This window comes from Pinus tabuliformis, chromosome J (genome assembly GCF_031772625.1).
Source record: "Pinus tabuliformis cultivar Carrire ecotype Pingquan chromosome J, CPIR1, whole genome shotgun sequence".
Taxonomy (NCBI): domain Eukaryota; kingdom Viridiplantae; phylum Streptophyta; class Pinopsida; order Pinales; family Pinaceae; genus Pinus; species Pinus tabuliformis.
This window is the reverse complement of record NC_142295.1, coordinates 1,017,757,648-1,017,829,736: the sequence shown is the minus strand read 5'-3', so window position 1 is coordinate 1,017,829,736 and position 72,089 is coordinate 1,017,757,648. Positions and strand designations below refer to the sequence as shown.

The following is a 72,089-nucleotide window of genomic DNA, read 5'->3' as shown; positions in this document are numbered from 1 at the left end:
ATCTAAGGCTGAGGAGCTGAACAATATTTGTGGCTACCCTGACCAAGAAGATATTGGTTAGCAGACTGTTCATGAAAATAGGGCATCTGTAAAACTTCCTTGTCAGCTCTACAACCCTATAGCCAATTACATGACCACATTCTTAGGTCAACTACAAAGGTTATTTATGGAGTATGCATCAAGTTCTTTGTCTGAATATTTTTCATGGTGCATGCTTATTTTAATTTGTAAATTTCAGCAACAGGGAGGCATGAGGTCCAGTACCCAAATGTTGGCCTGGCTCCATTGGAGGGTTGAACTCACTTAGGTCAATTGAGCCTTATATGTAAGTAGAAATTGTATATAAATAATCTTACTAAGTTGAGCATATACTTTTCAGTTGGTAGAATTTATTTTTTTGCATTTCAATTTGATGAGGAAAGGACACTCTGTGAATAAAGTTTCATGGAGATTTTTTGGTTATATAAGTTCATTATATTTTTAACTCCATGCCCAAAGGTGAAGGCTATTGTTTTGTAGGTTCTCAACACCTTTCCAGCAAGGCACTGTCCCTAGTTGGAGCCAATGTTATCACTCACTCCAAAATGGGTTTTCAGCTGCCCAAAGTGCAAAAGAGCAGTGAAGTATGAAGCCATTTTCTAATCCACAGAAGCTCTCAAGTATAAATAGGACACCCTCCATTGGATAGTGATCAGAATAAGCTTTCCAATCATATGTGGAGGCCCAAAAATGGGCTTCTAGATCAGAAGATATGACGTGTTGAAGTTTAGGGGTTTTGTTGCCTCTGAAATGAAGGAGAAGAGCATATCGGAGTTCCGGGAGCATATCACAAATTGCAATTATGGTTTTTTGAAAGTAGCAGCAAGGGAGGGTAGAGAAAACCAGTGATCATCGATCACCGATATCGGAGATCGGAGGTTCTAGTGATCCCGCATATCGAAAATCGCAAATATCAGAGGTCCAAGGTAGTGATCAGGCACATCGGTGGGGTGAAAACTCTAAAATGTTGTGATATTGCAAGTTTCGATATGTTAGTGTTAAAATGAAGGGAAAGGCTGAAAATAATTTAACAAAGAAATTCAACACAAAACCAATTTAAGGTAAGCATTTTCTCTCTCCTCCAGGGGGCCACATGGCAACACAGGATTAGATTCGATAAAGACAGAGAGCAGCTGACATCATCATGACGTTTCAGTACGGAGGACACGTGGCATGCAGATCTAACATTTTCAAGGGTCTAAAGAGGGCATATATGGATGACATGTGTCATCACTCAAGAAGTGCCATGTGGCAGTGATGATGTCACATCGGCAATCGAAAATTGGAGGTTGATGCTTATTGACACTTCGTAACACAGTGCACACCTAGGAAAGTGTGATAAAGGGGCTCCGATGTGGGGGTTGGTTCGTGATCACAAAGGCACACAAAAAGAAAGGCACAGCTGGAGGCCAAGCGCTAAAGGACTATCGTAATCAGAGATTGCAAGCACGTCACAGTTCCAATATAGAAGGGCCCAAACTGGAAACCTCTGATGCAGGGGCTGGCCTATAGTCACATAAAGAGTTAAAAGAATCAGGGATTAAGCACTGAGGGTGATCAGCAATAGATGATTGGTAGTATTGGTGTGCATCAAAAAGGAATCACCGATTGTGAACCTCTAATTGGGGGGCTCCAATAAGGGGGCTGACCCGTGGTCACATAAAGAGATGAGGAACCAAGGGGTAAGCACTGAAGGGATATCACAATCAAAGATCATAAACATGTTGCAGCTACAATATAAAAACCCTGACTAGAAATCGTCAATTTTCCGACCTTTGATATTTGGCCAAGCACCAGGTCACAGCCCCCTAGTCAGATGAGAAGAAAGGTAGAAAGGGGTTAAACTAAAGGGGCTCAAAGGAGATTAAGAGTCACTTCCTATAACACTTTTAAGAGTAATATTCCTAATGCGGTGATGTTTCGATAGTGTGGTGCAGAGCTTAGAAGGCATATGGGTCGGCACCTGAGATATTGAATAGAGGTATGGAGCAAGCATAAATTAATATGGTCTAATCCTGTAGAGGCCCCAGCAACAAGAAACCTAGGACAACAATGGCCTCAGGAATAAATTTGACTACGCTTGCACGTCTTCGGTGAGTAAATGGGGGTATGGGACTCAGGAAGACTTAATGCTTCAGCATGGATCTCCACTCAGTCATAAATGTAAAGGACTGTTGGTTCGATCTCCACTTCTACTCTGTAACAAGAAACCACAGCCGATTGCTATCAGCTCCAAAGGGTGGTGAAGTTAGGTAGTTAAGATGAAAACGACAGGAACCAGCTGAGATACAAGGGAGGCACATCAATGCAAAGACATGGCCTGATTAAGGGCCTTCACATGAACTGCAGAAGGAAATTTTCCTCCATCATTATTCAGTTTCCCTTGTTTATATTATATTATTATGTAATTTATGTTTATTTTCAAGAAAGGAATTAAATCGTTGGGAATCATTTTGGGTAGCAGAGCTATCACAGGCCTAGACAGCTAGTTAATCTAACAACTGGCCCTTGGCTAAGATATTTTGTAAATATTGATTCAAAGCCCCCCTTCTCTGTCTAAATAGGGGTAAGAAACACTTAATAGAGGTTCCAAAATTTTACACCCAAGTGGTCCAAATTCTTTGGTTCCATTTTGGTTCTAAATTCTTGTTCATGAGGGACTTTAGTTTTGGATTGTTGAATGTAAATTGAAGGGTGAATGGGAATCATTTTGCAGATTAATGAAACTCCTTGGTGATTCCAATGATGGAAATGCACAATATGTTTTCCCTTCTATAAATCTTATTCCATATATGTTTTTCCTTTCTCTGAAACAGTGTGATGAAGCTATAGGTTTCATCCTTGTTCATGATTGTATATTTGTTACTAAGTAGCAATAGTACCTGTGTTAGCTACAAATTTACTTAAGTACCTGTAATGTGCATAGATTTGATTAAGCGTTTGGTGACAAATGTGACCATGAGTATATGTCCTGAAACCCTGACTAGCACTCCACTCCTCCCACTCTCTCATCTCCACCCTCTTCCATATTTCTGTGTGAACATTATGGCTTAGGATTCTGCATTGCAATCAGCCCTACGCACTAATTTCCCTCCTCTCTTTCCTCCTCTTCACTTTACTGCAACGTCAATATTAAGATGCCTATTTTTGTGTGTTGACCACTAGAACTAAACATTTCTCTTTGAGGTTGGCCCAATTTAACCCCTAAACATTTGGTTCCATGTATTGGCTTGAGTCTACCTTGATGAAGGGCTATTGAACCAAGCCCCCCTTTTATTCTCTTTTTCAAACTTCTCGACAATTGGAGTGCACCTAATCCCTTAGATAATCTCAAATGCACTCCTCTATTTAAGATGTGCTAGGAACTGGTCTATAATCAACCTAGAGGTTGTCTCTAGGAAGCTTTATATATCTCCTGAAGCACTTGTGCTACAGGTGCTAGAAAAAATGACAACAAGATATTTGACACATTGTTCTTTTTTTTTTTTCTAAGGACCAAATTTTTCAAACTTTCCTTTTCTTTTAGCCATGGCCACAAATTCTTGAACTTTTTCGCTTGATCCTACGTCCCTTTTTACCTTTGACCTAGTTTCCTCAATCTTACATAATGACCAAAGTTCATTGAATTGGGGGGCCTCCTTCTTTCCATAAATGCTTGATATGAAGTTTCCCCATTCTTCTAGAAGTACATTGAGCACCACAATGGTCATTTCATTATCTAACACTATTTCCCCCAACTCTTGTAGTTGGTTTTGCATTTCTGACACACTCATAAAGTATGAGGCTATTCCTTATTCCTTTAATATCTTTATCTTGTAGAACTCAATTCTTAATGATATCACTTCTCCTGTAGTACTCAGAGAATAATTGTACCAGTTTTTCATAGATGTCTTTTGACTTCTCCAATTTTCTACATAGGGGATGAGAGAGTCCTTGATTGATTCTATAAGAATTATTTGAGCCCTTATTTCCCCCTTCATGTATTTTTCTAGAGCTTGAGCTTCTTCCTTTGGAGATTAGACAATTAAACCCTTAACATGATCAATGATTTCATTTTTTATGAGGATTAAATTTGTCCTCTTCTTCCATGCAAGATAGTCTGTTGACCCAACAATTTTGTTGGTTTACATGAAAAATGAAGTCATTCTGATAGATTCATATATAGATATAAACATACTTACTTATCAAGTGAAGATACTCCTTAATGATGAAATCTTTAGCTTGATGCCTTTCTTGATGATGTCGATGCTAATATATGTCTTCTTTGATGAAGTTGTCTTCCTTCAAGAGTGATCACAAGCTCTCAGAGAGGGAGATCACCTTGAGTTATAGTTGATGATGACAACACCTTCTCCTTGCTTTTCTTTGATGTAGAGGCTTCAATATGCTCCAATTTGAAGTCCTTCTTTGTGATGAGAAAGAGCACTTGAGATCTTCTTTGTGATGATGATTAATGAATGTATGAGTTTTTCAAGGATGTTTCAAATGTAGAACCTTTTGTCGAATGAGCTAGGGTTTTGAGGTCTTCTTCTTTGAGATGTGATTATCCCTGAGATGAATGGTCCTTCTATATGATTGATGCTCTTCTTGTGCTTCGGCCCTTGAGTTCCCTTCTTTAAGTTGCCTTGTGTGATTTATCTTACTTTGGTAACTACTTATGATGTATTTTTGCTTATCTTAGTTAGATTCATCTTCAACTTAATTATTATTGTGTTCTTTTCATCAAACAAATACCAAACCATAAAGAAATGATCTGAACTTAAACAGAAACACAAAAAGTTATAGATAACTGTAAATATAGAAATAGAACAGAAATAACACTTCATTTCATTAATATTAGAATATTAAAATATACTTACAAACAAAATGGAAATAGACTAGCTCAGGCGATGGTAGCTTATCTCTGAGAATAGATGTGGTGGCTACATGCCTCTGAACTATGTTACAATGAGGCTCAAAGGCTTATTTATTATTGAGATAAAATGGAAAACCCTAAACATCCAAAAACCTAACCTTAGGAGATGAAACGCAAAAACTGTGGGCCATGTTTGGGTAAATTGGTACATCAACTTCCCGGGGTCATAACTTTGGCACGCGATCTCCGTTTGGCTATCATAATACCTCATTTCAAATATCTCACAGAGGAGGTGAAAAAAATGGGAAATCAAAATGGCTCCGGAAGTTCAGGACCCGAAAAATCTACCAAAAATATTATATTGTGCTACAATTAAGGAAACTGAACTGAAAGAGACAGTGTTGGGGGTCCAAGTGGAATAGGCGCATGACAACCAATATCCATCTAGATCAGTCCTCCTCTCTTAGAAAGCAATGGTCCCCATTGCATTGAGTGCCTCCATGAGATGGGGAAACTTCTGTTGAACTTGGTCCCTGGTGAGCCACTTGTCTTGGTGTAGGAGTTGCCAGCTTTGACAACTTGATATAGTTGAATATTATGATGGAAAGTGTTCTTGATCTGATCAATTGTGGCATGTTCCATGCAATCTGGGTTTAGCTCTATTGGTGTGTGTTGTTTTGCAATGTTGGATGTGTCCCTCAATAGTGGAAAGTATGGCTAAAGGTGGTCTACATTGAACACTAGGTGCAGATCAAGGAATGGTGGAATGCTAATCTTGAAGGCATTGCCCCCTACAACCTTGGTGATGGTGTATGGCCCATATCAGAGTGGGTGAAGGTTATGGTGGGGTCTAGCCAGGCACTCCTTCTGCAAATGTAGCTAAACTTTTTCAACCACCTAGAACTTGTGTGACACTCGATGTTGATGATGGCTCTTTTTGTACTTGACATTGGCTTTGTCCAATATATCATGGACCTATTGGAAGATGTGCTAAATGCACTCAATGACGTTGTTAGCCATGTCGGCATCGGACTAGATATGAGCCGAATCTACAAGACCCAGATAGTTGTGAAGCTCTGTTAGAGTGGTTGGGGCTGGCCAACCCCAAATGACTTGTATCTTGGTTGGGTCTTGTTGTGCCCTACAACAACCCCCCATTTTCATATCATTTATATTTACAAAATTATTATATGAGATGGGTCCCTTTAGAAGTTAATTGGTATCAATATTGCATTATTTGAAAAAGGTCCGCAAACTAAATGAAGACATTATATAAAACCTTTTGAAGAACCCATTTTTTATCAAATAAAATAATCTTTTATCATTTCGATAAAGCGATCGCAAGATCGCATATCGCAATGACATAGAAAACACAAATAAGTGACATATGGGTTCCCGCCGATGCGATATCGCTATCTGCTATCGGAAATACTCTATGCAAGTCTTAAAGCACCCCAAGCCTTTACCCCCAATGCGGTGCGATACCGCAATCCGCAATCGGCAATCGGCAATATCCTATGCACAATAATAAGGCGCCCAGGTCATACCCCCGATACGATGTGATATCGCAATCGGCAATCGGCGATACACTATCTATGCACATTGTTATGCCCATTCACCCCAACGCAATGCGATTTCGCTATCGGCGGTCGGTGGTATGCTATCCATATGGTTATATAACACCAATTCTCCCAATGCGATGAGATATCGCTATCGACGATCGGGGTTCCAAAATTGTCAAACATAAGGATTTAGGTGTTCCCGACGCCCGATCATGATATAGCGCGGATTTCAAAAAAGCGTTAAATGGAGGGATATTACGATCCGTTCGTATTTAAAGCTTGATCTGTTAAGCAATCATTCACCTGCACTCAATCGCCAAAATATCCATAGCACGCTTAAGCGGGCCATTCGGGCGAATAATGGTATAATGAGCATTTAAGGGGTGGCAGGTCTTAAGCGGCCATTTAATGTAATTGTAAGATTTTCCCATGAATTGTATCCGCGGCCATTTTTTAAGAGTTAATCTCTCAGCACGCTTTGATCAGTATATCTTTCCCATATTGGATTTTCATTAGCATATCTCTGTGTTACGTTTATTTTCGCCGCTGTGCAGAATTCATCCATAGGAGAAAGCTCAAGCAAGATGGGGAAGAAATCCAAGAAGACCACAGGCACTTCCGCTACACCAGCTGCAGGACAAGCTGTCGTGGACAAAAAGAAGGGCTTGATATCTGATACTACATGTACGGGTCTCGTCAGAGTTACTTGGCAAGGCACCTACAACCTGATTGAAACCAAAGAACCAGCAAAGACAATAGTAGAAGCTACTGTGGATTTAACTCGGAAGTCTGAGAGTACTCTCAAGGATTTAGCCGACTCTTTCCTTCACCGGATAGCGGCCAGGGAGCAAATTCTCCCATACACAGACGTAGTGCGGTGGGCGATTGAAGAAATCCCAATCTTGGATAGAACCTTCAGCACCAGAGACGGGAGAATTTTCGGGTCATTCACGGCGGATGATCTAAGGCAAATGTACCATTTGCCCGAGCCAGAGAAGATATATAATAAGGCGTTCCTAGAGAAATTCGCAAATGAAAATGAAGTTGAATCCGAACCCATCCGGGATTGGAGACAAAATCTGGCCAAGCACAAACACGAATCTTCCAGTAAGTACTCGATTGATTCTCTGGCTTCTCCTTATTGCTATGCTGGAATAATGATGTGTAGATTATGGGGATTGCATGACTCTGCTAATTTTACCATAGAAATGGTCCCTCTAATGGAAGCAGCATGCAACAGTATAATTATGGATTGGGCCACTATCCTTTCTGACAAATTAGCACAAGCTGTGCTTGAGTTTAGAAGCAAGACCCGTATTTCTGAAAGGGTAATTCCCCCATTTTACTACAGTGCCTATATTCTAGATACCCTCTGTTTTAACTCTGAATTCCCCGTACTCGGCTGGAGGTGGACTGCACAAGACCCCACGCCTATTCATATATATCATCAGAAATTGTGGAAATCTTCTTATAAACATCATCTATACCAAGTCTGTAATGGCTTTATGTTGCCTATTTATTATTCCATTTTCGATAAACCTGCTCCCAAGATTTCCTATCAAGCCGGAATTGATTTAACCGGAATAGGTAGATGGTTCGGAGAGGAGAGATTTACCTACATAAGAGTTTTCGGTAGCCAAGCCCGACCTCATGTCCTCCCTTTGTACATACCGGATAAACTGCTAGCGAGGGAAATTTCTTACCAAATCATAGCTGAGAGTGTTACACAAACGCTCAAGAAAAATAAGAAGCAAGGTTGGCCCTCTTTTCCTTTGAAGTGTGGTGTATATACCTTGCATGATCTCAAACATGCAGAAAAGGAAGCCACAAAAATTCAATCCTTGACTCTGGCGACTCTCCCAAATAGGCATTTCAATCCAAATAAAGTTGCCTATAATGCACTGGAACAGGCCAAACTGACAAGATTTGATCATAAGGAAGATATATTTGATGACCTGTTCTCTTCAGCTGAGTCAATAAATCAGGTTAAATCATTCGCCAAAGCGAAATACAATGATGAAGGGTTGACTGAATTTAATAAACTTAGAGAACAGAGGTTGCAAACTCTGCCTCTAGATTTACTAGCAACAACCCCAGCGACATCATCAAGCGAGCCTGGTCGGCAACAGTCAAAGGAACCTCCGGTTATAACAAAGGATCATAAGAAGGCACAGGAGGAAAGACAAAAGAAGGAACAAGAGGAGCAATAGAAGAAAGAGAAGGAAGAAGTGCGGAAGGAGTCCCAAGCCGAAAAGCAAAAAAAAACCACCATTGATGTCAATATAGATACTCGTATTGACCCTAAATTGCTCCAGGAATGCAAGCAATTTGACTCTATCATCAGTGGGTTGGAATGTTCCAAGGATACAGACACTTCCAAGACAAACGATACACAGGACATCACTTCACCTCAGGTTCTAAGTGGAACCAGCGGCCCACCCATTTCTAAGGATGTTGAGGTAATACCAAAAGACCCCTCCGACCAAATCATTCTCCAGGTAGAAGATATTCCTCCCCTGGATGTTTTCTACAGCCCAAGGCATAAAGCAGTGGTAAAACGACAAAGGAAACGAAGGAAGATTGATCAACCTTCCCTTTTCCCAGAGCAAACTATTACGGGCAGCGTGGTTTGGAAGGAGGAATTCGACCCCTCCGATGACCTGACAAAACTGTCACAGTATGCGGGAGCCTATTCGGCAGCGACAATCGATAAGGCATCGGAGGTAAGTCTTCTACTGAAAACCAAGGATCAAGAAATTTTCACATTACAGGCAGAATTGGCTGAGACAAAGCAGAAGGCAGAGCAGGCAAAGCAGCAATTGTGGACACAACAGCAAGTGAACAGTCAACTAACTCAGCAATTGCAGGCAGAAAAGCAAAGGATCGACCAAAGCGCGATCCAGAAACAGAAGGAATTATCAGAGGCATTGGCACAATTAAGGGCAGCAAACGAGCAAATGATGAAAACAAAGGATGAGAAAATCGCTCAATTGTCATCGCAGCTCGAAAACATAAAGGGCGCTCCACAAGTGGTTGAATTCAGAGCAGAAGCATTACAAATAAACACTGCATTAATATCCCAAATTAAGCTCCTGTGTCAACAAATCACTCAGGCAGAGCCACTGTGTGAATTAACGACATCCATAAATCAGCAGGTAGAGAAGGCCAGAAATGAATTGGATCAAGCCGAAGAGATCATAACTGCATTTCTTGACTGGCAAGATTCTGATCAAGGGAGAGCAGCAAATTTGCCCAGGATCTTAGAAACACATAAGGATATACTCTTCACAGAATGGCAGTCTCAGATGATGAAAGCAGAGAGGGCGACTTCAAGATGTAAATCAACTTCCAGCAATCTAGTTGAACTAGTTAACAACACTCTCTACTTATCAAATATGATTTCCCAATGTACACCAGGAAAATTGACAACAACAAACACATTGGAGCAATCATGTTATCCTGATTTAGAGGAAAAGGGGAGATTAATCGCTGGGATTAACAGTTTAACCATGGACGCATATTGGCTCTTCCTAATTAAGCCGCATACACAGAGAGCCGCCCTTAAGTGCCTAACAGATGCGATCGGGTATATAATTCCCGATATTCAGGATGCCACCTATGCCGCCCAGCTCAGTTTGCACCTCAACAAACCTCCTGAAGTAGAGCCAATGCTTGCGATAAGTCAGCTTAGATTTAAAGGCAAGCAGCCTACTTGATGAATCATGCCGCCGATTGCCAGATCGCTGAGGAAAATAGGATCAAGATTTATTGATACCGATTTAGTAGGATTTCAGTTTAATAGATATTTAGATTAATTTAGTATTTATAGACCCTTTCATTGTTTTGGAAAGGGTCGTAAAGTTTTGTACCAAACTTAAAAGACTGAAGTTTGCACTATTGTGCTTAAGTCAAATATTCTTTTATAAAACTGGACCAGTTGTTCTTAATTCGACAAGGAAGCTTTTTATGCAATTGTGCACTATTGTCTTTGTTGAGAATGTTTTTTGCGTTGAAGGAAGAACTACAAGTAGCGATTGATATTGGGAGTGTCAAGCAGCTCATATGGCATTTCTATCTATGTCTGAATTCATTCCTTTCATATGAATTGTTATGTGATTATTCTTGCTATTTTTTATTATATGCATGCGCTGTGACAGCAGATCTATATTCATTCCACTATTGGATGTTTTATGATCTGTTTTTTTTTAATCATGTATATGTCAATGGTATAAACGATAAGTGTGGTAATATCGCTTCAATCGCTTTGCTTAACTATTTAAGCATAGTAATCATGAATGAAATAATGTCTATGTCCGTTAAATAGAGTCATCTATATGCCTGTTTATATACATAGATCATCAAGCGCTGCACTTTAAAGCTCAATAGGTTCCCGGGATAGATCATAATTTATGTATTCTTTTTAATAGTTTAGTTATTCGCTCACCGTTAGTCTAGTTTATAAATCATCCATTCATCCCGTTTATCCACTTTTGGGAAACTGGTCCCATTATCCCCAGTCGGAGCCACTATTCCAAATGGAAAAGGAGTTGTACTAAGGTCCGGACCAGGTGGTTATCCCCGATGTTGTTGCAGCGATTTTCGAGGCATCAACATTTTTGGCGCTAGAAGGAGGGCTTGACTGTGAATGGCAAACAAACCCAAACCTGCAAGCCATTCTAAGAGTAATTCTCCCTCCGAATCCCCTCGAACTTCTCATTCGCATGCTGGTTCTCCAGTATCCAAACAAGAAGAAGAGGAATCGACTACCACTGCTCAAACCCATCATACTCCAGAACAATTAAGTCTTGAATCACCTGAAGTTCAGTCTCTTATCCACAAACTTCAGAGCTTCTCGATTTCACCACAGAAATCTGAGGTATCACAAAGCAGTGCGACTTCGCAGTTCAATTTACCTCACCCTCTCACCAGACTTCAGAGCGAAAAGCTCGGTATTGAACCCACTGAGTTCCCTTTACCCAAAAGGAAAAAGGCGAAGAAATATACTGAAGGATCTGACAGTGAAGAGCTTTCATCCATATCCTCCATTGCATCTTCTCCTCTGCAAAGTCAACCATCCACTCCCCATTTACATATTGTTGTTCACCAGGGATTAGGAGCTTCAGCATCCCAACCTGCTCACTCCTCAATATTACTTCCTTCCCAGACATCTGTAGTCCCGACAGTAGTATCAACTACTACTGCTATCATAATGGCAGATCCATGGACCAGACCTGGTGCAGTCAATATGCCTGCACCATTGCATCCATTACCAGATTATCCTGAAAAATGGCTACCCAAGTTTAATCCAGATGATGGGACCCAGGCTGAGGAGCACATCAATAATTTCATGTTGGCAGTCAACTTGAAAGGAGTAACAGAACAAGATGTTGTTGTTAGACTTTTTCCTTACACCTTGCAGGGATCAGCAGGATCCTGGTATTTTTCTCTACCCTTTGGTTCCATTACCAGTTGGAACACTTGCCAAGAGCAGTTTCTTACCAAATATGGAGATGATAGGTCTTTGGCTACCCTGATAAATGACCTCTCCAATTTGAGAATAGAGCATAGGGAACCAATTAAGGAATTTAATGCTCGCTTCAATAAACTCCTAAATAAAATCCCTACAGCCTCCAAACCAAGTGAACAAATTCGGAGCGAATGGTATATAACAGCTCTGCCTGCCAATATAGCCATCTTTGTAGATAGAGCCGGGAAACCTACCTTAGCCGAAAACATGAAAGAAGCGCTTGCTGTGGAGAAACGTATCAATGCTCTGGAAAAGAAAGCTGCCCTGGAAGACAGAAAAGCCAAAAAGGTCTCTTTTAAAGATGACTCAAGAAAGAAAACCTCAAAAGACCCCTATGACATGGAGGGTTTGCAAAAAGTCCTAAAAACTTTATCAAATGAAATGGTTGAAATAAAGAAACAAGTAGCAGAGACATCAACCAAAAGGCCCTTTAGAACTTTTAAGAAAAATGAATCAAAGCCACCAAATGTCATATCTAATGCTGATTCAGAACAGGAAGAAGAGGAAGAGGAATCGATTTCACAAACTAGCGATGAAGAAGAAGTAGTAGAATGTCATGGAATGTGGGATTTTATACTCCCCAACTCCGATACCGACAACGAAGAAGAAGCATTCCCGGTCACTACTAGAAGCAAATCTACTTCCGAGCCCATTCAGGTAACATCAAAGAAAAGGAGTGCTGGTGCCGCTACAACCAAAGAAAAAACACCTGCAAAGAAATCACCTGCAGCTGTTCCCCAAAACCAACCTTCAACTTCTAATACTCCTTCAACATCTAAAACATTAGTGGTATCGGATTCAATGGAGTATAATATTGTTGATGACATGAAGAAAACTAAAGAAAACATTACCATGTTTGAACTTAGTAAATTAAAGCATCAGCAGAAATTACTTCTTAAAGAATTGAATGATGTTCCCTCTACACCACTTCCCAGTGCAAAAGCTGCTAATGATTCAGGCCAACCTCCTCCAGGAATGGTTGAAGCTACCGATTCAGTTCTGATTGGAGATAGATCAAATTCTCATACTCCACCCTTCCTTCTAACCTATGAGATCTATAACAGAAACCTGCACAACTGTTTAATTGACTCAGGGGCATCATCTAACATAATGCCAGCTTCAGTTTGTTCTAAACTGAACATTGAACCCCAGAAGTCTGCTATCCATATTGTACAGTTGGACAAGACCAAAGTGCAGGTTGTGGGAGAAATTAATTCTGTAACTATCAGGTTGTCTGTTGATCCCAGAGTAGTACAAAGGATTGACATCGTAATAGTCGATATACCTGAATTTTACAGTTTAATTTTGAGTAGGGATTGGTCCGAAAAATTGCATGGGTATATTTCCACTGATTGGTCACATATGTGGCTTCCCTATAAGGGTAAGCCAAATCAAATAAGGATCGATCGAGAGAAACACATGACCCATACAGTTACTGAATTTGAGCAAGAAAACCAACCCGTAGCGTTCAACAATAACATTTTGGGGAATTATTCATCAGAGTCATTCTTTGGCAACTTCGTTGCCCAACCATCCCCTTTCTCAGTTAATCATTTTACATCTCAGATTGAGAATTTTGCACAAACAGATAGGTCTAGATGTTTCAATGATACTGAGAAGTCTGTAAATATATTTGTTAATACCTCTTTATTTTGGTATTTATATTTCGATGGGTCCAAATCTAGCGAGGGCTCAGGAGCAGGATGTATTTTGGTTACCCCACAAGGAGAAAAGACAATGTTGTCCTGTAGACTAGAATTTGAATGCACTAACAATACAGCCGAATATGAAGCCTTAGTCCAAGGATTATATAAAGCAATCGGTCTTAAAGTGCAATATCTAAAAGTATTCGGCGATTCTGAAATTATTGTTAAACAGGTGAGGAATGCAATCCATTGTCTTTCAAATCACCTCAAACATTATCAATCGCTAGTACAAGAACTTACCTCGCACTTTTCTGCATTCAACATTTCCTCCATTCCCAGGTCTCAAAACTCGGCAGCCGATCTCCTAGCTAATGTAGCTTCCAAGCTCCTACCTTCTGAAGACTACAGCCTAGATAGAGTTTCCGTAGAATTGCTTTTTAGACCTTCAGTTCCTGACAATGTCACCAATTGGAGAGTATTCAACCATGATGACGATATTTTACAATTCTTAACTTCTGAAAAGTCCTATGATAATCAAATCATTGAGGAAGATGAGCATGACTCCCAAATGAAAGAAACACCTCAGGAAAATGCAATTCCTAAGCCTGTGGTAAAGCTGGAGGATCTTTATGATATTAAAGACAGGTTTAAACTTGTGACTAACACAAAGCTCCAAAGTTCTACCCTTAGGTTTGAATTGATAAATCTTGGCACCGAACAAACTCCTCAAAACATTAACTTAGGACTAGGACTTTCCTTGGAAGAGAAGGAGGCATTCATTAGACTGTTAAGAAAAAATAAACAGGTCTTTGCTTGGAAGTACGATGATTTAAAGACTTATGATACATCTATTATCCAGCATACCATTCCAATACTTCCCGATCAAAAACTGATTCAGCAAAAGTTAAGAAAAATACATCCAAACTTGGAGAGCCAGATAAAATCGGAACTTAACAAACTCTTGAAAGCCAAGATTATTTTTCCTGTCCGACACTCAAACTGGGTCTCTAATATGGTGCCAGTCAGAAAGAAAAATGGCGACATTCGAATTTGTATTGATTTCAGAAATTTGAACAAAGCGAGCTTGAAAGACAATTTCCCATTACCTACTATGGAGCAAATACTTCAATCAGTAGCAGGCTCTGAATTGATGTCCTTTCTAGATGGTTTCTCAGGATATAACCAAGTCCTGGTTCACCCTGATGACCAGCTTAAAACTACATTCAGAACAAAATGGGGAACATATGCATATCAGAAAATGTCTTTCGGACTTATAAATGCAGGAACGACATTCCAAAGAGCTATGGATATAGCTTTTATAGGATTGATTAATAGAACAGTAGTCGTCTATCTAGACGATATTACTGTATTCTCTAAGGAGAGGTATAATCATTTGCATGATCTAAATCAAATCTTTCAACGTTGCAAAAGATATGGTATTTCTCTTAACCCTAAAAAGTCTTTCTTTGCTCTTGATCAAGGGAAGCTCTTGGGTTTTATTGTGTCCAAAGATGGCATTTATATTGATCCTGATCGGATCAAAGAAATCTCTGAAATCCCTTTCCCGCACAATAAAAAATCGATGCAGTCATTTTTAGGCCAGATCAATTTTGTTAAAAGATTTGTTCCAGATTTTTCTCAAATTATTTTACCACTTCAAACAATGATTAAGAAGAATTCAGTCTTTAAGTGGGGATCAGCAGAAAAAGAAGCTTTTGATCTAATCAAGCAATCAATAATCAATGCCCCAGCCTTAAATACTCCAAATTTTTCTAATCATTTTACATTGTATACCATCGCATCCAACTCCTCGTATGCTGCAGTACTCACGCAACTAAATGATCACAATCTGGAAGCACCCATTTCATTTTTTAGCTCAAATCTTCAGGGTGCTGAATTGAATTACTCCGATGTAGAAAAACAAGCCTTTGTTGTATTTAAAGCAGTCAAGCATTATAGACCCTTCCTTTTGAAAACCCACACAAAAGTTATAGTTCCTTTCCCAACAGTTAGGCAACTATTAATCCAAAAAGAACTGGGTGAAAAAAGGGCAAATTGGGTCACAGCGCTTCAAGAGTATGGCTTAGAAATTAGGCCAGCAAAGATTGTTAGGGGCCAATGTTTTTGCAGGATATTGGCAGGAGAATCCAACATTCCAGAATCAAGCGATACAGATCAAACTGAAGAAATCAATCAGATAAGTGTTACTGATTCTGAATCCCAATATGCGGATTTAATCTTTTATTTAAAGAATGGTTATGCGCCTCCAAACCTGTCTTATAAAAACAAAAGGGCCATTAGGTTAAAAGCAAAGAATTTCACAATTATTGATGATGTGCTTTTTAAGCAGAATTATGATTCTATTTTATTAAGATGCCTTGAGAAACCTGAAGCCCAAAAGGTTTTGCAGGAGTTACATGATGGACCAGCAGGAGGACATTTTGGAGCTGACACAACAGCTCACAAAATTATTCATGCTAGATACTATTGGCCTACTCTGTTTAGAGATGCCCACGAATATGTAAGGAAATGCCTCAATTGCCAAGCTTCTAGTGGAAGACAACGTAAATTAGCTTTCCCTCTGCAACCAGTCAACATTGAACAACCATTTGAGCAATGGGGATTGGACATCATTGGGGAAATTACTCCACCATCTTCCAAACAACATAAGTATATCCTTACTGCTACCGATTATTTTACTAAGTGGGTGGAGGCCATTCCTTTGAAGACAGCAAATTCTGAAACAATCATTGAATTCATAGATCAATTCATTATTACCAGGTTTGGTGTCCCTAATGCTCTTGTTTTTGATAATGCATCTTATTTCTCAGGCAATGCTATGTTTGATTTCGCTATTAAAAGAGGATTTAAATTAAAGTATTCTGCTAATTACTATCCCCAGGGTAATGGTTTAGCGGAGTCCACTAATAAGAATATGATCAAAATCATTAAGCGAACTATAGAACAAAATCATAAAAACTGGCACAAATCCTTAATGTTTGCATTATGGGCTGATAGGATAACACAGAAAGCTTCTATAGGATCTTCCCCATTCAATCTTGTGTATGGAAAAGAAGCAGTACTGCCCACAAATCTTGTTCTTCCTTCTCTAGCCCTAATTCAGTTCATTGAGGAAAGTCCTTCCTCTTCTATGCAGTTAAGACATGATCAAATTCTAAAATTAGAAGAGGAAAGAGAAAAAGCTAGGGTTACTCATGCCAAACATCAGCAAATCATCAAAGCAGCTTTTGATTCAGTCTCATCCGGTTCAAAACAATTTCAAGTCGGTGATTTAGTTCTGAAATGGGACAAAGCCCATGAGGACAAGGGAAAGCACACCAAGTTCCAGAAGATGTGGCTTGGACCATTTCAAATCTGTGAAAAGATAGGCCATTCAACCTTTATATTGCAAGACTTATCAGGGTTGAGAGATTCTCTCCCTGTTAATGGCCTTATCTTGAAGAAATTCTTTAATTGAGGAGGTAACCCCTTCTCCTTTTAGTTTGATAGATTTTTGTAGTTTGTAGGATTTGTAGAAAATAATGTTGTAAGGTATCTACTATTGACCTTTGCTGTGTTTGAAAATTTGATCTACAGGAGTGCAGTGATATTTGCTTTTAAAATAATAGAACTCTTAACCAAAAGGGATAATTTCTAGGAAATTAGGTATCATTGTATTCTGAAACCACATTTCAAGTTTTGTGAACTCCTCTCAAAAGTTTAAAAGTATTGTAAATCATTTTCTGTTTTCAAATTGGTCTCAAAAAGTTATCAATATCAAGATAGAAGCTAATCCAATTTCAGCATCTTCAACTCTTACCCTGTCATCCATTTACTCTTAAGGAGAAGATTGTTCATCTAAAGTTTATGATTACTCAGAGTGTAATTCTAAAATATCTTATATTAAAGATAAGAGGTCTTATTACAAGCCTGCTTACCATGTTCATAGGGAAATAGTTTAACCGACATTACCAATACTGCATACCAAAACATGGTAATGGCTTGAAATTATAAGACAAGGGGTCTCATCACGAGCCAGCTTGTTTGGTTAGATTACTACCAGTGAATGGCATTGTCAATAGCTGGCCACCAAACCAGGACAATGGCTTTTTATCTTATCAATAACAGAAAAAGGAAATGAAATACAAAATATGAAAACATGTTTTGAATTCATTCTGTTAATCACACTCTTAATTGGATGGAACAATGGACAATAGCATGGTTAAAAGGTATCCCTGTCGAAACTATAAACGTTTGCTGGCAGCAGAGGCTCTACCTATGACAGAGGAGTTCACTTTAAAAGCTGATTTGGAAAAGTTTTCTGTTTTATCATTATAAACCCATAGAGGCCTATTTAAAACTTAGAATGTATCTATTTTCTTTAAAAAGAGAGGAAATTAGCAAAAAATAGATTCATGTTACGTGGAATGCATATATACCTAGTTATATTAGAATTTTCCCCTTTGATTAGAACTCTATTTTGCAAAAGTTTAAGTATTTCTGTGCTTTTCAGAGATAATTGGTTCTTCCAGCGAATCGCCAATTGTTGTGCCCTACAACAACCCCCCATTTTCATATCATTTATATTTACAAAATTATTATATGAGATGGGTCCCTTTAGAAGTTAATTGGTATCAATATTGCATTATTTGAAAAAGGTCCGCAAACTAAATGAAGACATTATATAAAACCTTTTGAAGAACCCATTTTTGATCAAATAAAATAATATTTTATCATTTCGATAAAGCGATCGCAAGATCGCATATCGCAATGACATAGAAAACACAAATAAGTGACATATGGGTTCCCGCCGATGCGATATCGCTATCGGCTATCGGCAATACTCTATGCAAGTCTTAAAGCACCCCAAGCCTTTACCCCCGATGCGATGCGATACCGCAATCGGCAATCGGCAATCGGCAATATCCTATGCACAATAATAAGGTGCCCAGGTCATACCCCCGAAACGATGCGATATCGCAATCGGCAATCGGCGATACACTATCTATGCACATTGTTATGCCCATTCACCCTGATGCGATGCGATTTCGCTATCGGCGGTCGGTGGTATGCTATCCATATGGTTATATAACACCAATTCTCCCGATGCGATGCGATATCGCTATCGGCGATCGGGGTTCCAAAATTGTCAAACATAAGGATTTAGGTGTTCTCGACGCCCGATCATGACATAGCGCAGATTTCAAAAAAGTCGTTAAATGGAGGGATATTACGATCCATTCGTATTTAAAGCTTGATCTGTTAAGCAATCGTTCACCTGCACTCAACCGCCAAAATATCCATAGCATGCTTAAGCGAGCCATTCGGCCGAATAATGGTATAATGAGCATTTAAGGGGTGGCAGGTCTTAAGCGGCCATTTAATGTAATTGCAAGATTTTCCCATGAATTGTATCCGCGGCCATTTTTTAAGAGTTAATCTCTCAGCACGCTTTGATCAGTATATCTTTCCCATATTGGATTTTCATTAGCATATCTTTGTGTTACGTTTATTTTCGCCGCTGTGCAGAATTCATCCATAGGAGAAAGCTCAAGCAAGATGGGGAAGAAATCCAAGAACACCACAGGCACTTCCGCTACACCAGCTGCAGGACAAGCTGTCGTGGACAAAAAGAAGGGCTTGATATTTGATACTACATGTACGGGTCTCGTCAGAGTTACTTGGCAAGGCACCTACAACCTGATTGAAGCCGAAGAACCAGCAAAGACAATAGTAGAAGCTATTGTGGATTTAACTCGGAAGTCTGAGAGTACTCTCAAGGATTTAGCCGACTCTTTCCTTCACCGGATAGCGGCCAGGGAGCAAATTCTCCCATACACAGACGTAGTGCGGTGGGCGATTGAAGAAATCCCAATCTTGGATAGAACCTTCAGCACCAGAGACGGGAGAATTTTCGGGTCATTCAGGGCGGATGATCTAAGGAAAATGTACCATTTTCCCGAGCCAGAGAAGATATATAATAAGGCGTTCCTGGAGAAATTCTCAAATGAAAATGAAGTTGAATCCGAACCCATCTGGGATTGGAGACAAAATCCGGCCAAGCACAAACACGAATCTTCCGGTAAGTACTCGGTTGATTCTCTAGCTTCTCCTTATTGCTATGCTGGAATAATGATGTGTAGATTATGGGGATTGCATGACTCTGCTAATTTTACCATAGAAATGGTCCCTCTAATGGAAGCAGCATGCAACAGTATAATTATGGATTGGGCCACTATCCTTTCTGACAAATTAGCACAAGCTGTGCTTGAGTTTAGAAGCAAGACCCGTATTTTTGAAAGGGTAATTCCCCCATTTTACTACAGTGCCTATATTCTAGATACCCTCTGTTTTAACTCTGAATTCCCCGTACTCGGCTGGAGGTGGACTGCACAAGACCCCACGCCTATTCATATATATCATCAGAAATTGTGGAAATCTTCTTATAAACATCATCTATACCAAGTCTGTAATGGCTTTATGTTGCCTATTTATTATTCCATTTTCGATAAACCTGCTCCCAAGATTTCCTATCAAGCCAGAATTGATTTAACCAGAATAGGTAGATGGTTCGGAGAGGAGAGATTTACCTACATAAGAGTTTTCGGTAGCCAAGCCCGACCTCATGTCCTCCCTTTGTACATACCGGATAAACTGCTAGCGAGGGAAATTTCTTACCAAATCATAGCTGAGAGTGTTACACAAACGCTCAAGAAAAATAAGAAGCAAGGTTGGCCCTCTTTTCCTTTGAAGTGTGGTGTATATACCTTGCATGATCTCAAACATGTAGAAAAGGAAGCCACAAAAATTCAATCCTTGACTCTGGCGACTCTCCCAAATAGGCATTTCGATCCAAATAAAGTTGCCTATAATGCACTGGAACAGGCCAAACTGACAAGATTTGATCATAAGGAAGATATATTTGACGACCTGTTCTCTTCAGCTGAGTCAATGAATCACATTAAATCATTCGCCAAAGCGAAATATAATGATGAAGGGTTGACTGAATTTAATAAACTTAGAGAACAGAGGTTGCAAACTCTGCCTCTAGATTTACTAGCAACAACCCCAACGACATCATCAAGCGAGCCTGGTCGGCAACAGTCAAAGGAACCTTCGGTTATAACAAAGGATCATAAGAAGGCACAGGAGGAAAGACAAAAGAAGGAACAAGAGGAGCAACAGAAGAAAGAGCAGGAAGAAGTGCGGAAGGAGTCCCAAGCCCAAAAGCAAAAACAAACCACCATTGATGTCAATATAGATACTCGTATTGACCCTAAATTGCTCCAGGAATGGAAGCAATTTGACTCTATCATCAGTGGGTTAGAATGTTCCAAGGATACAGACACTTCCAAGACAAACGATACACAGGACATCACTTCACCTCAGGTTCTAAGTGGAACCAGCGGCCCACCCATTTCTAAGGATGTTGAGGTAATACCAAAAGACCCCTCCGACCAAATCATTCTCCAGGTAGAAGATATTCCTCCCCTGGATGTTTTCTACAGCCCGAGGCATAAAGCAGTGGTAAAACGACAAAGGAAAAGAAGGAAGATTGATCAACCTTCCCTTTTCCCAGAGCAAACTGTTACGGGCAGCGTGGTTTGGAAGGAGGAATTCGACCCCTCCGATGACCTGACAAAACTGTCACAGTATGCGGGAGCCTATTCGGCAGCGACAATCGATAAGGCATCGGAGGTAAGTCTTCTACTGAAAACCAAGGATCAAGAAATTTTTGCATTACAGGCAGAATTGGCTGAGACAAAGCAGAAGGCAGAGCAGGCAGAGCAGCAATTGTGGACACAACAGCAAGTGAACAGTCAACTAACTCAGCAATTGCAGGCAAAAAAGCAAAGGATCGACCAAAGCGCGATCCAGAAACAGAAGGAATTATCAGAGGCATTGGCACAATTAAGGGCAGCAAACGAGCAAATTTTGAAAACAAAGGATGAGCAAATCGCTCAATTGTCATCGCAGCTCGAAAAAATAAAGGGCGCTCCACAAGTGGCTGAATTGAGAGCAGAAGCATTACAAATAAACACTGCATTAATATCCCAAATTAAGCTCCTGTGTCAACAAATCACTCAGGCAGAGCCACTGTGTGAATTAACGACATCCATAAATCAGCAGGTAGAGAAGGCCAGAAATGAATTGGATCAAGCCAAAGAGATCATAACTGCATTTCTTGACTGGCAAGATTCTGATCAAGGGAGAGTAGCAAATTTGCCCAGGATCTTAGAAACACATAAGGATATACTCTTCACAGAATGGCAGTCTCAGATGATGAAAGCAGAGAGGGCGACTTCAAGATGTAAATCAACTTCCAGCAATCTAGTTGAACTAGTTAACAACACTCTCTACTTATCAAATATGATTTCCCAATGTACACCAGAAAAATTGACAACAACAAACACATTGGAGCAATCATGTTATCCTGATTTAGAGGAAAAGGGGAGATTAATTGCTGGGATTAACAGTTTAACCATGGACGCATATTGGCTCTTCCTAATTAAGCCGCATACACAGAGAGCCGCCCTTAAGTGCCTAACAGATGCGATCGGGTATATAATTCCCGATATTCAGGATGCCACCTATGCCGCCCAGCTCAGTTCGCGCCTCAACAAACCTCCTGAAGTAGAGCCAATGCTTGCGATAAGTCAGCTCAGATTTAAAGGCAAGCAGCCTACTTGATGAATCATGCTGCCGATTGCTAGATCGCTGAGGAAAATAGGATCAAGATTTATTGATACCGATTTAGTAGGATTTCAGTTTAATAGATATTTAGATTAATTTAGTATTTATAGACCCTTTCATTGTTTTGGAAAGGGTCGTAAAGTTTTGTACCAGACTTAAAAGACTGAAGTTTGCACTATTGTGCTTCAGTCAAATATTCTTTTATAAAAATGGACCAGTTGTTCTTAATTCGACAAGGAAGCTTTTTATGCAATTGTGCACTATTGTCTTTGTTGAGAATGTTTTTTGCGTTGAAGGAAGAACTACAAGTAGCGATTGATATTGGGAGTGTCAAGCAGCTCATATGGCATTTCTATCTATGTCTGAATTCATTCCTTTCATATGAATTGTTATGTGATTATTCTTGCTATTTTTGATTATATGCATGCGCTGTGACAGCAGATCTATATTCATTCCACTATTGGATGTTTTATGATCTATTTTTTTTAATCATGTATATGTCAATGATATAAACGATAAGTGTGGTAATATCGCTTCAATCGCTTTGCTTAACTATTTAAGCATAGTAATCATGAATGAAATAATGTCTATGTCCGTTAAATAGAGTCATCTATATGCTTGTTTATATACATAGATCATCAAGCGCTGCACTTTAAAGCTCAATAGGTTCCCGGGATAGATCATAATTTATGTATTCTTGTTAATAGTTTAGTTATTCGCTCACCGTTAGTCTAGTTTATAAATCATCCATTCATCCCGTTTATCCACTTTTGGGAAACTGGTCCCATTATCCCCAGTCGGAGCCACTATTCCAAACGGAAAAGGAGCTGTACTAAGGTCCGGACCGGGTGGTTATCCCCGATGTTGTTGCAGTGATTTTCGAGGCATCAACAGGTCCACATGGACACCCTTCTCATCAATGTTGTCACAGGGTTTGAAGAACCTTTCGAATATGGTGGAGGTGCTCTTCCCAACTTTGACTGAAGATCAATATGTCATCTAAATAAACCACAACGAATGCATTAGTGAAGGGTTGCAAGATGTTGTCCATCAATCTCATGAAGGTTTCAGGGGCATTCGTCAACCCGAAAGGCATGACCAACCATTCGAAAAGGCCCTCCTTGGATTTGAAGGCATAATTCCAAACATTAGAGGGTTTTATAAGCACTTGGTGATAACTAGACTTCAACTCAATATTACTGAAATATTTGGCCCCTTGAGCTGGTCCATAAGGTCATCAATCCATGGGATTGGGTACCTATTCCAGACAGTGGTCTTATTTAGCACCCGATAGTTAATACAAAGTCTCCATGTCTCACCCTTCTTTTGTACCAATACAATTGGGATCCCACAAGGTGATGAACTTGGCCTGATGTGCCCTTTCTACAAGTTACATCTCCTGAATCTACCTCTTGATCTCATCGTTCTCAAGAACAGAGCATCAATAGATCATTCCATTGGGTGGCAGCACGACGGGGGTCAGATCAATGGAGTGCTTGACCTAATAGTCCAAAGGTACCCTTGTAGGTGAGGCCAAATGTCCCTGTACTCCTCCACGACATTGTCCATTTGTTGTTGTTGTGCGAAGGAACCTTGTCTAGAAGACGTGGCCACAACCTTATTCTTGCCGAGAGGGTGAATCATAAGGAAACAAAATTTCCTGGTTTGGTAAATGATCTTATTGCATTACTTTGTAGTGATCAAAGAGATGGCAGTAGGTGGGGCTACCTCTGGTATCCTGTACAACTTATTGCCCAAAGTAATAATTACATAGCGAGGTCTAGACTCATATACAACATGTCTCTTCCATAAGTATGGTTATCCTAATAATACATCACAAACTTCAAGAGGAGCAACATCACACAATACTTTATCTGTGAAGGGCTCGATGTTGTAAGGAAGGCAGCACTACTAGCTGACGCATAGATACCATCCTTGGTGAAGCCACATGATGGTGTACACTTGCAGGTGTGTTGTCATTAGTAGGCCCAACCGCTTCACGAACTTTGCTGAAATGAGGTTCTTTTGGCTCCCTCTGTTGACAATGAACTGCAGCAAAGAACCTTTCACCTGCATCTATCAGTGGAAGAGGTGCTTCCCCTCCTTTGGATCTTCAGGCTCATTCTTCTAGATCTTGGGGGTGGCCACAGTGGCACTAGACTCCGCATCAATGATATGCTTCCTATTTTCATTCCCCTTATCAGGTTCTGACTCAGAGTCGTAACATGCATTTGATTTAAAAGCCTTCAGCTTGGCCACCAGTGACTGCTTGGCCCGACACTCACTTGAATTGTGAGTGGAGCTCTTATGGAACTAACACCATTTTCCCATGTCCTTATTTATATCCGTGGTGTTGTTATTTTCTTGTGACTTCGACGTGTTGTCCTAGGTCACCTCGCCTTGGCTTTGGCCTTTGCTTTGTGGTTTGGTGGCACCTTTTCCTTGCTTTAAATTCGTAGATCCAAATTCTCACTTCTTCTATTTAAACTTCAGCTCAATCTTGACAGTGTATCGATATGTCGTGCCGAGTGAGGAGATATCCAGGAACTCTGCCTCATCCTAAATGTACTTGTGTAGACAGTCGCAGTACTTGAGTACCAAATTCCTCTTATAATACTTGATACCCAACTTCGTACGGACAGTATGGAAAACATTTGTGAACTCTGACACATCTTGGTACCTTCCCTGTTATAGCATGGTCCACTTTATGTATTTATCTTCATATCTCCCAATAGGGTAATATTTTTCCTTGATGGCGCCTCAAAAATAATCCAAAGTGGGTGCAGTTGAAAACAGTGAGGATTCCCTCTCATCCTTTTGTTCATAGTAGGTTTCCCAGTAGTCCTTGACGTGTGGTGCGACTTTGAGAAGTGAAAAAGTAATATTTTCCTGATTGGAAAAGTTACGAACTAAAAAATATCCTTCTAATAGATTCAACCATTTAACTATAGCATCTGCATCTATCTAGTCCTCAAATATGGGAATATATAAGTTAACTTGTACCTTAAAAGGAGTGGCACCTCCAGAGTGGTTGTTTGATGAATATGCGTCGCCTATGGGTAGTCATCAAAGGATCTAGGAAAATTTATCCATCATTGCGTTCTTCTATCACTCGAGGGCTTCCTCAAGCAACATTTTGAAAGGATCTCCTGCTCCCTCGTCTTTCCTTTCTTCCGCTATGGGAGGTCATCAGGGTTTGCGAGGCTGGTCTTGCAAAGGTTCAACCAGATCAAGCCCTAACTCCTTATACCCTGATCTCGTTGGGGACATGCAAAGAAAAATAGAGGAAGAGTAGAACACTCTGATACCACTAATCTAAACTTAAACATGAATGCAAAAAATTACAGATATGACCATAAATATAGAAATGAAACAAAAATAACACTTCATTTCATTAATATCAGAATATTGAAATATGCTTACAAACAAAATGGAAATAGACTAGCTCGGGTGATAGCAGCTTATCTCTGAGAATATATGTGGCAGCTACATGCCTCTGAACTGTGTTATAATGAGGATTAAAGGCCTTGCTATTATTGAGAAACAATTGAAAACCCTAAACATCCAAAAACCTACCCCTATGAGATGAAGCGCCAAAATTGTGGGCCTCGTTTAGGTAAATTGGTACATCAATTTCCTTGAGTCGTAAATTTGGCACATTATCTCCATTTGGCTATCATAATACATCATTTCAAATATCTCAAAGAGGAGGTCGAAAACAAAGAGTTAAATTCAATTTGGCCTTTTTCATTCTCTCCGTTTTCCCTAAAAATGTCATTTAGGGCCTCAAAACGGCTATGGAGGTTCACGACCTGAAAAACTGCCAAAAATAGTAAATTGTGCTACAATTAAGGAAACTGAAAAATTGAAAGAGATAATGTTATAGACATATTTAGGCACTACAACCCCAATCACATATGTCCATAAACCAAGGGCTCTCAAACCCCTAAAATTGTTGTTTCATACCCTAAAGGATCAAGGTCAACTGATTACATCATTTCCCAGAAATTCTCCCTGAAAAACTGCTCAGAATTGGTCAAAACTGGACCATACAAACTACTCCATGCTAAGGGTGTGATGCATCTCACCTGCTGCACACAAAGAGTGTGATGCATACTGAAAATCCCTTTTGTAGGGTGCGATGAGTGAGAGCAGACAAATGGCAAAGGCAGTTTGCTAGGTGAAAACCCAGAGAATCTTCTAGAAACTGCTCATATGACACTTGCCTCTCTGAATTCGCCCAGGGATGAGTAAGAGATCATGAAATCTCCAAGTGGAACCAAGAACTATCAGTGAAATGACACTAATCAAAATCCTAGGAGCTGACTCACCCCCTGCAAATATCTATATATGGATCCCTTGTCCTAGAGATCCAGAGGCTAGAATTTTGTAATTTGTAAGGAAGTGTTGTTGGTTTTTCTTTGAGACATTGTATTGTTGGGTGATCTTGCTTTTTATGAGGTGAAGAGGGTTTTCATGCTGGGAGGATGATGCTGGATCAGACAGCTGGGTTGTAATCCTCTCTTCTACTACTTCTATCAATAAATCTATTTGAGTTTTCCTCCATAAACTTGTAGATTTCTGAATCTTGTATTTGTGTATGCATTTGTATGGTTAATGTACATCTGATTCTACATTGTTTATGGTTATAGATCTCTATGCTTTGATGGCATTTTTTTGTTTTAACTCTACAGGTGTTCTTTGAAGCGGGACAAGTGAGAAAGGAGTGGACAAGCTCTATCAAAGGAGAGAGGAAACAAGCAAGGAGCCAAGCGAAAGACTGATGTTGGTACTCTCTACTTCTCTCTCATCTATCTCTCATAAAGGAAAACACAAGTTACTTTAAATTGTTTGTTTCTAAGATATCTACCTGTCTTAGTGGGACTAGTAGCTCTGAATGGACACTAGTTTTCCCAGAAACAAAATGGCGACTCCTCTGGGGAACAAATAGTTTGTTTGCTTGTTAATGTTGTTTTCTTTATAAACTACAAACAGAGCCTGAAGTTAAGCCAGCTAGCTTTCGAACTGCTTTTACTATGCAACTAAAAAGTAGATCAATGCTGCTTCAGTCAATCCTTAGGTTGGTTTATGAACTAAACATTTGACTTGCAAAAATCCTAAGTGCCCTGGTGGTAGCTCAATAACGTCATTAGATCAGCCCTTATACTTTGTGTTTACTGTCTATCATTAGCTCAGCTTAAATCCTTGAACTTAGTTGCAAACTGTGGCTGAAAACCAAGCTTAGTCTCATCCCTATACCATCGCACTATCTCTCATTGGCAATCTGGATGCATCACACCTCCTGTGTGTTGCAGGTGAGATGCATCTCTGTTTCCCTTCAGGACAGGTGCGATGATTGAATGAGACTATTTCTGTCTCCAAATTTTGGTTTTCTTCTTCATTGTTTTCAGCTCTATTCAGTGGTTTTGTTGTCTATGTTCAGTATATCACAGTTGAAACCTTCTTCCTTCACATTATTTAGCCTCCATTGATAAGGAATTGTGAATTTTTTTTATGTATTTTTCATCATTTACAATCCTCCTTTGCAAACAGTAGCTTAATTGAACTGTCGTCTTTTTATTTGAAAGTGTCGCAATTGTCGTTTTCAGTCAAGAAAAGGAGTGTCGTAAAGTCTTCCTCTTTTAGATAGTCAATTAGACTTTTGCCATTGTATTTTATTTGAATTATCAACTCTTTGAAGTGTCGAAAATAGTTTTCCATTCGAAAGAGAAAGTGTCGTCTTAAGTCTTCCTTTTGTTTTTTGAAAAGAAATTGTTAAAGTGTCGCTTTGAAGAAAGGTATTTCAAATTTGTACTTAGTTTTCTTTTTATCATTCTCACATTAAGGGAACTGAAAAACAAATACATTCATGTTCATTTTCATTTATACTGCATGTGGAAATTGATTTAGGAAAAGTGCATTTAGTGTGTGCTTTCTGCTCTACGTTGAAAGAATCATATTTTTCTTTCCTTAGTAGCTAGGATTTTCATTGCTAAAAGAAAATAAACAATTGTTTATCATTTTAGATTGCATTTTTAGGAGTTGTACATCTACATCACGCGGTGAACCTTGAAAGGCAACCTTCTTAAGAAAGATCAACTATAAAATAAACCTCAATGAACATAAAAATGCTTTGGTACCTAACGCACAACATCTAGAAGTCTATGCTAGAGACATATTCCGGCGTCGTAAAGCCTGGTAACTATTGTTTTCATCGTAGGTTGGGTGATTCCTCCTCTTTGATATGACAAGTGCCACTATGAACTTGTGCTCCCATGTACCATCGAGTATATATTAGGAGACCACAATAGGTTGATATCCTTTATCCTTAGGAATTTATGTCTACCACCCTATCAATCGCAATGCACTGAACACAACATTAGGGAAGATTGATTGTTGTACGCAAAGTCCTCGGTAATTTCTCTATAATTTACCACTGAGGTGTATATTGTAGTTTTGCGATTGGTTTGGTAATCCCTCTGAGCACTTGTCACTTCAGGCTCATTAAAAATCAAAGGTGACTAGAATTATCTTTAGCTTTTTCTCGACTCTTAAAAACTGAAAAAGCAAGTTGTGTCAAAGCGTCATAAAATTTATTTTAATTCAAAATAACATCACTATTCCCTTGTTGGTCTTAGGTTGAGAAGATGGAGTCCACCAATCAAGGATTTCCCCTTGGGGGGAATCCCAATCCTTTCTCCTCTTGGGGAGATGTTGGTGCTCCACACCATGGCTACATTATCCCTCCCAGGACTCACAATTGGCCTGCCAGTATGGCTATTCTCGACCTCTGTCGTTCAAAACACTGTAATTCCTCAACAATCAAATCAGCAACCAGATGATACCGTAGTTTCTCCCCCACCTTCCATTTCGTTTGTTTCTCCCTCCCCTTCTTCCTCTTCGCTTGGTGAAACTAGTAACACTAAAAACCAAGTAACTGAGAAGAAGAAGAAAGGGAAGGAAAAGAAGAAGAAGAAGCCAATAGTGAAAGGGGACAACCATACATCATCTGGTGAAAATCCACACACTACACCATCCAAACCCAAATCTTCGTGTTTCATTTGCAAAGGAGACCACTATCATCGAGATTGTCCCTGCATCCTGTAGATCTTGAGAGACTGGTCTCCCCACTTGCACAATCCAGTGTCTTCAACCTCTATCGATCATGTTGAGAGTACACCGTCAACTAGTGAAAATGAAGTCAATGGGAATAAAAAAAGATCTAGGTTTCCTTATAGGTTGTGTGAAGGAGATCATGCCCTCCACCATTGCCCTTTCTTGGACGAAGCTAAAAGAGTCTTGGATAACCATCCTGCTTCACTGCAGCGACTTCCTCCTGGATGCAAGAAACTCTTGCCAAGTCCATTGCTAGTTGAAAATCCAATTGACACACACCTGTTGTCGATCGAAGCACCTATCAATGAAGATAAACCTTCTGAGTCCACACCGGACCAAAGTCAATAGGTCGAGACGACAGTCGATCCAATTTTGTCTTCGGAAAGTCCAACTTTAGATGATACAGTCTCCAAAGAGAATGAGAATGACACTGTTCATATTATTTTTGTTAACACAGAATCCAATGAACAGGGGAGCAATCTACCTATTCCTCTACCATGGGAAGGAAGTTCCTCAGTTCAAGAGATTCATCTAGCCGTTTATTCGGTCCCTCCTCCAAGCAATCTAGTCATTTCCTTCAATTGGAATCTACTAGAGAGACCCCGCCTACCATCTAATGTACCATTCTGAATCATAGTACAAGCTTACAGAATGATCATGGCAGGTACTATCATAGATGAAGGGGCTTTTGTGAGTATCCTTTCCTCAACTGCTTGGAAAGCGCTTGGTTCGCCATTGCTTCTGCCTAAGATTCAAAATCTGTCAGGCTTCAACAAAGGAACCAGTCGACTGTTAGGGATCCTTCCAAATTTTCCTATAACTTTGAGAAGGAAAACCATTCATCTAAATGTGATGGTAGTCCAAGGGCCACTAGATTACGATCTACTCCTTGGGCGTGACTATATTTACAACATGGGAGCTATTGTTTCCTCACTCTTTCGGGTGATGTGTTTCCCGTATGAAGGCAGAATGGTCCAGCTCATAGACCAGCATTCATTCCATGGTTCAAACACGACTACTAGTCAAATGCCATCCCTAAATGGTCTTTTTGCACAAGGAATGTCTCATCAACCTCCAGTCTATCCACCTGATGATCGCGAGTGATTCGATGAATGTCACTAGACCCAGGGGGCATGCGCCCTAGTCTGCTTCGGTAAGAAAACCCCAGATATAAGGTAGGTTTCATCGTAGGATATATGACTAGTTTGACACACCTGTCCATTTAGGAAAATGGGATCAGTCTAGAAAAGGACTCCCTCGTCGAAGGTTATGTGATTGGAAGCTCACACCATTCACTTTTGTCTATTACAATGGATAGAGCCAAGGGAGTGTTTTGTCTGCTATGCGGATGGAAAAATCTTGCTTTAATGCAAGAACCTCCATATGGTAACCTAGAAACTTTATTCTTCTTTATACCTGGGGGCATGCAAACCTTTTGTAAGCAAGTGAAAGGTGACCAGCATGACTCTAACCCCGTAGTTTTACTAACTTCAACTGCTTAAGTTAGGTGATTGGTCTGGTCAACCATTCACCTTTCCAAGGGCCACCAACACCGGCAAAGTAAAGGAAATGTTTTCTACAAAAACTATCCTACCTAACCTTAGTAGTTCTTTAACCCTTATGACAGTAGTTGGTCATTCCTAGCTTGCATACAAAAGGCTCAGAGCAAAGTTGTGCATGGGGAAAGCTCCCTAGAAAATGAACCTACTGATGAGAGACATCCTTATTATACGACTAGCACGAGCAAGTTTACGTGAAGTTCAAGCTCGTTAAGAAATAAACCTAACAATTATCATATGTTCCACCAGAGTTCAAGCTCATTAAAAATGAACCCACCTTCGGTAAATCACCTTTGTGATCGCACCGCTATCAGCTTTTGAGCCTTGGTCATGTTCTTACCATCACCTCCACTTTTAGCCAATCATACGCCTCCACTTGATTCTTTACCCTTTTGAGGAACAGATGCGATGATTGATTTTATTAGCCACCTTCTTTACACTGCCATGATTGAAAAGTTCCAAACCTTACCACAGAACCAGTTGCTATCCGAAAACATCACTCGTTCCTCAAAAACGAGTCTCCTTTAAGCTCTTTTTAGACTCGTAAAATATGAAAATATTGTTGAGCAATTGGCCTCTCCAGCTTGTTAAAGTGATTGGAAGTGCCATCCCTCCTCTATATTTTAATCATTTTGGACTTGAGGGATCATTACACAAAAAGATCGAGCGCTTGCCTTTTTTGGCTCGCTAAAGTGATCGGAAAAGTCATCCCTTTCGTATTATTTTATACTTTTTCAGACTTAAGGGATTATACTGCGAAAAAGGACTACTGGAATTTCCTTTCCGTCTCTTTTCAGACTCTCTAAAACTGAAAAGGATCGAGTTATCTTTGTCGTTAAACTCGTTAAAACAATAGTGACAAACTTGTGTGTACAGACAAGAGCAAGTTTCACTGTCGCTAGGCTCGCTAAAACATAGTGACAGGTTTTCCCGCAGGGAAAATTATAGAACAAGCATATGTTATCCTCCTCAAGCTTGAAAAAAATAAAGAGGTACTGGTCAGCAATGACTGGGGAAAAAGGGAAGAAAACTTGAAGAACTTCATCGGTAGCAGGTCGCTCTTGAACATGACACTTTCACTCCATCACCATGATTGAGTCAAGTTGGGTTATTCCATTCACCGGTCATATCACCATTTGTCCTCCGTACCATCCATTTTGGGGTTAACGCTACCAATCCATTTCAGTGTTGCTGATATGTTCAAGAGAAGTCGCTCAGAGAATTCACCAACCCAGCTAATGCCTCATCCGCTGCAATACCTTCACGCTCCATTCTTTCATGACCACCACCCTGTACCTTGTATCATCAAATCGTTTTCACCTCCTCAAAATCATTTGCTCCGTTCCATGTCGTAGATGTGGGATTCATTAAGGCCCTCCTACGACGGGTCTCTTCTTGTCAACATCAGCTCATTATCCAAGAAGTTGACTTAGGAACAACCATTTCAGTACTTTGAAGCTTGCATGCCTCAATGGCAAGTTTCTCACTTCCGACGACAGGTTTACATCAATGGCCTTCAACCAAAATATTTTGCGTGGTGTTCGACATCAACTCATGTACTCACACCATGTGAATTGTACTGTAGTACCTTGAGGGTCATTATCATTATTGGTGATTCCTCTCACGCCTGTTAACAGCTTACATCATTGGCTGGTAATTAGGCGATGTCTTTCCATGTTCGACACTAGAACATCTTTTCACATGGATTGACTTGTACTTCGGGTGAAGATTGAACGAGTTTGAAGACCCTGGATCTAGTTTCATCCATCTGAGCTGCGATATATTCAGGAAAATAAAGACATCAAATGTACATCATAGCTGCACAAATAATCATGCAAGATAAAGGATGATGGCTCTACCAGAATCATCAGTTTTCCACACAGACGATTGTTTGTCCTATGTACATGAAAATGAATTTATAAAGCTGAGCATGGTAATGCCCGCCTCAGCTATATCATGAAAATATTATGAAGATAATGTATTGTATTGTATCTTATTACAGGTCACCTTCTAATTTGAAAAACCTCGGATCCTCATGATAAAGCATTTCACCCGACATCAGAATATTTATGACCTCATGCTTTAGGGGAAAAATATTATAGACATATTTGGGCACTGCAACCCCAATCACATATGTCCATAAACCAAGGGCTCTCAAACCCCTAAAAGTGTTGTTTCATACCCTAAAGGATCAAGGTCAACTGATTACATCATTTCCCAGAAGTTCTCCCTAAAAAACTGCTCAGAACTGGTCAAAATTGGACCATACAAACTGCTCCATGCTAAGGGTGCGATGCATCTCACCTGCTACACACAAAGGGTGCAATGCATACTGAAAATCCCTTCTATAGGGTGCAATGAGCGAGTGCAGACAAATGGAAAAGGTAGTTTGCTAGGTGGAAACCCAGAGAATCTTCTAGAAACTGCTCATATGACACTTGCCTCTCTGAATTCGCCCAGGGATGAGTAAGAGATCATGAAATCTCCAAGTGGAACCAAGAACTGTCAGTGAAATGACACTAATCAAAATCCCAGGAGCTAACTCACCCCCCTACAAATATTTATATATGGATCCCTCATCATAGAGATCCAAAGGCTGGAATTTTGTAATTTGTAAGGAAGTGTTGTTGGATTCTCTTTGAGACATTGTATTGTTGGGTGATCTTGCTTTTTATGAGTTGAAGAGGGCTTTCATGCTGGGAGGATGATGCTGGATTAGACAGTTGGGTTGTAATCCTCTCTTCTACTACTTCTATCAATAAAGTTATTTGAGTTTTCCTCCATATACTTGTATATTTCTGAATCTTGTATTTGTGTATGCATTTGTATGGTTAATGTACATCTGATTCTACATTGTTTATGGTTATAGATCTCTATGCTTTGATGGTATTTTGCTACTTTGACTCTATAGGTATTCTTTGAAGTGAGACAAGTGAGAAAGGAGTGGAAAAGCTCTATCAAAGGAGAGAGGAAACAAGCAAGGAGCCAAGCAAAAGACTGAGGTTGGTACTCTCTACTTCTCTCTCATTTATCTCTCATAAAGGAAAACACAAGTTACTTTAAATTGTTTGTTTCTAAGATAGCTACCCATCTTATTGGGACTGGCAGCTCTGAATGGACACTATTTTTCCTAGAAACAGATAGTGTTGGGGGTCCAAGTGGAATAGGCAGGTGGCCACCAATATCCACCTGGATCAAGAGCAGTGAGACAAGAGGACACAAGATATAGACGATCAACCAGGGCCAAAACCTCTCCATTTGAGAGGAAAACCCACAAGAATTCTTCTCTTATAGAATCTTCAATTGATGAATTCTGAGATCTATGACCCTTGACCAAGACCCTCCAAGACCATGTCCCTTTACAAGATTTCCTTCTAGTATTTTCTCAGCAACTCCTGCAATTTTGACCTCTAGAAAATTATTCTACGTATCAAATTATTCTACAAATTCATCCCCTCCAATAGATTCCTTTGCTACTTCATCTAACAAATTCTACTGCAACTTTGACCTCTCCATCATAACTTCGACCTAACTGCAATTTCATAACTTTGATGCAGCTTCACAACTTCGACCTAATTGCAATTTCATAACTTTGATGCAGCTTCACAACTTTGATGCAACTTCACAACTTCGATGCAACTTCATAGCTTCAATGCAGCTTCAGATTTTTGTCTTGCCTAGTAATTGTAGAAACCCTAACACAAGATAGAGAGAGAAAGAGGCCCAAAACTCTGATCTTGTTCTTGTTCTTGTTCTTCATCCTTTTTCTTTCTTGAGGTGACCAACTTGCTTGAGAGTGTGTCCAAATAAGGTTGAGTTCCCTTCTTATATATATTATGCTTTTGAGGGATACAAATTGATGTCTTTGGGCCAACTTATCCCTTCATGTAGGCCAACTTGATCTTTGCATCATGACAAAGCCTTAGAGGGTCTTTTGTGTCTACTTTGACTCAATAATTTTTTCTTTACACTATGTAACATTCCTAAATGGGTCTTCAATACATGACACTAACTCAATTGACTTTATGAAAAACCTAAAAGAACTCAATGGGTTCTTCACCTATAAAATCAATTTCCTTGAGCATGAAACCCATGCCTCAAGAACAACAATAAATTTATTTCTATTTTTGCATTAAATATATAAAATCATGATTACATATGTCATTATGAAGATCAAACCTAGTTACATATTTCAACAATGGCCAATAGAGTGCTCTGACATTATCTCATGTATTGTCAATAGAGTGCTCAAGGAAGCACAACAAATATCTAAGTCCAATAGTAGTGAGAGAGACAACAATGAGTTGTGAACAATGCCCTGGTTATGTATTTGTATTTTATAGTTTTGGTAATAATTGCATTGTGATGTGTTATTTATTTGGCTTCCATTCCATTATAAAGATATCTTTTATTAATACCAAATGACAAGTTATAAGTATTCATTTAGACTTAGCCAAATGTTTTGAAATATGGAAGAACTTAAGATGGTTGCATATAAAAAAGAACAGTAAACCTTAGTTAAGACAAACCACCCCCATATTTTCAAATGAATATCAAAGCCTCGCAGCTTTGGAGCTAACCATGCTACTCATATAAATGGATATCGCAGTTGAAGGAGAAATAGTGCGACACAAACTTCCATTTGATTCAGTACATTGAGTTTCACTGAAATTATAAGTGTAAACTTCATATATATCATTATATTACATAATCATATGTTGGCTTTCAATTTTTGGGAGGCAAGAGGAAGCGTGTTAAGATAATTTTGAATTTTCCAGTTACAAAAAATTGAATGAGTCAATGGAATTGTATGACTATGTAGAAAAATGTTAAATGATTTTACAAAAATTATGAAAGGATAAGACAAGAAGGGGCACCAACCAATTGAATCTTCACCTCTAAAAACATAAGGCAATTTTATTTGAGTTGGGATCATTAAATTTTTCAAATAAACTTTCAGACATCCTTACACCACGTAAGAGGATATTCCTGAACATTCTTTAGCAGACTCAGTGTAATAGAGACCAGTCAATCTAGAAGCATTAATGCTATGGAATTGACTGGAAACAACATATTTTAATATTTTTACAAGGACATTTTGTCCATCTCCTAAGAAATATAATTTAGATTTTGATCTTTGACACAAAAAATTAAAGGACAAGGCGTTTGAATTATAACCTTGACTCTAGTATTACAAAAAAACATTAATTGGTAAGTGCACTTATGGAGGTTGTGATCATTTCAGTCACTGCACAACTTTCTTCATTGATGGCCTAATTGAAACTAAATCCATAGTACACCTGATAGTAATGTGTGATGTATCAATTAAATCACCATGAGGACCTACATCCCATAGGCTTGCAATGAAAAGCTCACATGCCTGTCCTTATCGAAGCAACATACATGCGCAAGAAAAAATGTTGAATCCATTATAAATGGAAGGATCAAGATATTCCTTGTCATAAAACAAGTCTAAAAGCACAACCCCATAACATAAACATCCACTACAACAAAACAAACAATTTGCATCAAATTTAGTGCCATATTTTAGTTCATTCTTTTTGCAATTGGGATGAGCAACCTGGCACTAAATCTGGGTCTATTGTACAATTTTTAAATCGTCCTTTTTTGCATCCTTTTTCATGCTAGATTTTGAAGCCTTTTTTACACTATATTATGCATCATTTTTTGTGTCAAATTTTGCACCAAGATTTGCATCTGATTTTATGATAGGCTTTGCTTCTACTTTTGTGCCATTTTTTGCATCTATTTTTCATCTTTTTTTGCTTCCTATTTTGTGCCATCCTTTTCTTCCATTTTTGCGCCATCATTTGCGTCAAGTTTACACCATATTTTGCATCCAATTTAGCACCTTCTTTTGCATCCATTTTTTATCGATTTTTGCATCTAGTCTTACACCAGGTTTTGCATCTTATCTTGCACTAGTTTTTTCTTCTAATTTTGCACCTATTTTTGCATCTAGTTTTGCACTATTTTTGCATCTAGTTTTTCACCTGATTTAGTGCCTATCTTTGCACCATATGTTGAATTTGATTTAGCATCAAATTTTGCATCCATTTTTGTGCCCATTTTTGCATGTTATTTTGGACCATTTTTTACATCCACTTTTGCATTTGATTTGCCTCCTTTTCTCACATCCCATATTGCACCATATTTGCATCAATTGTTACATCCAGTTTTGCATCATTTTTAACATAATTTCTTGCATCCAATTTTACACCCTTTTGAGCATCCAAATTTGCATCTATATTTGCATCCTATGTTAAGTCATGTGTTGTGTCAACCTTTGCATCTCATTGTGTCTAATGCTACATTCAATTTTGAGTTGTTTTTTACGTCCACTTTTGTATTTGCTTTTACACCAAGTTTTGCATCACTTTTTGCATCCAATTTTGAGCTACTTTTATACCCATTTTTGCACCTTTTTTGTGTTTACTTATGTGTCCAATGTTGAAACATTATTTACATCCACTTTTTCATCCAGTTTTGCATCCTTTTTGGTATCTAATTTTACATCATTTTCGCCATCCAAATTTGCATCCTTTTTCTGCCTCATTTTGTGTCCACATTTGCCTCTTCTTTTGTTTCTAAGTTTGAGTCTAAATTTTCATATGATTATGCCTCATTTTTGGCATCCAATATGGTGTCCTTGGTTTCACCCATTTTTTATCCACATTGTACATCTTGTTTTACGTCTTTTCTTACATCTTTTTTTTTCCTTTTTTTGCACCCAAATTTTCATCCCAAATTTGCACCATTCTTTGCATCATCATTTGGCATCTTAATTTGCATCCTTTTTTGTTTCTTTTTAGCAGCCAACTTGGCATCCTATTTTACATCTAGTTGTATGTCATTTTTTGCATCTAGTTTGGTGTCCATTTTTTAATCCTTGTTTGTGCCCAACTTGGTATCCTTTTGTATGCCATGTTTTGTTCCCTTCTTTGTGTCTATTGTTGCACCATTTTTTACTTCTAGTTTAAAACATTTTTCGTGTCCTTGTTTTCATCTTGTTTTAATGCCTAATTTGACATCCAATTCTAGTCCAAATTTTGCATCCATGGTTACATCCCCATTTACATTTGCATTCGAATTCTTGTGTAGAGTGTATTTTTCTTTCCATTTATGACCCCTTTTATGGATTCATTTTACTAATTTCAATTGCATAGTGAAATATATCACAGTTTCTAAATATCACTAAAGAAGATATCACAATTCATTATGGACCCCTTTATGGATTCATTTTACTAATTTCAATTGCATAATGAAATATATCACAATTTTTAAATATCATTAAAGAAGACATCGCATTTCAAATTGATAACAATGTTTGTAAATAAATTTAAGGGAAATTGACATCCATAAAAAAAACTAGCAATGTCATCATATACAATAATTCTATATAATAAAAAAATAACAAATTTTAATTTACATATATGACTATCAAATCATCACTCATTGCATATATCATTATTCCAAAGTAAATTCACATCCACACAAAGAAGGTACCTTTGGTCACCTCTTCCCATGACCCAAATGGATAATAAGAATATGAAGAGATGCAAGATGTTGGCGATAGTATATGACTACTAAGAATTCTCAACAAGAAATCCATTTTACCCAACCTCATGTTAATTACTTTTCCAATTGGAGGAAATTTCAACTAAAAAATAACCACCTAAGAAAAATTTAGAAATTAATAAAATAATGCCATGTAAACATTTTTTAATACATCATTTTAATTATTTTACTTTTATCAAATTTACCCAAATATATGTCACTTTGATCAAAATAAATCTATATATATTTTATATTTAAATTAATTTATGAACACAAGATTTAATAAAATTTGATAATCTAAAATTTATTATATAAATTGCTAAATATGAGAAACGAAGTTAGTCATTAATAAAATTTGATTAAAATTAAAAACATTTGTTTTAACAATATTTCTTTTTTTTAATATAAAAAAAATGTATGCACAAAAATAATTGTTATATAGAAATTACTCAATTAATAATAGTATGAAAACTATAATGTTCAAAAAAGTTATTAAGCATTTATTACATACTATTTACTATTGCTTTATTATATTTTTTTTCTTACATATTTTTTTGAAGTGTATCTATTTTAATTTAATATATATTTTTTTAATTAATAATAATAATAATAACAATTTAAAGTAAAGTTATAATTTTATTTTATTTATTTAAATTTTGCCAATATAATATATATATAGATATAACTTCTTATTTCTAATAACATAAATAAAAGAACATATAAAATAACACATACATTAATGTAAATAATTCCAAAAACAAAATACATACAATTGTATAAATGGCATGTTTAAATAATAAAATATTACAATTTCACCACAAGTCACTTTTTTTATATCACATCAAATCTTTCTTGCTTTTGATATTAAGGTTATGCAATCCATGTATAACTCCTTAGGATCCTTCAAAGCTATGGTTGTAGGTCAATTATTTCTACAACAACAATATCTTCTTGTTAGTCATTGGTACACATTGTTGCATGCCAATCACAATATCTTCTTGTTAGTCATTGGTACACATGGTTGCATGTCAATTTTTTTATTTTTTTATTTTTATTTTTATTTTTATTTTTTTCAGAAAGAAAAAATTGTACCTTGTTATTTCAAAAAGAAATCAAATGTTGCATACATATACATAGCTGAATAGGTCCAAACATTAGTTCAAAACTTCACACAAGTCTCATTCTGATCTTATATAATGAGGAAGCAAATATGGAAAAACCAAAATTTTCATAATTTTTAGAAGTCATTTCAATTGTAATTTGTCTTTTGGTCTTCTATCCTAATATTTAATCACTTCAATCAAGGATATAGATAACATGATGACATTAGCAGTACTTCATTGGCACATGTGTGGAACATCATCATATCATATCTCAATAATTGTGGCACGTTGTATAACATATTAGAAACATATTAGAGATGTTATATTATAATGTAAGATATATGACATATTAGACATTTTATAATATAATGCAAATTGTTACCTTGATTTGTAGTAATGTTTAACATTTTTTTAATTGATAAAGATATTTTTTGAAAAGAGAAATGGGTTAATAATTGGTGGAAGTGATAAATTAATTATTTTAAATATGATATCTTTTAATATCATGGAATATATATTTACCACTAAATTCAATATCCAAATTTCTCTAATGCACCATCCAATAGATAAAGACCCATGTGATGCCAAAATAGTGTAACAATATTGTTTTTTTTTCAATTGGCCAACCATAGAAAATATAATATTGAAAAACACCCACTATGACTCCTATCATATAAAGAGAGAAAAAATGTCATTAGGAAAAAAATAGATGAGTGACATCACTGAGTAGATTGAAGTTGTTGTTTTGTTATTCTAGTGATCTATATAAATAATAAAATATTCTAGATGACATTTTGATGCTCCACGGGGATATTTCCATTCAAAATGTTGAACGAGAGCTCTAAGAATGCCAGACTTCTGCAACTACTGAGTTGATATGGTATCTCTCATTTTAATTGATTGTCGAACAAACTGAGCTTCTTCAAATGAAAGAGATGTCCCAATTGAACTAGGATATGAGGGTGGAACACATTGCTAGAAAGATCAAGTGAGTGGAGAAATGACAAATTGATGAGGGGACGAGAAATAGAGCCTTCCATATCCCTGGAACTGAGGTCAAGAGTGACCACTCTCTGTGGATGGCAATGGCTGCAGGTAATACTAGTCCAGTTGCACAAAGGGACTTCAACACTCCAATAGGCCATGGAATTATGAGGATCCTTGGTGATGAGCTTCTTAAATTCCAAGAGGGATTCCTGATCATGAGTGAAAAGAAAAGTGTGCCCCAAAATTTTAATTGTTGCATTTTCAAAATAATCTAATGTCACCCAATTTTTTCACAAAAATGGAAAAAATCAGCTGAAAACTTTTGATTGTTGCATTTTTCAAAATATTATAATGTCGCCCAACTTCTCTTCAACAATTTATTCATGGATATGAAAAAGAAAAACCCATTAAAACACAAAGAAAGTGTGGTCGAGGAAGGCTTTACCATTGGTTGTGGTGATTGTGATCTTCGATTGTGGCATTGTTGCTTAGCACCTACTGCAAACAAATTATGTTTGATTGTGGCATTGTTGCTCACTACAAACAAACGATCTTCAATTGTGGCATTATTGCTCAGCAACAAACAAACGATATTCTCAATTAAATGAAGTCGCCCCTCACTTGTGTTGTGGGGGAAAGTATCCAACTCGGAATGACCCTAACCCACTCTAAGGGTGACAGTTCCTTAGCAACAGCTGAAAGCAAAGCTATCTAAAGTTTCTTCTTTATGACATGCAAGAGATAGAAGGAAGAGATCCACTTACCGATGTCTTGCGCAAATGGTCGATCCAATCTCCTCTATTCGCCGCTTGCTCCCAGCTCCAAGTCTTTTCACGGGCCCAGCTACACGAGATCCTGCAAACAAGACAAAGAAAGGAAACTACAAGAGGCATGCATTCATAACTGATTCAAGGATTAGCATAAATCAAATACGCAAGTAAGACAATACATCATTGAAACACATGCGAATAGAAGAACCTCAAATGCTTTATTAATATATGGAAGTAAGGTTCAGGCGGTGATACAACCATGAGAGGTCCAATCCAGCATCACCTTCCCGACGGAGAGAAATCTCTTCTTCACCTCCCTCAAGCAATCACCCAATGCTCACAACTGTAAACCAACAGCAATTCTTTGCACAAAATTCCGGCCTCTAGATCCCATGGGATGAGATCCTTCTATAGAGTTTTGGAGTGAAGATAAGTCAGCTTGATGTGTGACTTGTTGTCCTCTTCAACTCCAGTTGTTCTTCAGTTCTTCACTCGGAGTTTCTGTCTTCCACTTGGAGTTTTAGAAGCTCTTAACTCATCATTAGGCGAATCTTATCATCAAGTGTCTTTTTAGAAGCTTCCTGGGCACTGGCACTTTGAGAAAAAGATTCCTCCACATGTCCAAGTACGCCCAACGCAGGTAGCCTTTGTTCTACTTGCTATGCAACGCAGGTAGCCTTTGTTGTACCTGCTATGCAGCGCAGATGCCTAGTGGAGCAGCTGCAATGATCCAAAACTGACCTGTTTTTGAGTGTTTTTCAGTGGAGAACTGATTTGCAGTGCTGTGGTTTGCTGACCTTGTTCCTCTAAGGGTAAGAAAAACATGTTTAGGGACTTTGGATCCCTTAGATTATTGACATTTCATGCTCTATGCTGTAAGGCACAAAAATGTCTATAACAGTTGCCCCCTAAAGTATGAGGTCGTTTATCGGGTGAAATGCTTTATTAGGAGGATCCGAAGTTCATTCAAATCGTCGGGAGGTGACCTGTAACAAAATACAATACAATACATTATCTTTTCATACTTTCTTTTCATGATCTAGCTGAGGCGGGCATTTCCCATGCTCAGCTTTATAAACATTTGCTGTACATAAACAGACGATCGTCTGATAATAGACTGATAATTCTCTGCTTTTAATTATCATCCTTTTAGTAGGATGATCATCTGTTGCACATGTCTATGTTTTTATCTCCTGAATATATATCGCAGCCCGGATGGATGAAACTAGATCCGGGGTCTTCAAACTTGTCCGATCTTCACTCTAGTACAAGTCGATCCATGTGAGAATTTCTTGAAGTCGAACATGGAAAGACATCGCTTGATTACCAGTCAATAACGTAAACTGTTAACACGCGCGAGAGGAATCACCGATAATGATGATGACCCTCAAGGTACTGCAGCACAATTCACGTGGTGTGAATATAGGATCTGACGTCGAACACCACGCAAAGTCTCCTGGTCGAAGGTCATTAATGTATACCTATCGCCGGGAGTGAGAAACTTGCCATTGAGGCATGCAAGCTTCAAAGTACTGAGGGGGTGTTCCTAGATCAACTTCTTGGATAGTGAGCTGATGTCGACAAGAAGTGATTTGTCAAAGGAGGGCCTTAATGAATCCCACATCAGTGACACGGAACGGAGCTAGTGATGATGGTGAAAACGATCTGTGAAATATGATTCAGGGTGGCGGTCATGGAAGGATGAAAGATGATGTACGGTAGTGGATGGGACCCGGTTGACACTTTCTGAATGACATCTTTTGAACATATAACGACACTGATGTGATGGATCGGTAGCATTACCCCATGTATGGATGGTATGGCGAGACCATGGTGAAGGGACCGGTGAATGATAATAACCCAACCCGATATTTACGGAGGCAAAAGTGTCATGTTCAAGAGCGACTTGCTACCATTAAGCTTTGAGGTTCTTCCCAATTTTTCCCCAGTCATTTCTGACCAGTACCTCTTTATTTTTGTCAAGCTTGAGGAGGATAACATATGCTTGTTCTATAACCTGCCCTTCGGGTAAGCCCATCGCTATGTTTTAACGAGCCTAGCAATAGGGAAACTCGTTCTCGTCTATAGACAAGTTTGTCGCTATCTAATATTTTTAACGAGCCCAGCGACAAAGACAACTCGGTCCTTTTCATTTTTAGAGAGTCTGAAAAGGGTACATAAAGTGGACTCCAGGGGTCCTTTTTCGTCATCTAATCCCTTAAGTCCGAAAAAGTATAAAATAATACAGAAGGGATGAATGTTCGATATCTTTATCGAGCCGAACTAGACAAGCGCTCGATCCTTTTGTGCAATAATCCCTCAGGTCCAAAAAGATTAAAATCTAGAGGAGGGATAGCTCTTCCGGTCCTTTTAACGAGCTGGAAGGCCAAAACTCGGCAAACTTTTCATTTTTTACGAGTCAGTGAAAAGAGCTCAAAGGAGACTCGTCTTTTGAGGAACGAGTGATAAACAGGGATAGTAGCAGATTCCAGGTACAGGTTGGAATTTTCCAATAACGGAAGTATTACAAGGATGGCTAGGTGGGATCACTCTTCGCAGCTGTTCCTCAAAATAGGTAAACAATCAAGTGGATGTGAATGATCGGCCAAATGAAAAGTGGAGGTGACGGTGCACAAACACGACCAAGGCTTTTATGGCTGATGAATTTACGGTCTCAAATGGTTATTTACCGGTTCATTTTTTCTGAATGAGCTTGAACTCTGGGGGAAAGCCTGCTCACAAGCTTATGTTTATTTTTTAACGAGCATGAATTTCCGCATTAAAACTGCTCGGTTCTTGCGTTTATTTTTTAACGAGCATGAACTTTGCCAAAACTGCTCGTTCTTTTGCATGCCCCCAGCATCATAATAACGCATGTCAAAGGAGGGTGCCCCCCAAGCTTCATTGCATTCAACTTGGTGGTTGGAATGAAGGTTTACCTTTGAATTTTGAAAAGGGGATTTGTTTCATTTTTTAATGAGGTTGACATAGTAAAAGAACTATCCTCATGACTCCTTGTTTCATTTTTTAACGAGGTTGACACGAGATAAGAACCGTCCTCGGGGCCCACTGTATTTACAGTATTTCCATTAGGGCGATGATCCATGCTGACAAAATATTTAGGAATCTTCCGAATCCGTTGGATATAGAAGATTTCATATTGTAGGTTTCCACTGTGGCTACTTCCGCCAGATTACTCGCCGGTGGTAGGGCAAAAGTACCCATTAAGGCAGGGTCTTTTAGGAGACCTACTCCAATATTTTGGAGCGATTGATTACTTTCATGGATCATTGTGCTGCTTCCCGTAACTTGAGAACTGTTGGGGAGAAATGTTTGTTGGTCGACGATTGTAATTTTTCCTTGAAAAGGAAATACAATCCTCCTGAAGTAGGTCGACACAACTGCAGCCATGGCATATATCCAAGGCCTTCCCAGTAGGATGTTGTAATCGAGGTTTCTGTCAATTACTTCCACATCAACTTCTACTGTTTTGCCCCCCAGTTCAACTTGCAAGTTATTTAAAATCCCGTATAGAGTGTATGATCGTCCATCAAATGCTTTTAACGTCGTTGACGATTTCGACAAAGGTGGTGAGCCTAAATTTTTCCAGCAACTCATCGACATAAGACATGTAGATGCCCCCTCATCAATAATTGTTCGATGAACAGTTTTGTTGAGGGCTTTCACTTGAATAAGGAAAGCTAGTTGAGCTGGTATCTGAGGGTCATATCCTTTATGATCAAAGGCCAGAAGATTGGAATCCATTGGGCCAATCCCACCTATGGCTGATAATAAAGCTTGCTCTTGGGAGGTGCAATTTTGCGCTACCTCAATTGTCAACATAGCGGACGACGATTGGGTCAGGTCCTCTATTATATTGTAATCCTGTGTTATTTTTTCACGAGGATTAAATGTCGATTTGTGTACTACTCCCTTTGGCGACTTTATCATTGGTTTAGGAACGATGGGTGGCACAACTTTGGTCAAAGTTGTTGTTGAACTACTAGGTTGTTTATTTGCCTTGTTGTTCAATTGCTTTGGATTCCTGTGATCTTTATTCCTTGTCAAAGCATTATTTTGCTGCTTTGAGGTGGACAACATAAGCACTTGGGATCGGGAAGCATTTTGATTAGCAACCAGATTTTGTCTTGGACTAGGAAACGGATCAGTCAATACTGCTGGGGTTTTTGAACTCTTGAAGAGTTTCTTAACTTCAGCTATATGAGGACAATCTTTCGTCCAATGATCCTCATCACATATATGACACCCTGTCGGGGGTTTCCCTTTCCTTTTCTTTTTCTTCTTGCCCCCTGGTTGCTTCAGTTGTTTTCCCTTGTCGGCCGACATGGCATTTACTTCTGAGGCAAGAAGTTCCTCATTTGCATTTTGACTAGAAATTTTGCGTTTTCCAGTCACGCCATTGCTGGCGTGAGAGTCAGTATTCGATTTAGGAGGGGGAGGAATTGAAAATTCAGGTCTGGGGGCGTCAGGTATTTTGTCGTAGAGCGTGCCAGACTGAGTATATACTAAGTCCAGATATTGAGCACGAGCAATGACCTGCTCCTCTGTTACGACTCCCCCCTTGGCCACATCTTCCGTTATAGCCGGAAGTAACGACTTTATAAACCATTCAGCTAACAGCTGATCGGGAACGTAAGTTTTCACCATCCTACGACGACGTCGCCACTCATGTATATGATCAGATATGTGAGTGGCCGTTGTCTGTTTGAAGTTGGTAAGGAGTTCTGTTCCCGTTTCATACCTTATCGGTAATTGAAAATGGGTTAAGAAAGTCGTGGCTAAGGAGCTGAAATTGTCGAAAGAGGCTCTTGGCAATTCAATGTACCATTTAGCCGCTGGACCTGTCAATGTCCTCTGGAAGAGGCGAAGTCTTATCGAATCATCATTTAGAGTGTTCGATGAACACCACAGATGAAAAGTCATGACGTGATTCGACGGGTCTTCACCTGGATTTCCATTGAATTTAGGAATGTCCGATGGAAGTTTATGCGGAATCGCTGGCCACCAAGGGGCATAAGCAATTGGATCATTCGTCAGCCGGTTTAGATCTGGCAATTGTAGAGTTGCTACAAAGGGCAACTGTTGGTTCAGGTTAGGCGAAGCATATCCAGGATAAGATGGTATCGCCTGAGCAATGGGTCTTTGCAGACCAGCATAGTGTTGACAACTTTGACAAAGTTGATGGGCATAACCATTATAGCATGGTTGCCCATTACTTACAAAGACTTGTTGCTCAGGTCCTTGATATGATTGCTGGAATGGCGGTTGTTGAGATTGAACCAGCTCTGGTTGTTGGACCATTTGTTGTTGACCAATACTGGATGATTGACCAAGATGAGGAGTCACAGTACTTGTTCGAGCCTGAGTCGCTCCAGATAAGGAGGCACTACCCTGAGATTGTGATTGAGCCGCCGAGACAAGAGGTTGTTGTATTACAACAGGTAGCGCTTGTACTTGCGACGCATTCGCCGTAGCAGGTGTGGTGGGAATATTCGACACAGGGTGTACTGGTTGCATTGAATATGCAACTCCTGATTGTTGAGGCAGCATTGGTACCCAACCGCTAGATGTGATTCCAGTTTGACCTGAACTTTGTTGTAAACTCCCACATGGTTGTTCTCCGGGAGGGAACAATGAAAGAGCATACTGCCCTCCACATGGTGGAAATCCAGTACTTAAAGGGTAAATTGGCCTTTGAAGACACATTGGATCAATTTGTTGAGTTTCAACATAAGAAGTACCAGATGATAATCCGGATGAAGAAATAGGAACTAACCATATTGTTGTCCCTGATGGGACTCCGGCTTGTTGTTGGCAATTTGCCAGGACAGATGGTATACCAGCAAACATCGTTGGAGTGGCAGCAGGAGGCTCTGCTGTTGCTGTGTCGGACGACACAGTCCTAGATGTTGACGGTTGTTCAGACATTTTGAGTCTATCCAAAAGATTTCAGCGATTCTACAAGAACTTACGATGCCAAAAGACTAACTTCGAAGATCAACGCAGGAATAGGAGGTGATTATGTTCCGTTTAAAATGAATTTTATTATGACGACGCTTTAGACACAACTTGCTTTTTCACTTTTTAAGAGTCGAGAAAAAGCTAAAGATGACTCTAGTCTCCTTCGATGTATTAACGAGCCCGAAGTGACAAATGCTCGGATGGACTTTTTCAGTTATAGAGTTTGAAAAAGGCCAAAAGAAACTACTCTGGAGTTCTAGGCAAGGGTGTGCCAAACTTTTCGCGAAACCACAGAATACGTTTTACGGTACGAGTGGTCGATCTTCGTGAATGTTGTGTTCACTGCATCGCGATCAGTAGGGCGGCCGACACAGCTTCCTATGGATAAAGGCTTTGTTCCTATAGGGGTCCCCCAATATACGTGACGGTACGCGGGGGCACAAATCCGTATTAGTGCTATCGTCCCTCAGGAGGAATCACCCACCTTCGTAGAGATCGACAGTCACTATGTTTAACAACGCCGGTTCACGTCTCTACCTAGACCTCTACTGTGTTTCGTTATGTTTCAAAGCGTTGTTAGATAAATTCAGTTCTTTTTAGGTTGATCTTGCTTAGCAGTTTGCCTTTATGGATCACCACGTGATGTATGATACAACTCCTAAATGCAGTCTAAGAATGATAAGCAAGCTTTTTCGATTCTTTCAACTTATGAAAATCTTAACTACTGAAGGAAAAGAAAGACATCATCTTTTCAAACAGATCATAGAGCACACACTGATGCACCTTTCCTAAATCGGCATGCAAACTGTCAAAATGCACATGCACAATGCAAGTATTTCTTTTCTTCTTCCTTAATGTTGATGTATTACAAAAAGAAAGCTGTTGTATGATTTCGAATTCAATTTCAAGCGAAAGCAACAAGTGTTTGTCCAATTATCAAAAGAACACCTTAAGATTCACTCGTTTCAACACAAGAAATACTGAAATTCGAACCATATAACGAAAGCAAATGCTCAAGCAGCTATGAACAGCAATAAACTAGCTCTCAGAATCACAACGACACTTTCTCATAGGTCTAGATCCAAGAGGTCATAGCAAGACTAGTTCACTTTCGCTATGGGAAACTGTGAATGGCAGCAAGAAATACAATAATAACAATCACGGTTTCTTCATACAACTGAGGGGGAATGAAGGCAAAGAGAAGTGGTTTCAGCTGGGTATACAGGTTGACAACAGGCTGCAAAAACAATACTGAAAACTGGGCAACAGACAGTGGGGAATCCCAGTTGCACAAGGCAAAACTGGATCAGCGCAGGTGCTGCACTGTCAATCTGAGATGCAGCGCAGGTAGCCCCTTCGGGACCTGCGTTGCAGTGCAGGTAGCCTTTGTGGCAGCTGCACTGATGAGACAAGTCACGTCTCTCTCAGATTCCAGGTCACAGTTTGCTCAAAAATGAGCGGTTTTTGGCCAAATCAGAGGCTGTCAGTCAAGTATACACTAGAGGATGATTAAAGGAAGATGAACACTATCACAAAGAGCTAAAAAGAGTCCTTTTGGATCTGCTCTTCAAATCATAAACAGGCCCAGCACTGGGCTAGAGTAGCTGCCCTCTACTTTGCATTCGAAGGACTCGCATGCAGTTCGATTCGGTACTCTTTTGTTTAAGAAATGAATAGCAAGAAACACAAGCTACCAACAAGACACGTTCCCCAGCGGAGTCGCCAGTCTGTTGTGGGGGAAAGTATCCAACTCGGAATGACCCTAACCCACTCTAAGGGTGACAGTTCCTTAGCAACAGCTGAAAGCAAAGCTATCTAAAGTTTCTTCTTTATGACATGCAAGAGATAGAAGGAAGAGATCCACTTACTGATGTCTTGCGCAAATGGTCGATCCAATCTCCTCTATTCGCCGCTTGCTCCCAGCTCCAAGTCTTTTCACGGGCCCAGCTACATGAGATCCTGCAAACAAGACAAAGAAAGGAAACTACAAGAGGCATGCATTCATAACTGATTCAAGGATTAGCATAAATCAAATACGCAAGTAAGACAATACATCATTGAAACACATGCGAATAGAAGAACCTCAAATGCTTTATTAATATATGGAAGTAAGGTTCAGGCGGTGATACAACCATGAGAGGTCCAATCCAGCATCACCTTCCCGACGGAGAGAAATCTCTTCTTCACCTCCCTCAAGCAATCACCCAATGCTCACAACTGTAAACCAACAGCAATTCTTTGCACAAAATTCCGGCCTCTAGATCCCATGGGATGAGATCCTTCTATAGAGTTTTGGAGTGAAGATAAGTCAGCTTGATGTGTGACTTGTTGTCCTCTTCAACTCCAGTTGTTCTTCAGTTCTTCACTCGGAGTTTCTGTCTTCCACTTGGAGTTTTAGAAGCTCTTAACTCATCATTAGGCGAATCTTATCATCAAGTGTCTTTTTAGAAGCTTCCTGGGCACTGGCACTTTGAGAAAAAGATTCCTCCACATGTCCAAGTACGCCCAACGCAGGTAGCCTTTGTTCTACTTGCTATGCAACGCAGGTAGCCTTTGTTGTACCTGCTATGCAGTGCAGATGCCTAGTGGAGCAGCTGCAATGATCCAAAACTGACCTGTTTTTGAGTGTTTTTCAGTGGAGAACTGATTTGCAGTGCTGTGGTTTGCTGACCTTGTTCCTCTAAGGGTAAGAACAACATGTTTAGGGACTTTGGATCCCTTAGATTATTGACATTTCATGCTCTATGCTGTAAGGCACAAAAATGTCTATAACAACTTGTATTTTTCTTCCCAAAAAAAACATAAAGACGGAAATGGTGAAATTATTATGAAAAATATATTTAGGAATTTAGACTTCTGTGATCCATAACATTGTTTAGATAATCTTCGGCAAAATCACATAACCAATCTTTTGTCAACGCGTTTCGAACCAGCCAGTGTGGTTCATCGTCAGGACAAGTTGAAGAACCAATCCGGCTTAGCTGATTAAATAGAGTGTGCAGAGATTCCAATGGCTATAATGCTAACGGCTAATTTTGACCTAATGATCTTAGTCAACACTAATTTAATTATTAACATTCCTATAAATAGCAAAAACAGGTAAATAAATGTATATGAATACCTAAAATTAAAATTCCTTTGATAATAATATAATATCCATATTTATTATGGTCATTATATCTCGTATAATAGTTCATATTTACCAAATAATCTATAAATACTATCTAAATGGTATTAAATTACTATTACTCTTAGAATTTAGTTACCTTAGGTAATTTCGAGTTTATATAATTATTTAATGGTCCAAGGTAAGTTAGACTTTCTCTATTTGTTCTTTAAAATATATCATTATTATTTATTATTTAAATTAATAATTTATTATTTAAATAATAATTTAGGGTTAAATTAATAATACTAAATTATTATTTTAAATAATAAAAATATAATATATTATTTTAAATATATCATTATTAATTATTATTATTCTAATATTATTTAAATGGTATTAAATTACTATTACTCTTAGGTAATTGTATGTTTATATAATTACTTAATGGTCCAATGGTAAGTTAGACCTTCTCTATTTGTTCTTTAAAAATATATCAATATTATTTATTATTTAATTATAATGGTCATTCGAAATTAAAATAATAGGTTATATACAATAATATATGATTATTAAAAAATCTATATTTACTTAATAATTTATAATTCCACTATTATTAAAAACAAACAAATAGTGTTCATGTTAAATCATTATTATTCTAGTAGTATAACTAATATTATTGTTATATCATATATTTATTCATAATACTTTCTTAATTTGGTAAACTAGATCTCTTCTCATAATTAAATTAATAATTTATATTAAATAATCGGTATTTATTCAATAATCTGTTATTCCAATAAAATTATGACATTAGGTCAATATATTATTACTTATAAGGTTTTAAAGGGTTTTTTAGACATTAGTTAAAGGTATAGTAGAATTAAATATAAGCATAACTCATTGAAATTATGGAAACAAAAAATCTCATCTAATAATAATATACCCAATAGTATCATAAATGGGATACAATAATTAGCTCGAAATAACTTAATAATGAATCAAACACTCCATAATACTAGGACTAATCCGCTAAAAACGAAACTTAAGGAGGGGAAGACAGAAACCCTAAGACCTAACAAAGGGGGAAAGAGGAGGCTAGGAAGACAAGGCTGGGACCCAGCAGCTGCTAATCTTCCAGCCATCATCCCTATTAAGATTGTTCGGCCTTTTCTCAATCTCCAGGGCCTCTCTAAACTTACGATGGTGAAACTGCGCAACTTTGGCAATGACTTGAGCCTCCTCTATACATACATGATGCATAGTCTTCCCCGCATGCTCAGCCAGGGCTGAGGACTTGGTCCTACCATGTCTTAAGTCAGCCGAATGCTCGCTAATCCGTTGATTGATAGAGCGACCAGTATCACCAATATAAGGGGTCCCACAGGAACAGGGAATGACATAGACGCCCTTCATGTCCTTAGGGTCAATCGGGTCTTTCACCGACCTGAGGGAGCCACGGATAGTATTGAGAGGTCTAAAAGTTGCGGGCACATCGTACTTCCTCAGAATCCTCGCAATCCTGTCCGTGGTCCCCTGGATGTAAGGAAGGTTCACACCCATGATATGATCTTTAGGAACCCTTCGGATTGAAGGCTCCTTCTTGGCCCTGAGGAAGGCTCTTTGACCGAGGTGCCTATTGTAACCATTCTTCTCAAAGACATCTAGGAGATGAGCCTTTTCCGTTTCCAGGCTCTCCTCATCCGAAATTCTAACAGCACGGGTGGCAAGCGTGCTAAGAACCCCTAACTTCTGAGCAGGGAAATGATGCGAAGAAGCATGCAAGTATTGCTCAGTATGCGTCTTCTTTCTAAACACCTGATGAGAAAAGGAACCATCCACCTTCTTAGAGATGAGAACATCCAAGAACGGAAGACAACCATTATCTTCTTTTTCCATCGTGAATTTAATGGCTGCGGATTGGTTATTGAGGTGACTAAAGAAACGATCCAGCTCGTCAGGACCATGAGACCAGACAACACCTGTGTCATCAACGAATCTTTTCCAAAGCTTCGGTAAGAGACGAGAGGAGGCCAAAGCCTTAGACTCAAACTCCTCCATGAAGAGATTAGCGACGACAGGGGACAAGGGGGAGCCCATGGCAACTCCGCAAGTCTGCTCATAGAATTCTCCCTCGAAGCTGAAAAAGGTAGAGGTAAGGCAAAGCTCAACTAACTTAGCCGTATCAGGGTCAGTTAGCTTATTAATAACCTTCGTGGCCTCATTGATAGGAATACAAGTATAAAGAGAGACCACGTCGAAACTCACCACGAAGTACTCAAACCTTCTCTTTCACATCTGAGGGTATTTGGATGTGATGCATATGTACATGTTCCAAAGGATAAAAGAACAAAGTTGGATAGTAAATATGAAAGGTGCATCTTTATTGGGTTTAAGGATGGTTTAAAAGGTTATAAGCTTTGGAACCCAGAAATAAGGAAGGTTGTGTACAACCGAGATGTGGTGTTTAGAGAGGTGAAATATGTTATTAAACTTGAATTCCTACCAAAGGAACCTGAGAAGATAGAGTTTGAACTAAAGGAGGAAGAATCAGACTCTACAACAGAATAAGAATCAGAATATGAAGAGCCACAAACTCCAACTTTGAGAAGATCAGTTCGAGAAAGAAGGCAACGAGAAACGTATACTCCATATTCTTTCTATTCAATTTTTTCTTCATCTATTACTGATGAAGATCCTAGAACTGTGAGGGAAGCAGTAGATTCAGAGGATGGCAAACTCTGGAAAGAGGCTGTGGTTGATGAAATGGCATCTTTGCACAAAAATGAGGCGTGGGATCTAGTGGAGTTGTCGGCTAGAAGGAAACCCATTGGAAACAAATGGGTGTTTAAGAAGAAAATGAATGGAGAAGGCAAGGTGGAGAACTAAAAATCTTGTTTGGTAGCAAAAGGTTATTCCCAGGTGTCTGGAATTAATTTTGGTGATATTTTTTCTCCTGTTGCCAAGGTAGCTTCCATTAGATTACTTTTATTTGTTGTTGCTGCTTTTGATTTTGAGGTAGAACAGATGGATGTGAAGACAACATTTCTTCATGGGGATCTAGAAGAATAGATCTACATGAAGCAACCTGAAGGCTTTGCGGTGAAGGGTACGAAAGAACTGGTATGCAAGTTAAAAAAGCCTTTGTATGGGTTAAAACAGTCACCAAGGATGTGGTATCAGAAATTTGATACATTTATATGAGGACTTGCCTTCACCAGAAGCAAAGAAGGTCACTGTGTGTATTTTAAATTAATTGGTGACCGTGTTATTTATCTGGTCTTGTATGTGGATGATATGTTGCTGGTTGGAAATGACAAAGAAATTATCCAAGATTTGAAGACCCAATTGTCCTCCAAATTCGACGTGAAATATTTTGGTTCTGCAAACTATATCTTGGGCATGAAAATTAAATGAGATTGGGCAAAGAGGAATCTCTGGTTAAACTAGAGGAAGTATGTCGAGACAATACTGCAAAGTTTTAATATGTAGGATAGTAAACCAGTGAAGGTTCCTATTCCTGTAGGTGTAAAGTTATCTGATGAACAGTGTCCCAAGACACGAGAAGAGGACATTTCTCGTGTTTCATTTGCAAGTGCAGTTGGTAACCTAATGTATGCAATGGTCTGTAGTAGACCATACATTTCACATGCAGTGGGAGTATTGAGCAGGTTTATGTCAAAACCATGGAAGGAGCATTGGACAACAGTGAAGCGGGTTTTCAGGTATTTGTGTGGCACTAGTAATTATGGTTTGTGCTACCAAGGAAGACCAGGATTGGACAGAGTTTTTGACATCCATGGCTTTGCTGATGCAGACTGAGCTGGAGATCTTGATCAAAGAAGATCTACAAGTGGGTATGTGTTTAACCTATTTGGATGTGCAGTCAGTTGGATGAGTAAGAGACATTCTATAGTGGCACTTTCAACTACATAGGTAGAATACATGGCAAGAACTAATTCAAGAAAGGAAGAAGCTTGGTTGCAGATATTGTGTTCAAGTATGGGGTTAGTACAACGAGCTATAAGGATATATTGTGATAGACAAAGTGCAATTTTCTTGGCAAAGAACCCTACTTATCATTCAAAGACAAAGCACATTGATGTTTAGTATCACTTTATGAGGGATATGGTTGAGGATAAAATGGTGTTGCTGGTAAAGGTGGACACTTTGAAGAATACTGCAGATGTATTGACAAAGTCTGTAAGAAATGAGAAATTCTCTTGGTGTAGAGAAACAATGGGTGTTGTAGGGTTGGACCAATGACTAAGCTCTCATGTTGCCCCTTGTGGAAAGAAAACAACAAGTGGGAGAATGTTGGGTGTGTGTTATATTCTTTTCATGACTACCCCACATGTGAGGGGGTCACAGGGGGGTGGAAGCCCCCCCTGTATGTTACACTGGATGCAGTATGGGGGCGGTAGCTCCCCTTCACGGGGTCTGGGAAGCGCCCCAGGAAAAAAAATTTGGACCCTATATTAGGTGGGAGGACCTACCTATGGTTTTGTGCATGGATTTCACACATGGTTTTGGACATGATGGTTTTCTATCCATGGTATTTTTTAGATCTGGTAAAGGGATCTACGGTTATGTTCTAATCCAGGGTTAATGGATTGGGGTTTATGGATGCTTCGACATGTATATGTATCTATTGTAACATTGAAAGGAAGATAATGAAAAATCAATCTGATAGTCCCGGTTTTTGGTTCTGGGGGAAAATCTCTGTTTATATTTGCTTTATGTTTTATGCTCTCACCATTGTTTATTTTCTTCTTTTAGTAATTCATTTGCAGGTAATTTATGTACGGGGTTAAAACCTACAAGGATAAGGCCAACCTAGTAAATTTTTTACATGTATGCTCATTAACCCCTAGGCAGAGCCCTTCTTGTGTATAAGTACACTACAACTCGTATTTTTATTCCATCATCTTGTGATATTCTTTATCTCCCTTATAAAGTGGTTTATGCCTAAGGGCACATATCTTCATGCATCTCTTGTGTAACACACTTGTGCTTGGGCCTCTCTAGTGCACTATGGTTATCTCTCTCTAACACACTTGTCCAATTTCATCCAAATTTGTAAATACTTGAGGACATGGCTATAAGTTATGGCCAAATTATTTCCACGCACTCTTACTAGGTTAGCCTTTCAATGGTTTGAAAACCTTCCCAAGAACTCTATAGAGAATTTTATAAAATATGTGATAATTTTTTGCGAATGTATGCTCTTAAACCAATCGATGTATTTGAAGTGGTTATTCTTATATAATTAAAGCAAGAAAAATGGAAATTTATGACCTATTTCATCCATAGATTCTAATTTTTGTTAGCTAGATGTGAGACCAAGTTATCTTTAGATGAGCTTAGAAAAATCTTGGTAGAAGGTAAAAGATAATATTTGTAACCAGAATGTACTAATAATAAATAGATAACCTATTAGGATGATATCAATAAGGTGTTGGACTTATAAACTATCAACATTAGACATCACCTAAGAACTTATTATCCTCCTATTATAGCTAGTGAAGTAGCTTCTCTCTTAGGTGACCCACAATCAAGAGTGACTAAGCCAAAAGGAAACAAAAAGGATAGAAATGTTGTAGGGGATGGTCTTACCAATTTAGTGCATGAAGTTGCTGCCACTTCTTCCACTCATGCTAATCCACCCATAAAGAGAATTTTGAAAAATAAGGATCAACCATCTTCTTCAAAGCCTCTACCTATACAACCATCCACTCAACCTCCACCACCACTAATTGAGCCATCTCCACCATAACTAGTGGAACAACATTCTAACAAGATTAGAAGGAATCCATTTCTTATTTTCCCTTTCATCCTAGCAAGTATTACAATTATCATAAGAGATCGAGGCATTTTATGGAAGAATGTGTTATATACTAAAGAGTGAAGCACTTAAAAGAAGAATAGTCACTTCAAAGGAGACTTATCCCCCCTAAAAACCCCCCGTTGCAAATCTTTTGTAATTGATTCCCTCAATATCCATCTTCATCTAGTAATCGTTCATAGCCCTACACTTCTTCCCTATTGACTTTTTATAGTCAACCACCTACTTCTCCCACTCAAACTAGATGGAAATTCAAGAGCTCACTTCATTGTTGAATTTATACAGAAGTAGTATAATTTGATGTATATGTTACCACAAGAGCTCAAGAATGTGATGGAGTTACACGATCTCAGCTAAGCTAAAGCTAAAGTAACCCAATAAGAGCCCACTTGTATACCAAAAGGAAACCAAGACCACTATCCCTCTATCTCATGATAATAAACTTATTAGATACCTATGGGAGGACCTCCCATATAAGGGTCTTTCCCCTATTCTTTCTGTAGTAGAAAACTTTTCTGGCTAACATCTGTATTATGAAGTTGTTGTGAATTTGTCCCAACCTACGTGAATCTTTAGTAGTGGAACTGTAACTATCCCTGGGAGTTTATAGACCTATATTCAATACAATTGATTCCTCTTAGGTCAAACATGTTGTTACTACCCCTCGATCTCCTTTCTAGGTCGAGCAGCTTTGGCCCGCTCCCTGGGAAACCATAGCCATAACTTATATATTCATTGTATTATGATCATTTATTCTTTTACCCTCTTAAGGCAGCAACTGATGAGGAAATGATCGTAGTGGAAGACCTTACTTTGTACATAGAGTGTACCATATGACCTTTCTATGTTAAGTGTTACTTTGTAAACTAGAATTGTAACCAGAATGTGGTGTCACATGATTTATTATTTATTACGCATTATACTAATGTGGACATGAAATTTATTTTCATCGATGTCATGGAAATCATCATCATTTACATCTTCATCAACATTCACACCATTATTGTTGTTAATGGTTACCTAGATGATAATGATGATAATGATGAGAAAATGTTGATAACTTGGATGATGATGCCAAAGATTATGATTATGATTATGACAGTGACAACATTTAAAAAATGGGAATATTGGCTAAATTCATTAGCATCACCAGCATGATAATCATTGTCATCATCATCATCATTGTCATCATAACCACCATCGTCTTTATCATCATTGTCATTATCATCATAATCACAATTCATGCCATCATCATCATCTTCATTATCATCATCATCATCATTATTGACACTATCATCAGTTGTTCATAATTATCAATGTCATAATATATCATCAATGTTGAAAATATGATGAGTGTTGGAAAAGGGATGTAAAAGTGAACACAAAAAATGGGGGAAAAATAGACATAAAATTGTATGAAAAGTGGATGCAACATAAGTAGATGCAAAACAAGATGAAAAATCTAACAAAAAAGTGGTTACAAAATAATATGCAATAGTCAATGCAAACTTGGATGCAAAATAGGATGAAAACACATATGCAAAAGTGGAAGAAAACATGGATACAATAGTAGGCATAGAACTTGGCACGAATTGTGGTGAAACAAATGTGGATGCAACGGACGTAGAAATGGAATCAGACTTGGATGCAACAAGGAGACAAAATAAGATGCAAAATAAGATGCAAAAAGGGATGTAAACGTGGACACAAACATGGGTGCAATAGGAGACACAAAATTAGATGCAAAAGTGGATGCAAAAGTAAATGCAAAATGAGGTGCAAAACTTGATGTAAAAATGGATGCAACAAGGGATGCAAAAAAATAAACGATATTCGATGCAAACTTGAACACAAAAGAGGATGCAAATGTGAATGCAAAAGTGAAAGAAAATGTGGGTTGCAACAATAGGTGCAAGATATGGCACAAATTATGGCACAAAAAAATTGGATGTAACAATAGACACAAAAAAAGATGCAAACTTGGATGCAAAACAAGATGCAAAAAGGAATGTAAAAGTGGATGCAAACATGGATGCAATAGGCAAAACAAAATTGGATGCAAAAAATGGATGCAATGGAAGTAGATGCAAAAGTAGATACAAAATGAGACGCAAAACCCAATGCATAAACCTGACATAAAAGTGGATGCAAAAAGAGATGTAACAGTTGATGCAAATATTGGATTTAAAAGAGGGTGTGAACATGGATGCAAAATTGGAAGCAAATGTGGGTACAACAATAATTGCAAAACAAGGCACAAACTGTAGCACAACAAAAGTGGATGTAATGATAGATGCAAAAAAGGAAGCAAACTTTGATGTAAATGAAGATGAAAAAAGGGATGCAAAAGTGGATGTAAACATGGGTGCAAAAGTGGATGCAAAATTGGATGTAGAAGTGGATGCAACAAAATTTGATGCAAAACTAGATGAAAAAATGAGACACACAAATTGACGCAAATTTTGACGCAAAAATGGATACGAAACGAGATGCAAAAATAGATGTAAAAGTTGATGAAAACGTAGATGCAAATGAGGATGCAAATGTGGATGAAAAATTAGAAGCAAAAGTGGGTACAAAGGGAGGTGCCAAACTAGGCACAAATTGTGGCACAACAAAATTGGATGCAATAGTGGACACAATAATAGATGCAAAATAGGATGTAAATATGGATGAAAAACAAGATGCAAAAGTGGATGCAACAAAAGTAGATGAAAAACTAGACACAAACCTCGACGCAAAACTTGGCACAAAGGGGATGCAAAAAATGATTTTAAAAGGGATGCAAAAAGTTGATGCAAGTGTAGGTGCAAAAAGTGGATGCAATAGAGGATGAAAAAATAGGTGAAATAAAATTAGGTTTTAAACTTGATGCAAAACTTGGAACAAAATCTGGTGCAAAGGATGGCACAAATGTGTCATAAAACCTAGTACAAAACCTATTGAAATACCTAGTGTTAAACTTGGTGTAAGACTTGGTGCAAAACTCGGTGCAAATTTTGCATCAAGTTTTGCAACATATTTGATAAATGGATGCAAATAGCACCAAAAATGGGTTCTTGATGCAGAAAAGGAAGAAAAAGGGACACTAATGACAGGGTTTTGTTATAGTGATCTGCGTTATTTGAAACACGACATGTCATCACATACTTTGGAGCAACATAACCAAATTTTCTTGCTACATCAGTTGTTGCATGAGTTTCAAAAGTTCCTAGAAGCCTAACAAGACCAAAGTCAGGCAGATAGGCATTGAAATTTTTATCAAGAAGAATATTGATAGATTTGATATCTAGATGCAAAACACGTGGAACACAATCCTTGTGGACATAAGTAAAACCCTGAGTAATGTCTAAAGCAATTTTGTGAATTATGCCCTATTCAACTCTTTGTTTTGATCTCTCTTGAAGATTTTTTCCCAAGTGACCTCTAGGCAAATAATTTTATACCAAAAACATTTGTGACTCACTGACATGGTAGCCTATTAATGTTACAAGGTTTTGGGTGCACACCCATCCACGTGTTCTATTCTTTGCATAAAATTGTTGAATTCCTTGGAAGCATCCCACAAAAAGTATCTTGACTACTAGTAAAATTCCTAGGACCAGTCCAGCCTTCTAAGTCACGCCAAAACCACCATTACCAATGAAATTGTAGCACTAAATTTTACTATAACTCTAACTACGCTTTCATAAGTTAGCTAAAATCCAATGTTTGTAAATGTGATAACCTCTCTTCTTCTTTATTGATAAACAACATAACTATCTATCTGCCATCTTGTACACTAGAAATGAACAACAATAACTAAAAGTATAAAAACTATAGTTGCAACTAAAGTGATAGTTGAAATTTCAATAGAATTGAAGTGCCTCTATGTCTTAACTGGATTTTCATTTTCAGAGTGAGCATACAGAAGAGGAAAACCAATCTCATCCAGTGGATTTAATGGTGAAAGTCCAGGGAGGTAAGAGTTAAGAAACTTATTTCCAGTGAAACTATCACAATATATATTACTTTTACTAAAGACTAGTAATTTTTACAGATAAATTATTATTAGACACATTGAATACAGTTAAACCTATCAGAAGTGCAAAGCCCTGAGGAACTCACCCTGCAATTTTAATCTTGTTGAGCCGAAGATATGTTAGTCATTTCAGATTTGTTAACTTTATTGGAATTTCTCCTATGAAGGCATTAGATTAAAGTTTCAATATTGTTAAAGATATTTGACCTAGAATTCCTAGGATCTCCATGATAAGGTTGTTTTCACCCAAGCTAAGATACGACACTTGTTCTTTGGTCATTTGGTAACTTATTGAAGGAGGTGGAATGGAACTAGAAAATTTGTTCCCATGTAAATCATAAAGCACTGGAAAACCTTCAGATACAAGAAATCGAAGTGAGGTGCTTGCACATGCACCACAATAAAAGAGAAGAATATATGGTGGGAGGATCCAATTCATATTGTTAAATATTTGATAACCCTTCCTTAAATTGGTTGTATGGGAATGGAAGTTGCTTGGGGCAGTCAACATTCACAATGGTTGTAAAATTTCTTGTTAGTGAGTTTCCATTGACATCAAAATAAATCAATCAGGTTCAAATAGGAAACTCTTGAGGAATCTCACTTGTTAGATGACCAAAGTTAAAATCAAGGAAAAATAAGTTTTTACATTGTCCCAAACCTACAAGACTTTGGTTGGTGAGGATGTTTTCACCTAAATTAAGGACTTCAAACTCGTCATCGAAGCCCATATAATATGAAGCTTGGGAAGAGTAAAATGGATGGCTAGAACAACTCTTTGAAAGTAATTATATTCTCCCTTTTTTGGTGCACATGCACTTATTTACCCTTAATTATCTTTGGTTAAACTTTAGTGCTTGCATGTGATGTGCACTTACTAGTTATTGTTAGTTAAATCTAGTGCTTGCTTGTGGTGTGCACTTAGCTTTAGTTATTTAACTCTAGTGCTTACATGTAGTATACATGCACATTAATATAACATAAAGCACACTTAGCTTTAGTTAGCATTAATTAGCCTTATTGCTTGCATACTGTTAGAGCCTAAATCTTCCTTAGGCTGAAAGAAGGCAAATTTCAGGGTAACCACAAACCACGCTCAGTCTGGTAGCTAGCCCTACCAGAACAGGAGAGGGCTCTCTCCGAGTCACACTCAGTGAGGAATAAACAATATGGTCTGAGGTGACTTACAATGAATATTGATTTTATGCTAGTAAATAGATATGGAAAAAGGCGATTTTTGAATGACTGAACTTTCTGGGTTGTGTAGGACCAAAGGACCGCATGGGCTGGGAAATTAAATCAAAGACACAGAATAGTTCGTGAGGCAAGATAGGTGAGAAGTTTAGCAATCATATTTAAATAATATGGAGTGGGAAGCCTATTTGAGGGGAGGGCTGAAAAGGGCATATGTGATGAATCCTTTTCAGACAGAAGAAGAAAACACAGAGGATGAATGTCTTCCAAGGCAGAGCAATAAATTTGGATTCTACCTTTCCTACTTAAAAAACATTCAACTGGAATTGAATATGAATGAACTGCATAACATTACAAGTTACATATGAAATAGAGAAAGAAACATATTGCTAAAACTCACGCCATAGGAATCTCATAAATCAGAGCTGCATCATTTTTCATTAATCTCCTAGCCAAGCTGTACAATGAATATGCTGGGTTTTTTTCTACGCTATTCCCAGAAACTCCAACCCCTTACAAATGACTTTCAATACAATAAATAAGCTTTTCTATGAGAAAGTGGATCAACCCAAAGTTGAGAGATTGTTTAATCATTACAAGCGAAATTAAAATCCAACCATCAGTAACGGGAGCAGCGTTACATTTTATTTCTTCGATGACCAATAAAAAAAAAAACAAAAATGGAGCGTCGATATTCTGGGGTGACTGTTTGCCTTCATTTTGGTCATTTGAATCACAACTATCAATTTAATAACATGGCTTTTAAATAAGATGCGCCTTTAACGAAGAGAAAACATAAATTTGTTAATGAACAGGCCCACCAGCAATTTTCGTTTAACTCACCCACGCGCCAATATTCACTTTCAACTTGTCTTCGCTTCTAAACCATAGTACCATAGCCAAAAATCGTTGAAAAGGATTTGAAAAACATACTTGGAGAAAATCACACTGAAACAAATCGAATTCTTGCAAAGCAGAAGTGATTTGGCCTTTGGATCTCTATGCGCCGCGCCAAAAGATGTATGCATCGCGCCACTTTGGAGGTGATTTTGAGGCACTTCCTGAAGTCCAAATTGAGCCCAAGTGTGCTTTTTGTAAATCCCTACCTATCTAACTTCCAACCCGAGTGAAATTTTTCAATTTGGATGTCATTTGCCCCTCCAAAACTGCAATCTCCCAAGACTGCTTCCTGTGTGTCAAAATAGGGGCAGAGAGGTCACGTTTTGGGTGTTTTTGACCTCCTGAGGACTCAAAACTTGCCCAAACTTATTGGCCATGCACCAACAGTCATAATTTTCCATGGAAAATCCAAAAATATAAACTTTTTGTCATTTGGAGCTCCCTAGAAAAAGCGCGCGCCAAGTGGCGCAACGCACAGGGAGAAAAAACCTATTTTTTGTGCAAAAAATTTCAAAATGCAAAAATGTGCTCCAAATTTCTTGAAATTTGGGTTGTACATTCTCTATCACATGTCATGCTAGACCAAAGAAGCCTCGGCCAATATTCGGAGCCGATCTTGCTCTTTTTGCCTCTTTTGTCTTTTTGTCACCTTCCTCAATTTCGCCTTTAGGCTCCTAATTCTTGCTTTGGAGTTCATGTTTTGGGCCATGTAATGGTGATTCATGCGCCTCAACATTGCTTTTTCCCTATTATCCTTCTCCAATAGCTGTTCCAAGTGAACGTTCACTTTCTCTAAAACATACTCCCGGTCCTCATCTCTTTGCTCCATAGGTCTACCCTGTGTTGCCATGATGTGTTGCCGGTGTTCCTTGATCAGTTGCAACTCTATCTCAACTTCTCGATCCTCAAGTTGTTTGTTCCTCTACTCCAAATATTTCATATTCCATTTGGCTCTCTCCAAATCAAGGGATAAGGCTTGAATCTCTATTTGCTGCTCCTGGATGATCTCTTTATGCTGTGCACTTTGCAGACCCATATCATTATCATCAACATGAAGGAGAACAAAGTCCATCTCTCGTTCACCTGATGGCCCCTCATCATGCATTGGCTCCTTACCTCTGTCCTTTACCTGTAGTGTTGATGTCGGAAGCGAGGCCCCTTCCACCCCTGGTGGAGATAACACTCGCTTTGCTGCTGCAAAAAAATGTCTAGCGCCCCTCTGATATGTGATGAATACCAGCACACTAGCGGTCTCATGGTGCTCATACTGATGAGAAGGTCCCCTTGTCTCAAATCTAGTCTCTGAAGGTCCCTGTGAAGCTCGGAAGAAGTCACGAGAGATGAAATCATCCCTAGTGATACCCTGTAAATCAAGGTGATGCACCACCAAAATCTTGATGAGAGAAAAATGACAAATGTTGTTGAACTGCTGCTCAGGGGTCTTGTGTTGCACAAGGGCGGTCATCCTCTCTATGTTTCGGCATATGAAATATGGGATGTTCATCATGCGTACCCGGGTGAAATGCATGAGCAACCTGATGTGATAAGCATATAACTGGGAGAAATGGCCTTCACAATTGAAATACTTCATAATTAACTTCATTAGAGGTGCATATTCATCTTTAAGATATCGGAAGGGAAACACCCTCTTAAGCTGCCTCAAGAAACTAGGTTTAACATATGGCTCATAATTTTGTCAGTCAAGTTTTTGTCTCTTGTTCCATGGCTCTCCAATATTAGGCATGCCGGTAGCTAATGAGATAGAGTCCGGTGTAAGTGTGAAAGTAACCCTGGCCAAAGTAACTTGAGCACCATGTAAATGTAGAACAAATAGGCGAGCCAACTCATGGTGAAATTGAACATTTGCAACCTTTTCACAAAACTCGTAGCATGACTGAAACTGAAAGCAAGAGATGGCAAAAGGGCAGGCTTGCAATTCTGTGAGGGTAGTCGGTTCTTCTCTAACATGTCTGCCACTTTTGTGAGGCCTCCGGGGTGTACGTTCTTCCGTGGGTGAGTCACTATGAGTTTCCACCTCATAGTCGGATGAATGATCAAATGACATAATTGATGCTATGAAAACTGTTGGGAGAAATGAATGTTGGTCACAAGACTGTGTTGGATTTCTGTTATGATATGTTTGAAATTTGTCACCAAGGGATCTGTAACAAGGGACTATTAGGGAGGGAAAATATGAAGGGATTAGGAGTATTAGGATAGATTTTATTTAGGGCAGTGTAGGAGGGTTTGGGAACTTTGCATAGGGTAGGGTTTGGGGTTTTACATTGGGAAATGGTTGAAAGGGAATTGGGGATAAGGGTTTAGTAAGTTTAGGAGATAGGGGGCAATGACATTCAAAGGGATATGGTATAAGGAAAAAAGGAATGAAGGACAAAGGGACAGATGGGATGGAAGGGGAACCTTGGTAACAAAATGATGAATTTGCAACCCTTAACAACAATTGACATAAGGATTTTTAGAGGTAGGGTTTGGAAATTTTGTTTCAAGCATTTGGAACCATAAACCACCATCACATGACACACAAAAATGGATGAACCAGCGAGATGTCGACACTACCTGGCACGTCCAAGAAATTCAATGGTGATTTGGAGGAATTTCGGGCGATTTTTGAGTGTTAGATTGTATGCGCCGTGCCGCCCTTTCTATGCGCCGCGCGCTACCGGTGCGTCACGCCCGTTAAAATTTGCACTGGGGAATTGCGCCCAATGTGTCGCGCTGGCCCAGTGCGCCGTGCCACCTACTGTATGCGCTGCTCTTGTCAAGACACCTCCAACTTTGCCCAAAACGTGCGCTGGCTCACCCAATTCACTTTGAAGTGCTTCTCTCCGACCTTGGCATGTAAAATGACTTTGATTCTTATGAGAAAATCTATATAAAGACATGGAGACATGGTTTTGATTTTTGTTTCTTCAAAACCCACTTTTGCAATGTTTTGTTTTGGCACTTTTTCCACAATTTAATACAACTTTGTATTTCACATTCCCTTTTTGGATTTTTTTACTAAAATGATGAAATTTTTGGAAAATTTTTTGCAGGGGTAGCCAACCTGGAATTTGGCAAAGGACAATCAGAACCAGCTTTTGAAGTACTTCATGTTGGAGAACTTTACATATTTATCATAAACATTAATTTGACGATTTCCTCTTCAAAACAGAGTTTTGAAGAGGAATCACCCTTGAGCATTATGGATGATGAAAATCTGGAGATGAAACTTGTTGAACCTCCCTCTGGCCTGCTGGCATTATTGGGAACTTTGAAAACACGACTTATGAAACCCTAGACCTATGACTGACATGATTTTTTGCCTCATAAAAAAAAACCAAATATTGACTGTCATTTAATGAACTTTGATGAACAGAGTTGAGCCAGTAGGTACAAAGCATGAGGGGTAATGACTGACAAGACCCTTCCGTCAGATTTTGGCATGCCCCTAGCGGAATGCAGCTGATTGAATGGAGCGAGACACCTAAAAATGAAATGTAGAAAGATTTTTGATCTCTGATGGAGGACTGACAAGACCGACTCTAACATTGGCTCCAATGGGGATGGTAGCTCCTTGGAGGTGCCAAGAACGGCAAATCTCTGGAGGAGCTAGACAGTGCCTTCATCCATTGGGCTATGGAGTCATTATTTCGACAAACGACACGAAACTCTCGACTCATTTATTAACATGAAACTTGACTCAAACTGACTCAAATTTGAACTTAAAATGACTCAAAGACTGACTTGACGAACTCAAACCAAAACAGAAATAAAATGGTATTTACAATGACAATGGAAACAGCAGAAAACTTTTCAGAAATGGTACCGCTTGAGAAATCGACCATTAACCATCCCTCCTAGACAATCTTCCCCGTTCATCTCCTTCATAAGAAAGGCATTCTGACCTCGATATGCTGCAATCTTGAAAGGACCCTTCCAGAGATTCTCGAATTTACCATGCTTACCCTTTTCCTCATTCCTTGCATCCCACTTCAGCACCACATCATCCAACTGAAATTTGTCCGCCTTTGCTTTTTTTTCATAAATTTTCTTAATCTTCTCCTGCAACTTGGATGTGTTTTGGAACACTTCTTCTCTGGTCTGCTGCAAATGAATCATTTGATTCAATATTCTCTGCATAGGATCATCTTCACTGCCAGCTTCCTGAAGAAGTTTGACTAGTGGGGCTGCGAGAGAAGTAGGAAACAATGTATCAACTCCATACACAAGCTCAAAGGGGACATACCAATGGATTTCTTCTGACTGACCTAATCTGCCCAAAGTGCATTGACCAACTTCTTATGCCGGCTCTTCTTATTGATTTCCAGCAGCTTCTTAATGATGTCGACTAAAGATTTGTTAGAAGACTCTGCCAACCCATTGCCTTGCGGATGATAGGCAGTTGAGTGACCCAAAATGATGTGATATTTATGACAAAACTCTACCATCCTTTTTGATTTGAAAGTTGCTGCGTTATCAGTGATTAACTTATTCGGGCAACCAAAGTGAGACAAGATGTTATTTTCAAGAAATGAAATAATTACCGCATCTGTAGCTTGTCTGGTGGGAATTGCTTCAATCCATTTCGTGAAGTAATCTGTTGCTGTGAGAATCCACCGATGCTGACCGGAAGAAGCGGGATGAATTTCACCAATGAAATCCAACCCCCATTGCTGAAAAGGGGCACTCACCTCAATGGGCTTAAGCAGCAAAGGCTGTAATTTCTGCCTTCCTTCAAAAATCTGACATTTATGATAGCTCTTGACAACCTTATATACATCAGCAAACAATGTTAGCGAATAGTATCCCGCTCTTAGAACTTTATTTGTTGTTGTTTTCCAAAAAAGGTGACCACCACAATCTCCTTCATGGAAATCCTCCATGACCTGCTTTGCTTCTTCTTCCACCAAACAATTCAACAGAATGCCACCGAGATCTTTCCAATAAAGTGCAGAATTTAGAATGCAAAACTTGGTAGCCTTTAATTTGAGAGTTCTAGCTTTGTTTCTAGTCATGCCGAGTGGTGGTGACAAATTTTGAAGAACATATATGATATCTGAATACCACGGAGAAAGAGCAAACATTTCAGATACCTAAATTGACGAACCTTCCTCATTCTCATTGGACATAGCAGCAATCAGATTTATGTCTAAGGCGCGCAAGTTTGATTTGGCCATTAACTTTGACAATCCCTGTCCTTTAACAAGCTTTGTGGGCTTTATTTCCACATCATACTCCAACAAAGCTGCAATCCACTTGCCTCGTCTTCCTTCCGGATCTGTCTGCACTAAAACATCTTTGACAACAGCATTAGGAACATAAGCCAAAATATGAGAATGCAGAATGTATACCCGAAAATCTTTCAATGCCTTCACAAGTGTGAGGGCTTGCTTCTCAATGATGTTGTACTTTAAGGTTGCATCTCTTATAGTTCAGCTGAAGAAAGCAATTGGTCTCTCGTGATCATCTCTTTTCTGCATCAACACTGCTGCCATAGTATGCTCTGAAGCGAATGAAAACAATATAAAATCTTGAGTGTATTCTGGGCTGATTAGAACTAGAGCTAAAGAAAGAGCCAATTTGACTAAATTGAAAGATTTTATAGCCTCTTCCATCCACTTCACTTGGTTTTCCTTCTTAAGCATGTTTGTAATCTCTCTTAGGTGTTCAGCAAGCTTAGGTACAAAGCGACGTAAAAAATTCATTTTACCATTGAAAGATTGAATCTCCTTCTTATTCTGGGGCAGATCGATTTGCTGAATCGCTTGTACACATGCTGGATCAATACGAATGCCATCTTTTGGGATAATGTGCCCAAGTAGTTTGCCTTCCTCCATGGCAAACAAGCTCTTTTTCGGATTCAGCGACAGGCCATATTTTTTGCACTTTTGAAAGACAATTTTCAGATGATACATGTGTTCTTCATCTGATTTGGAAAACACTATCAGATCATCAAGGTACACAACCAAAAATACATCCTTCTCATTTGCGAAAGCCAAGTCCATTGCCCGCTGAAATGTGGCATCCGCGTTCTTCAAACCAAAAGGCATTTTAGCGTAATGAAAAGTTCCCCACGGAGTGGTGAACATTGTCTTGTCTCGATCATCTTCATGGACAGAAATTTGCTTATATCTAGAATAACCATTGAGTAGTGACATACGAGATGCTCCAACTACTCGTTGAAGTATATGATCCATTTTGAGCAGTGGATAGTTATCTTTCAATGAAACTTTATTGAGATTCCTAAAATCAATGCACAAGCGAATCTCACCTGTCTTCTTTCGTACAGGCACCAAATTAAAGATCCAGTCCGAAAATCTGATGGGAACAATGATTCCTAATTTGTACAACCTGTTTATCTCCTTTTCAATTGATGGCAGCATTTTTGGATTTAGCCTTCTCAACTTCTGTCTGAAAGGTTTCTGATTAGGCTTAACGGGTATAGTGTGCTGAATTATATTGGTATCGTATGTCTTCAAGTCAAAATAGTCCCAAGCAAACACATCAGCAAATAAAGACAACAAACTGATATATTTGGCCTTTATCTTTTGTGGCAATGCTTTAGATAGTTTTACCATTTTAGGATTAGCAGCTATTCTGATATTGACCTCTTCAACACCCTTCTCTGTTGGCTGCAATGTTGGTTTGTGGGCTACGTCATCTTGATCAAAGAGTTCTTCTAAAGGTATCAATCCTTTAGGAATAATGTTATCCTTTAGCTGCAACACATCCATTTGATTGATCTGCACCTCATCTTTACCATCATCATTTTCTCCATCAATTGAGGTCTCTTTGAACTTACCTTTGTTTTGTAGAAAATCATCAATCTCCTCATCATCTTGGAAAACTTGCCAATATCTCTGATTGTCGGGAACAGTCGGACGATGCTTGACATGGATTTCGAATTTAATACTGGATTTCATTGGAATCTTCAAACTACTCGCTGCCTTAACAAGAGCATCAACAATGCTATTTTGAACACGAGGCACACATGTCAAGGTATATTCTAAAAATAATTTCAGGATGTCTAGAACTGCATTCCGGTAAGCCCGCATCTGAGGATGCTTTGCTTGATATTCGCCTCTGACCTGCTTAATCACCAATTCGGAGTCGCCATATACTGCAATCCTCTTAGCATTCAGCTTTCTTAGAATTTTTAGTCTAGAAATTAGAGCTTCATACTCAGCCTCATTGTTTGAATAATCAAAAGCTAATTTGTAAGAGCATACCCACACATTACTAGGCACCTTGTTCGGGGCGGAGAAAGGACTGCGTACCCAAATACCAATTCCAGCACCATCATTTCCCACTGCACCATCAAAATCCATGGTCCACAAACCTTCTTCCTCTTCTTCCAAGTGCTGAAATTCTGCTGGCTCTATTTTTCCTGCTTGCTGTCCATTACCTTCAGCTGATTTCTCAACGGTGTTTTGCTATTCTCGTCCTTCTTTCTTCAAAACTTCTCTGAAATTTTCTGCTATTTCTGGAATACTTTCTGCTTCTACTAAATGACTATCAATATCATTAAAACTATCTGAATAAAAAACAAAATACTCTAGATCTGTATGTACATAATTAATCGGATGATTAATTGGTTTCTCCTTGCTTGTAATCATGTATTTCATTTTTTGTTCCTGATACAGTTTCCTCATTTGGCCAAACACAGGAATCGTTGCATAAGATAAATCTAGTTGTAGTGTCCCTTTCAATTTTGCTACCCAAGACCTAGAAAGAAGCATGTCGAGCATGGGAGGAATATCCGCTACAAAAATATCCATCAAAACATTCTTCATTGGGATTTGATCCAGACTCACAACCAAGTCTTTGATGAGCCCGATACATCTTACTCTGCTGGAATCAAACAAATAGAGATCATGGTATTTCCGGATGACGTCCAAACCCAGCTTATCCATGATAGCCTTTGGCATGATATTGTGAGAAGCTCCGAATTCGAACATGGCATTATGTAACACAAAATCATGCAATCTTAAACTGATATAAAAAGGTGGCACATCACTATCTGGAGACTCACCATTCAATGCTAGCCCAAAAATCATTTCGGGCTGATCATCTTCGACGTTCACCATATCAGACATTGGATCACAATTCAAAATTTTAGAAACTTGCCCTTTGTAACTGTTGTTCCTCATTATTTAAGTCAAAGGAATCGATACCTTCAATTTAGAAATTTCATTCTCTAAACTAAAAGTGGAAGTCTTTTCTACCTCTTTGACTGAGACTTCTTTCTTTTCCTTTTCTCTTGATACAATTTGCCGATTTGATTTTTCTACTGACGGTGATTTGTTGTTATCAGGATCAAGTGCCTCTTTGCCTTTCTTTTGTGTAACTGATGAATCATTCTTTGATGCTGAAACTTCCTTCCTCTTCCGAATTGGGTTAACCGGCACATCTCTGTTTCTAAGTGAATATTGCCGCTGCTGAGTAGACAGAGCATTCATATAGCCTCTTTGATACTCATCTGATTCTTCTTCCAAAACTGTGTCACTTGCCAGAATGAAATCTACGTCTTTGTGTGTAGCTGAACTTTCTGCATACTCCTCTTCAGTAATGTAAATAGGCAAATCATCAGGAGTAAAGAAGTGGTTCTCTTCCCCTATTACCTTCCCTTCCTCATCAAACTCCGGTCCATGCACAAAATTTTGCTGTAGAGGTGGCTGTACTAGTTGCTGTGCTATCTGATCTTGGGCTCGCTGATCTCTCTGCCTTATTCTATATTGTGGCTACTGCTGGCCACGGAATTTAGGATTTCTAACTTGTGGCTCATTTTTGTCCAGTTTCACCCTTTCAAGCATTTTCTCTACCTTCCTGAGTAATTGATCCATCGAGGAAGACTCTTCCTTTACTATGACCTTCTTTTCTGCTTTTGCTCTAGCCCTCTTGGTCAGCAGATTTGCTTGAACGCTGACCGTGATTTTCTTCATGTCTTCCATTGTGGCTGGCTCTCTCTCTCTTAGTTGATAAGCCATGTCAGCATCAAAACCATCCGGAAACTTCATCATGGCTAGTCCCACGGGTGGCCTTAGATGATCGAGAATTTCATTATAAACAGAATTGAATATAATGCAGTAGTCCTGGACCGACTCACCAGCGTTTCGTTTGATTTGTTCATATTCAGCTAGAATTTGAAGAGGATTCTTTTTCACTTCCCAGCGGTCTAAAAATTGTCTTTGCAGGTCAGCCAGGGTAGCGATACGTGCAGCCGGCAAACCTCTGAACCATTTCCTAACTTCACCTGCAAATGTTTGTACAAAGAGTCTCAATGTCACATTCTCTGCATCGATCTCATGTAGTTCACAGAAATCTGCCATTCTATCCACATGTCGTTGAACGGTAATGTTGTTAAGAGCACCATCAAACAAAGGGATTTTGCTTTGATAATCTGCGGGCATATCATCTAAAACTTGAGGCAGCACAAGAGGTGCAAAACGAGTAGCCATCACTCTTGGTGGGTTTGGTCTTGGAGGTGTTGGAGGAGTGTGTGCAGTTTGTAGGGAATTAACAATTGGAGTTTGAAGCTGTGTCACAATATAATTATCAATTGACCAGTTAGCCCTTTCAGTTTCTAGGTCTACAAGAAACTG

At 38.7% G+C, this 72,089-nt stretch overlaps 1 pseudogene; it reads right to left on the bottom strand.

Annotated features, from left to right (window-relative positions):
* Positions 1-36,219: 36,219 nt before the first annotated feature.
* LOC149230315 (LRR receptor-like serine/threonine-protein kinase RPK2 pseudogene) lies at positions 36,220-60,619 on the bottom strand (annotated as a pseudogene).
* Positions 60,620-72,089: the final 11,470 nt, after the last annotated feature.